Source organism: Telopea speciosissima, chromosome 1, assembly GCF_018873765.1.
Source record: "Telopea speciosissima isolate NSW1024214 ecotype Mountain lineage chromosome 1, Tspe_v1, whole genome shotgun sequence".
Taxonomy (NCBI): Eukaryota; Viridiplantae; Streptophyta; class Magnoliopsida; order Proteales; family Proteaceae; genus Telopea; species Telopea speciosissima.
The window spans coordinates 62,750,226-62,822,314 of NC_057916.1; the positions used below are offsets into that span (position 1 = coordinate 62,750,226).

The following is a 72,089-nucleotide window of genomic DNA, read 5'->3' on the forward strand; positions in this document are numbered from 1 at the left end:
GTGAGAGGGATTGAATTGAAAAATATGAGCGTTATTTCATTTGATGGCTAGATTCCTCTATGTGTTTTATGGACCCTTTGATCTTTTGGCTAGTAGTTGAGACCAATTTGTTTGTGGCAAGGCAAGGCATGAAAGTAGAAGTGAATGAAAAAAAAAAAAGAAAAAAATAAGGAATAGAAAAGAAAGTGGAATTCCTTGGGACTAGACAGGCACTGTGCCTCATGAAGCAGGGGTGACTTGATCGAAATTCCTTGGAAGGAAACTCAAAAAAAAAAACTCTTGCATCAATGTCTCAAAGTCTCTATGGATATATGCAAAAAGCGAAGCTACCAAGTATTTGGGTGTCGGTGTATGCTCCACCATGTCATTCGAGAACAGAGTGGAGTAGAAATAGAGTTTGTGGTTGAGAAAGAAAAACTTTTGCCTTAATGCCTCGAAAAAAAAAAAGTATGGTCAACAATACTCAATGCCTAAGTCTTTAGTTCCATCGATGCTATGGGGGTTTACTTGAAAGTGAGTAGTGTTCGAAAATATGAGAAGATCCCTTGAACTTGTTGCATGCTTGTTACTTGAATTGATGTGGGGTGATAAAATTCAAGTGTGGGGGAACCTTTGGCTCCTTAATCTTTAGTTGAGTATTTCTTTGAGATTGTGTGCCCTATCTTACTTATGCCATGAGAAAAATTTACATCATTCTTTTTGATTTATTGAATTTTGGGTGTGTATTCACTGCAAACACCCACGAGACACAACTCGTCCACTAGGGGTAACCTAGGGGTTGAAAGGCTTGTTGCACATGCTAAGTGCAACCGTGATTCCTACGAAGTGAGTTAGGATTTTTCGCATTCTAGGTTAGTTTTCTTTTGCTTTACTTGAGGACAAGTAACGTTCAAGTGGGGGAATCGATGAGCATATTTATGTGTGAAATCTTAGGGCATAAAGCATACATTTTATCACATTGGACAGAGTTACTCGGTGCTTTCTTGTGCTTTTCAGGTTGTAGGTGATTTCTTGTGAAAAATGAGGAGATGATGCTAAGGAAATGTTTTTAAGCTGTTTAAAGGTACTAATGGCTTGGATGTGTAGCCCATCGAGCCAGCTTCGTAACGGTTCAAACGGCACATGATTCCGAGTTGAAACGAAGAAGTTACGGATGTTTCCGTAACGAAGCTACGAAAATGGTCTATAGGGGTTTATTTGTAATTATTGACAGTCGGCTGGGGATAAAGTGAAACGAAAGTTCAGCAGATTGCAGGGGCCTTAACGCAATTATTAGAAGTTATATTTCTTGTACCCGAAAGATTCCATTTGGAGGGCTCGGACAGTCCAACTTCAACTTGAGATATCTTGGGCTCCCAAACTCCAAATTGGACGAAATTTGGGTCTATTTGGGTGATTCTTCGCAAGGAACACAATGGTGAGGCCTATATAAGCACCCCATGCTCCACGTTTCTGAAGGACAGAATGGGTATTTTATTTATTCTTGAAGGAATCCTAGTCATCACCCTTACTCTCTCTCTCCTCCAACTTCTCAAGGGCACTCGAAATTCTACTTGGGATAGATTTATTTTGAAAGATATTCTCTCACCTATGGAAAGTTGAAAAATCAAAGATGTTTTGATTTTATTGCTTGGAGAAGATATCTACAAAAGAACAGGAAGCACTTGTTAGAATTGGAAGTTTACTTTTCTAGAAATAGAAGGTCATGTAAACAATCTTCTCTTCTTCTTCTTTCTATTTTTTTCTTTTTCTTAGGATTCAAGGCATTGTAAAAGAGGAAGGAGAAGAGAATATTCTCTTTCTTAGGGAATATTTCTCCTACACTTCCCTCTTCTCTCTTCTCTTCTCTTCCCCCTATAAATACCCCTTGCCCTTTGGGTTGTAAGAAGTTAGTAGTTTTAGTTCAGTTTTTAGTTAGTTTCTAGTTCAATTTAATTCAGTTTTTTAGTGTAATTTTTATTTCATTCACTTAGTGAAATTTTTCTTCTTTTCCTATTTTTGGCTTAAGTTCTTAGTTTTGATTTCAAGTTCTTAGTTTTGATTTTATAAGTCTAGTTTAATGGTTGTAATAGTTTTAGTTTAAAGCTTCCTAGTCTAAGTTCCTATGTTGATGACAAGACATGGAGATTTAGAAGAGGAAGCCATGGTGAGTTTATTCAAGTATTCAAGCACATCAAGGTATCTCATTCTCTAAACCCTTAATCTCATTCTCCCTTTCCTCTATCTCTCTCTATCTTCTTCTTCTTCTCCCTCTATTTCTTTTTATTTTTTTATATGGTTGTGGTATGTGGATGCACTTTTATTCCCTTATTTCTTTTTATGTGATTATGAAGTGTGGCTGCGTTTTTATTATTCCTTTCAATTCGCTTTAGTTTGATAGGTTAGATGCTCATGCGTTAGGACGCCAATTTAATCCCTTAATTTTGTTAGATGCTTATGAGTTAGGATGCATTAATTTTCATTAGTTTAATTAGTTTAATTTAACATTTTAATTTGGTCCACTTTGCATTACTTTTAAGTTAATTAAATAGAGTGGCGTATATCTCCTCGTGTTCGACCCGTAGCTACGATTGACCCGTACGCTTGCGGTATTATTTTAACTCAAACAATCACCTTCCTTATCTGTGTCCAATTTAGCACCGCATACCAGGTGCTCGGCCCGGTTCTCGGTGGACAAAGTGCTCGGTCACTGGGCTCGGCAAGGCGGGGGAATGAGGTGATGCCTTTTTTCGGGTGATCGGTTCAGCACGGCCTTCCACAGCTCGACTCGGTCCTCGGATTCGGTCTTTGTGTACCCACGTGGGAACCTTTAGTTGGTTGGGGATTCTATGACTCATCACTATGTATTCTTTTTTCTTTCTTTGGACACTTTATTAGATTGACATTTATCTGTATTACTCTTTTTCATATGTATGCGATATTGTAGACGCTGAATTTTGTCACCATCCCCGGCGATGGCAACAACTGGACACGGATGACTGACAACGTCCCCCAAAGGAATTTTCCCCCGCATATGAGCCATATCACCCTCTCGTATCCCAAAAAATAATTTACAAGACCCTTTTACCAAATGCTGAAGGAGGTACTACTCACCTTCCTCGACCACGGCCCCGCAGACAAGGCATAGCCCCGCCAGGCAACACCGTAGTCTGCATAGCCCCGCATGCCCTGCATGGTCCCACAAGGCATCATCGTGCACTCCATGTAGCCCTGCCAGGTAGCATTGCATGCTCCACGTGGCCCTGTGCAGCCCAGCCATATGGCCCCACGGGTGGACAAATCCATTTTTTCCATTTTCACGGCCCCACGCATTAACTGCAGTGCCATGGAGCCCAATTTTCACCTATAAAAGGGGGTCCCTCCCCTCATTTGCACATTCAAATTTTGTGGGAGAGGGGAACCCCTAGAGCTCCAATTTTCTGATTTTTCCTAGTTTTCTTGTTTCAGGACCCCTCCCCAACCCGACTTCGAGCCTTCGAGCCTTGTCCTCTTGTCCGAAGCCCGGGTTATTCGAACCCAGATTCTTCAAATCTTTTCACCCGATTCTCAAGAATCCCCTATGGCGTAGCCATTTTGTCTGAGAATCAGGGGATCTACCCCCCAAAACCTCGCGACGCCATTATTCTGTCCAAGATCCTAAGATTCAACATTCGTAAGTCGTTACTCTGTCCGACAGAGGGCAAAGTTAGTCATTTGTCTCCACCTAAGCCGGGGGACACCTTTCGCATTGCATTTTTCATAGTTGCATTTGTTTAAAGGGTACATGTATACATCTTTACCGTTAATCTTTTATTTCGGCACAATGTAGTCTTTCAAGTATCCTATGTAGTGTACATAGTAGTTAGTATAATGTAGTTTAATTTTTTTAAGCAGTTTGTGTATCATTATTTAGCCATATATGTTGGTATAGGATATTCATAAAAGGAAGAATATTCAAAAACAAGCATCTAATAGAAAGACCGGTTTACCCGGACGAGGTGGGTGCCTAACAACTTCCCACTCTTGTAACCTGACCACTTATCCTGAATCTCTGACCAGACCAAACAGAACCTCATAGCCCTTCATAGGGCTACACCAATGGGTCCTATGCCCTAATCTTAGGTGGCGACTCCATTTCATTTGATTGTATGACCCCCGTCCCCTGATAATTCAACCCCCGAAGAGGATGCATTCCTTCTCTCTCTCCATCGAGGAGCAAACAACCCTCAGCGTTGTGTGCACGTGCATGGAACGGATCCTCATAGATATATTTCTTTGAGTGATTTTGTGTGTACTAATCTATATTTTTTGCAAATATGTCATCAGACATTGAATCAACCTACTTGCACGGGTGATTCGCCTTGACGTTTGGATATAGCGAGCAAGATAAGCCTATGAACATTTGTACTTAGTGGAGCCTTAGTTCGAACTAAGATGAGACCTCAAGTGGTTGAACATGGAAGCATCTCCACTTCTATGTAGCCTTTATATACGGCCGAATGTGAGATTTCAGACAGGAATCATGAGGGTGACTGTGCTAGAAACTCAGGTTAGGCGCTTGCCCCAACAACTAGACTCAGATTCGTATGATGTATATTTTATAAGTGACATGCCCATTCTAATGGGAGTTACGCTAGAGCATACATATCATACTGTAAGTGATAGCGTCATCTGAGAGTTGGAGTGATTGAATGGATATCTGTTTTGTCACTGTGTGAGCCACATGGATCATATCTAGTTGGTCCTACGATTCCCTTATTACTTGAGACTAAGGGTGTCAAACGGTGCAGTTTTGATTATACAGTGCGGTTCCGGTTCGGTGCACATTTGCAAGGTAAAAATCAAAACCGCACCGAATAAGAATCACCCGAAATCAAAATCATTTTATAAGCAATGCGGTTTTAGTGGTTTCTATTCGATTTTCTTTATCCAGTTTATATGCGGTTTGTAATACCGGTTTCACCTTTGTATCCTTTAATTTTATTTTCCATATCCTTGTTATGTGGGAAAAATTATATTGTTTTATACATATCTAACTCTACGCAAAGTTCACTTAGACATGTTAGTTGCAATGATAATTTTAAGTGATTACTCAAGGCCGCAAAGTACTGCAAGGGAAACCAACCTGAGGATATCACTAATCCATACCCCACTCAATTCATTAACAAAGTCCACTGAGACATACTCGTATTAAAACCTTCTGTCCCTTCACAAATTTAGCACTCAAACTAAAATTCAAAAATATCTCAGTAAGGAGTCCTAATATTTTAGAGTGCTTAACCCCATTGTTAAACAAATAAGAATATTCCTAACTCGATTTTCTACTCAGTTTCTATTCGGTTAACCAGCGGTTTTTCGATTTTGAATCAAACCGAACCGGTAATAGAACCTATGAAATCAGAATCACATCATTTTTATACGGTGTGGTTCGGTTCGATCGTAAACAATCAGTTCCGATTCCAACAATCGGTTTCGGTTTTATTTTGACACCCTTACCTGAGACCATGCCATGAAGAGGAAGCTCAATGTCGCTACTTTAGCATACTCCTTAGGATCATGGTTGATGCGATTTGGCAGGACTTGCCTGGGAAAGTGGTTGAGAATAGTCGGATTGAAATATGAGGCTCAGGGAAAACCATTCGATAATACACCTTTGTTTTGTGATTCATAGCCCGATAGCCTGTCGTATTTGTGATCTACGTGGTCATGAGTAAATTACATACAAGGGGTTAGGACTACTCATCATGAGGGATTGAGAGTGCTAAATCTAGTGTAGTTGGATCGTTTGAGGTGTTTCGGGATTGTTAGTGAGTGATGTGCTATGTTGGTCAGATTGAAGCTTGATATAGCACTGGTTGCATGCCACATTTCCTGTATGAAGAGTTATATATATGAGAAATGATTGGATGAACGATTGAGTTAGTACATCCCGTGGGCGAGTGGGATTTGTAACTGAATGGGGTCTAACCCGATTCAGGCACCCACCCATGGGGAGCAATTGTGCGGGCCCAACGTGCAAGTATGAGGAGGTCGGCCACTTCCCCCCCCCCCCCCTCTTGTACTACTAGGATTCCAAATGGGAGGGGGCTGTGTATATATATACATGTATTCGCAGCCCCCTAACCCTAAGTTGAGGTTTTGTCTCTCTCCTACTCACAATCTTGCTTTCTAAGTTACCTCTTTGCAGTTGTTTTGTTCGTTGTGGGAATTCATCTTCTCCCAAAGATTTGTGGTATGGAGTCCATGGACTTATCAGTAAAGAAACCTAATGGATATTTAGAAATCGTAGAAGACACTTGAAGTTCATGGTGCTCGTACCCGTTACCTATTCGTGATCCCATTACGCTGCGTTTTGTAACCATTTCAGGTAACATCCTTGTGATGTAATTTTATTAACATGAAAGTTTATTTTTTTTCTCTTGGGGGGGGGGAGAGGATCAATACAAAGCTATGTCGAATTGTGGTCCTTTGCTGCGTTTAGACTTGAAAGTTATCTGAATTTATGGTTTCATTCCGGATGTGTATATGCGAAAAAAGTGGTAAAATAGACCACAAGTGAAATATAGTGGTTAGCTTTTGTTCACATAAGGGGACTAGGAAGGAATAATGGTCTAGTGATTTACATATGTAATCCACGGTTCGATGCTTAATTTTGCCACTTGGTAGGTCAGATTGAGCCAGGGTTTTAGTAATCTTGATCGCTATTGGTCTCGATCGATATCGATCCGGATCGGATGGTCTTACTCTTAAATTTCAATTAAAATTGATTTTAATTATTTACATTTTTACCCATGGTTCGTATCGATCAGAAATCGGTATCGTATAGGTCAAGAATCGATGTCGATGAAGAGACTGATACTGATACAAATCGATGGATCCGATACCGATTCCTTAAACCACGGATTTAGTTGAAAATATATGTACAATTACATCCCAAGTTTTTCAACTCACACTTTTAAGTTTCAGCTCACAAAATTTACAACATGACAAAATATTAAGGGAGAATGTTCTCTGTGCCGTAGCACAGGCTGTGCCCAAGCACATGGGTCTGCCACTTAAGGGGGCAGGGTGGTCATTGCGCCCACCTCCATGTGCGGGGCACTGCCTGCGCTACGGCCCAGAGAACAGTGCCCCAAACATTAATCATAAAAAGATCCAAAATTTTGATAAATAAGCATGGGATATACATCAAAGGACATGTCATTGGGTGGAGTATATAGCTGATTTTGGATTTATGAAACTTGACGCGCAGCCTATCCATACCATATTATTTCTATCCAACAATATTATATTTGCCACATCACTGATGCACGTGGTAGAACCAAATGTCCTAACCAGGGACCTCTCGTATTTGGTTCTGCTAATGAAGGGAACTTTTGCTTTTCTTTAGAGCATAATTTTTTAGGCACTCATCTGGTTTATTGGGTCTAGAGGTTGAAGAATTAGGCCGGTGAGTGTGAGTCTTCTATGACGTGGACACACTTGTATGTATAAAATGGCAATAGTGACAATCTAAACGTCACCAACCATGGTTAGTTTTAGATGACTACCATGTTTGTATCTGGAGAGTAGTACACTATAAGCATAAGCAGCCGCAAGTAGCCGTTTCTGCGAAATAACGGTCAAGGAATTCTTTAATGGGGTGTCGTCATTTTTTTACAATTTTGGGAAGATTTTGGACCAGACATTCTTGTTTTTGAAATGACAATAATAACCTTACAAGACACAGATACGCGATTACGCCGTTACTTACATTTAAAGACTTGTTTGGCATGAAAGAATTTCATACTCGAACCCATTTTTTAAGTTAACGGCGGTGCCTTAGGAAATCCACCCAAAGTACCAATACATGGAATATAGCACTAACAACAGACTATCACTCTTATCCATTTCGGCGCTGTGTTGCTTCCTGTTCTGGTCACCCTTTGATGTCCCTAACAACAACACTTTGCTCCCATCCTATAAAATGGACCTCAATTTCCTCCAACCAAACAAACACTTCAAGTCATTAGTTCCAAGTCTACCCAAATCTCATAGAGAAGCTTCAATTCTATTTCTAACAGTATACCCATAACTTCTCTACCATGGCAAGATTCATTTCCTCAGCTCTCTTCTTAACCCTTTACCTCCTCTTACTATCATCAACAAATGCTATTGATATCAATGTCATCACTGATTTTGGGGCAATAGGGGATGGCATAACAGATGTGAACCATGCTTTTTTATCAGCTTGGGAAGCTGCCTGCAAATCATCAGAGGCATCGACGATACATGTACCACGTAAGGGTCGGTTCTTTCTTAGTCCAATTGTGTTCCAAGGTCCATGCAATAACTCGAAGATCACATTTCGAATGGACGGAATCGTTGTTGCTCCTGACTACAAGAAGATGCCAAGTTCTGATAATTGGATTATGTTCTATGGTGTCGACGGGGTGTCCATCATTGGAAGTGGATATCTTGATGGCCAAGGCACCACCTTGTGGGCATGCAAAGCCGCTGTGAATACGAATTGTCCCACCGGTGCAGCGGTATGTATATATTTACCCTTGTATGTTTTATTTGTATAATTAAGTATGAAAGAATCTTGTTGTAATCAAGAGGTTATTTGGTTACAATAAGATTATAATTTTACTTTTTTTTTTTTATTTTTTATTTTTTTATATCTTTTTTCTTATTCTTAAAAGTCATTTTAATTTAAAAAAGGTTTGAAAAATAAGTTGATAGTGATTTATTATTATATCATTTTCAAAAACTGTCATTATCCATGTGAAATGACAAGATAACCTTTACACTAAATAACTTTTGCAAATAAGACCTAGAGTTAAAAAAGGTAAAGTTACAGTTTCTTAATTCACCTGCTTGATGACAACAAGAGACGCCCATTAAGTATATATGTAGGTTTTATATATTTGTATCCATATAAAAAAAGCAAAAAAGAAAAATTTTCCTTTAAAATAGGATTTTTTTTGTCATGTTAGTTTTGACATAAAATGCGAAAACCAAAATCTTGAAAAAATAAAAAAAAATTTAAATAGTTTTTTTTTGTTTTTTTTTTGTTTGTAAAAGATCATTTATAGAGAAACTTTTTTAGGGATGGATTGGATTTTTTTCTTTTGTAGTCACTTGCGTTCTATAGCTCGAAAGACATATTAGTGCAAAATGTGAAATCGACCAATGCGAAGCTCTTCCACATTGTCGTGTATTCATCCCAAAACGTAGCAATTCAAGGAGTGAACATCAATGCCCCAGGTGATAGTCCAAACACAGATGGTATACATGTCCAAGATTCAGTTAATATTCAAGTATTCAATGCGAGCATCAAAACCGGAGATGATTGCATTTCGATCGGACCGGGCACACAAAATATGACAATACAACGTATTGCATGTGGTCCTGGACATGGTATAAGGTGAGGATTAATTAATTAATTAATGATGGATCAATAATTAATTTTTACTTATCTTTCATGTTGTCCATCCATTTGCTAATGTGTACGTACTGTTTGTGTTAATAATACTATTGTTCCTGCAGCATTGGGAGTTTGGGGTCGGGAGAAGAAGAAGAAATAGTGCAAAATGTGGTGGTGAAGAGTGTAGTTTTCAATGGAACTCAAAATGGGCTAAGGATCAAAGCTTGGGGAAAGCCTAGTAATGGATTTGTGAAAGGAATAGTTTTTAAGCAAGTTGTGATGAAAAATGTCCAAAACCCAATTGTTATTGATCAAAACTATTGCCCTCATAACACAGGTTGCCCTAATCAGGTAATAAATTTAATTATAAACTTAATTATTTATAGAATTTCTTTTTCTTTTTTTTTTTTTCTTTCCTTTTTTCAAAAAATAATATATTGGAATTGTGTACTTAATTACATGTATTATTAATTGTACAGAATTCTGGAATACAAATAAGTGGAGTGACATACACAAACATAGTAGGGACATCAGCAACTGAAGTAGTCATGTTCTTCAATTGTAGTGCAACCTCACCATGTAAAGGGATCGGTTTGCAAGATATAAAGCTCACTTACATTAATCATCAACCTGCACAATCCTTCTGCAAGAATGTACATGGAAACGCTGCTGGTGTAGTCTCTCCACCAAGTTGTCTTTAGGGATTAATATATATATATATATATTTCTTACAATATAAATTGTATATATACATGATAAAAATATATATATATTCTTTGTAATTTGTTTTGTAAAATTAATTTTTACTTCATTCTTAATAGACTGTTATCGAAATTAAAGTCCATTCTGTACTTGAAAGAAATTCTTGCTGTTCTTTAATGTACAAGTTTTGAAATCAGATTATTTTTTTAGACTTCGGTGTTGAATCAGATTCTAAGTTAAACCAGAGAAACTTGTATTCTTTGTTCTGTCGTCAGCAACATCTATTTTTTGGGTTGCATTATCAAGAGCGAAAAAACTTCCATCCTCAACAGAAGAGGCAAATACGCGTTGACGCCATTTCTTATATTCTAAGTCTTGTGCTCTTTTTTGACATCATGACTGTTATACTATATAATAGTCATCCAATAATGGTACAACATGTGGCATCGGCAGAGGTATTCTGTCGAGTCAATTGGGTAAACCATACCCGCACAAGAACTAGCTATGAGGAACAAACAACCTATTCAAAGAAGTGAAAGGAAGCTGGTACATCTATTGGGTCAACTAGCCTACGTAGGGCAAATCTATACGCCTTGGTACATCATCTTCCATTGGGTTTCATCGGCATCTGAAGTTGGGGTTATGACCGTCGGACCTAGAAGGTCGTTCGTCATGTCTGAGTTTAGCCGCCGGCCTCTGGTTCAGTCGTCACAAGAGACCACGGTGGTGGTTGTTAAAACCCTAAAATGGTTTTCTCCATTCTCGGTTTAACCCTCTCCAATTCCTTGTTTTAATTAAAAAAATAAAAGTAAGACCTCATATATCGTTTTGGGGTTTTTAGATCAAGGATAAAAAAGTAACTCTACACTGTTAAGGGTAGTTTAGGGATTTAAATTTATTTAACTGGCTGACATCATCACTTAACAACATAAAACTAACGATAAGGACCAAACCGGGTTTGATGGACACAGAGGTGATTTGAGTATTTTCAAAAACTAAGGGGTGATCTGAGTTTCGTTTGAAAACTAAGGGGTGACGTGTAATTTACCAAAAAATTTATATCGCAAGTGATAATATTAAGCCAAAATGTATAAAAGATTCAATACAAAGTAAACCAGACCGAACCGGGTTTGATGGACACAAATCCAACACCTTGGTGGTTTGCTCACAAGTTGGATTTGTTTTTTTATCAGATGGGTTCTGGTGAAACTAAATTTGAAGAAATCGAAAGTATCTTTGATTCTAAATAGATGGAACCAACAGTAAAGAAAGGGAAGAACATGTTATGAAACCAATAGTAAAGAAAGGAGGGTGCTATCGGTAACGTGTTCGATAGTATAACCCATTTCCGATCAATAGCTAAGAGACCTTTATGATCTTCAGCCATGAGTTTTCACGTTATCCTTAATAAATTCATTTGACCCAAAAAAAAAAAAAAAACACGTTTTGAAAGTTTTTTATATTATGTATATAAATAATGGGGGTGAAAATGGACATTTCAAGTTTTAAGTTAATGGTGTTAAACATCACTGGGAAGATTGATATATTGTAAATTTTGGGTGTCTCTTCAATTAGCTCTATATGCAGGGGATGTCCATGAAATTTACCCTTTTATATATATTGTTTAATTTTATTTCACTTTGCATCTAACCATATGAACCCAAAGTTGATGGCGGAGACATTCAGTTTCTTATGAGACATTCATCTTTGCAATGAGAACTCCCACAATATGACTTCTCAAAGAACAAACAATGAGAGAAAGAATTTTTTATAAAGTAAAAAACAATATTACGACCTTAGTGTCACAAAATTTTGTAACTGACCTATGTGACATATATAAATCGTGCCCTTCTCGATTCGTACACAGATTTTCTACAGCGCCCTGTCCGTAGTGGCCTGCGCAGCCCAGACAGAGCGCCACACACAATGTCCACCTTACCCCTGCTTGGGCAAGGCGCTCGGGTAGAGGTAAGACGGACATTGCGCATAGTGCCCTGTCTGAGCCGCACAAGCCGCTATGGACAAGGCGCCGTAGAAGATCACGATCCTATCGATTCCCACACATACAACAAGAATAATTCCTACACACAGCTCTGCGGAGAGACTACACCATCAGCTGTTCCATGCACATTCTTGCAAAAGGATTTTGCAGTTTGATCCTTGTACGTGAGCTTTATACTTTCCAAACTGATCTGGTTACATGGAGTGGTTTTGCTACAATCGAATTTCATGGCAACTTGAGTTGCTGATGTTCCGACGATGTTTGTATATGTTACTCCACTAATTTGAATGCCTGAGCTCTGCCCAATACATGCAAGAGACATACATATTAATTGGTTAAATAATCGTTAATTAATTGGTTAATTACTAAATTTGCTCTAATTTATTTACCTGATTAGGGCAACTCGTTTTATGAGGGCAGTAATTTTGATCGATAATGATCGGATTTTGGACATTTTTCATCACAATTTGCTTGAAAAGCACTGTTGTCACAAACCCATTACTAGGCCTTCCCCAGGTTTTGATCCTTAGCCCATTTTGAGTTCCATTGAACACCACATTCTTCACCACCACATTTTGTACACCTTCTTCTTTTGACTCTTTCCCCAAACTCCCAATGCTGCAATGACACATGCACTCTCATCATAAGTTAGTATGGTAGAAAAACGAGAACCTAATTAAAGAAGATATGCAAAAAACGAATGGAATTCCCAAAACAAACAATCACACAATCAAATTTATACAGAAAGAATCCTCGTTACAAATTTATAGTGAAACCCTATATAAATAATTTACCGAAATACCCTCAAAGTAGTAGGAGCTGAAAATTCGAAATTAGCTAGACTACTAATATGCAAGTGACGGAATGCAGGACATCGTATCCCCAACAAAGGACTCCATACTCATATATATATATAGCTCATTCTAATTAACCAAATTAAGAGAAGAGTAGTATAGTAGGTAGTTGCTCACCTTATACCATGTCCAGGACCACATGTAACATTCTGAATCAACAAATATCGAGTTCCTGGTCCAATTGAGATGCAATCATCTCCGGTCCTGATACCGACATTGAAGACCCGTACATTAACGGAATTCTGGACATGAATACCATCTGTGTTTGGACTATTTCCCGGGGCATCGATTCTAACTCCTTGTATCACAGCATCTTGAGACGAATGTACCAGTATGTGAAACAACTTGGCATTCATCGATCTCAGATTTTGAATTAATATGTCTTTGGAGCTGTAGAACGCAAGTGACTGCAATAATAAATTAAACACCCATATAATATATAAGCTCGTAATTAATTAATTAATTAATTAAGCTCGATATATATATAAAACTTAATTTACTTACCACTGCACCTGTGGGACAATTTGTCCCTGAAGCTTTGCAAGCCCACAAGCTGGTGCCTTGGGCATCAAGATATCCTCCGATGATGGATACCCCTTGAACACCATTGAACATCAGCCAATAATTAGTAGAAGTTGACATCTTCTTGTAATCAGGAGCAATAAGGGTTCCCTCCATTTGAAATGTGATTTTGGAGTTGTTGCATGGTCCTTGGAAGGAAATTGGGCTAATTAAGAACCTTTTTTGTGATGGTACATATATTGTTGTTGTTGGCTCTGATGACTTGCAGGCAATGTTCCATGCTGCTACAAATGCTTGGCTATCATCTTTCTTCCCATCCCCTATGGCGCCATGATCGATGATATTGATAGTACTGGAAGCATTAATTAGTATTGATGATAAGAGGAGGAAGGGGATGAAGAAGGCTTGAAGAAGAAGAGGAGAGGTGGTGATCATAGTGATCAGTGCTCTTACCATTTTATAAGCTAGGTTAATTTGAGGCTGATTGGGATTAAAGAATTCTTAGGGTGATCGAATTTAGCTGATGAGAATGTATCAATATTGGAGGTCTTAAGATCCATTTATAGGAATACAGACTTATTGGGTACGTATTGTTTGGGTTAAACAAACAAAAAAAGGGTATGAAATTAAGTGAATGAAGGAAGGGTTTTGTTAGTGGATGTTTAATTAATTCCATGTTTTGGAAGGTGACCGTTGACCTTGAAAGTCAGTTAGTCAGTTAATGGGTAGTTGAATTTGAAGTTTTGGAGCTCCTCTATGGGGTTTAATCGGATACTTGGAATTAAGGACTTTTAAGGGTGAGCTTGACTAGAAATTAGAATGGATTTGTGGGATTTGTTTGGCTGAAGCAGGTAGGAGAGCATGGAAAGGATAGCTTTTGTTAGTTGTGTGTTCATTGAGTTACAAAGTCAGCTCTCAGGAGTAAGGTTAGGACTTATATAGGAGTAATCTTGCTACATGTTATTCGAAGGATGTCAGATTGGGAGTTTTTTTTTTTCTTTTGCTTTCTGGTGTGATTCCAACTTCCAAAGGAATCTTTTGAGTTTTGTGACTTGTGAGGTGTGAAGTCGTTAATGTCATTACCATTTCAAGACTTTACGATTTTAGTGGGGTTTCCATTCTGGACTTTGATATATCAGTTGTTGAATTTAAGGAAAACCTGCGGGTGTTTTTTTCTTTGTGGTTATCGACCAAATTTGTACTTCTTTTTATGTTGGGTTTATTATATTTACAGAATTGTTATTTGTTATTGAAAAATAATTCAATAAAAGTGATTCTGCCTTCTTCTGTGGGTTTGGTGTTGACGTATCAAGTACTGATCAGGAATATATATTGTATTTACTCTTTCTTGCTGTACCTCAATGCTACTTTTGATGAGCTTTCTGAATTTTTATAGCTGTATTTATTCTGCAATTGAGACTTGGGATGAAATTTGTTGAATTTTGCTATCTCTAGTCTTCTCGAGAATCAACTAACTTGGTGAGGACTGAAGTTACTCTTCATCTAGACTAAAAGGGAAACAAAAAAGGAGAGGGTTAATTGGCATGCTGTTAGCTTTTGCACCGATCATGGGGTTAGAAACAGGAAGGTAATTAGAAAGTCTTTTCCAAAGGGGGAAAATTGTCCCCTCCAGTTCCCTGCCCGGCCCAATTCCCCCAGTGCCTATAATAAGGGGGTGGACCCCACCCAGGCAGAGGTAGGGTGGTCATTGCTGTTGGATGATGTGGCCATATTGACCTCATCCAACGGAATCATAAATGGGAATCCTAAAGGCATTCCATCACGTTCCCATAACTGAAGGGATGAGGAGAGTATTTTGGGGCTCCTCACCCCCCCTATTACAAGCACTGGGGGAACTGGGCCGGGCAGGGAATTGGAGGGGACAAAGATCCTCCAAAAGGGGAGGAGAGAAAATGATACATGTTAGGCACCTGGCTGCGTGCCCAGTCAAAAAAAAATTAGTTTGGTGGACAGTGTTGTTGTTGAGATCCTCCTGGGGTGTAGTTCGAACCTGCGCATAAGAGAACCAGAAGACAGAGCGGATGAGTGGCTCAAAGTTGACTCCAGGGGGGAGGACTCTTCAATGCCTATGTCAGATCTCAGAGGAACAACTATTATCGGAGCCGGAGACGGAAAGCCAGTAGAAGAGCTTAGAGATGAATCCAATGGACCAGTAGAATGAGAGTTTAGTTACTTGGCGTTGAGTGTGGTTTCCTTATTTAGATGACATCCCTAGAAATGCCCTTCTTGTCCTCTGGATCACGTATCCTTAGGTAGGCGGGAGTTCTAAGCAGGAACGGTTTACAGAATTTGTCAGTAGCTGAGCTAGTGTCATGGGTGGTTCTCCCTTTTGCAGGACACGTTTAAAGTTCCTTGTGCATAGTTTCAGTGTGAAGCACTTGAGGTTGGAGGTTCAACCAGGGTTGCTGGCCTGGGCCTCATAGGTCATGCTTGGTTCTGGCCTATCACACGTGTCACTTGATTATTGGAAGCTGGATTCAACCCGTATCATGTCTCCCACTCTTTCGAATCCTGTAAAGAGTTGATGGAGTAAAGTAGAAGTTAGAAAAAATGAGGTGCAAATGAGGGGTAGGCCTTGTGGCGTGGTGTCAGCTGTTGATATATCATAGTCCCCCCACTTCTTCGAGCCTTGCAGAAGGTCAATGGAGTGATCTTTCAAAGTCATTGTTGTTAGAAAAAACAACGCCCAGAAATTGGGATTTGCAGAAGAAAACGAAAATAGAAGAGAAGAATCAAACGCATAAACACACAACATAGAAATTTTACGTGGTTCACCCCCAAGAAGGTAGGCTACATCCACGGCCGGCGATAGAACTTGGTTTCACTACTTCTCTGAAGAACGATTACAAAACCCTCAAATCTCTCCCTATTATTCTCAACGAGATAAGGATCCTTTATAAAGAAGCCATAACTCAGAAAAGTACATAAATGCCCCCAGAAGCCCAAAAAACTCACCCGGTCTGGTTCGGAGCAGAACTGGACATAGGCCTTTCTAGCACATTTCAATGCCGAAATGACCCTCCGGAGATCACCCACTGCACTTTCTGGACTGAAATTAGGCTTCACCAATAACAATTGTCTCGACCCAATTGTAGTAGTAGGAGAGCAGATTTGGATCTTGTCATAGCTTTCACCTTATTGTGGTTTGCTACATATGGATTTGACAGGATCTTCTGAGAATTGTCTCATTTACGGTGTTTCTATGACCATTGGATTTTGAGTTACTGGGTGCGATGTTGAGCGAATGGTTCTCCATAGTCCCAAGTTGATCTACTTTTAGCGATTTCTTCATTGGAGGGCTCACTGAAATGGGCATTCGGTCTTGTCATGAGTTAATGAAGGTGCTTTTTGGAATTTCGGAGTGGGGCACATGACGCGCACATTTTGGACTTGGCGGTGGGTCTTAGGCTTTAATCTAAGCAAGAAACGCATATGTGTGCACCGTCTTCTTCTCCAAAGTGGTTTCTGCAATCTCCCATTATCTTCGCAGGTGGCTTTCTGTTTTCCAAGTGAGTCTTTGTGTTTTCTCTTGGAGTCTTTGAGAGTTTTTCTTCTGTATTTTCAGTTTTCTTGATTTGCTATTGAGCTTGGTTATCGTCTCTATCCTTCATTAAAAATGGTGACACAAATTATCTTGATTGAGAGGACATCTGAGGGGAGCAACGCGACCTCCGTCAGTTCTAATCTTGCTTCTGGTGGCAACAAGGGTTCTGGTGTGTCTTCTAATCAGGAGAGTCTAGCCAGTCCAGAGCTAAGATGGTAGAATCTTGACAAGGGTAAATCAAAAGCGTTGGGCGGGGGGGGGGGATGAGGGACTTCCATTGTAAGAGTACGAAGGAGGGTTTGAGAGCCATTAGGATCAAGTATTATATTCAACTGTGCATTAAACTGTCGCTCCTTGGGCTGCTAAAGACCGCTCTTTCTAAGAGGCCAGGTGTTGATCTGTTCTATGAGGCTACACGCACACGGATCTTCTACGGTGCTCTGCCCTGTCCTGCTTGTGCTGTGCAGACACAGGACCGCATGCAATGACCACCTTACCCCTACTCGGGCAAGGCGCTCGGGCAGGGGTAAGGCAGTCAATGCACCCCACCTTATGTTTGCACAGCACGGCAGGACGGGCAGCCCGCACTGTAGACAATCTGGATCTGAGGCTACACTTGCCTCTGGCTTACATTTTCCAATTAACAACTTCATTGTTAAACTTCTTCGAAATTATGGAGTTGCATTGGTCCAGTTGTCTCCCAATACTTGAAAGTGTATTATTGATTTTGTGGAGGCCATGAAACGGAGCGAGGCAAATCCAACCGTCTCTATCTTCTTTCACTTCTTTGGCATTATGGAGTTGCGCTGGTCTAGTTGTCTCCCAATGCTTGGAAGTGTATTATTGATTTCTTGGTGGCCATTAAACAGAGCGGGGCAAATCCAATTGTCTCTATCTTCTGTCATTCCTTTATGTTGAAATCGTCAGGGGAGGCGCTTGGTTGGAACTACTTCGGCATGTCAGAAGAAGGATGTAAAAAAGTCAAGTTGTTGAATAGGGCATCCGATGGCTGGGGGAGCAAGTTCTTTTGGGTGGACGATTGTTTTTAGTTTCCCCTGGAGTCGGTGAAGGTAATTTCTTTGTTTGAATTGAATAGGATCAGAAGCTTGACTGAGGAAGAAGAGGATTTGCTCAAAGGAGTTGTAAGTGGGGAACTGATTCTTTATTCATGTTTGGCTAACAAAGAGATTCTACGTGAAGTGGGTCTCAACAATGGCACACTCCTCTTTCTGTTTCTTCTGGTTTCCTTCCTCCATTATGGTAGGTTTCTCACCCGATTGTTGATTGGTTTGTAGTGGAAATCGTCCAATGTAGTAGCAAGCCACCGGTAGGAGCAAAAGGAAAAGTCCAAGTGGAGTAAACATTTCAGAAGAGGGGGCTTGCCGTGGAATGGGTGCGGTCGCTTTGAGGCAAATGTCCACTACATTTTTGGGAAAGAAGAGGAAAATGCTAGCCCGCAAGAGAGCAGATCAAAGAGGAGGAAGAGGCTGGCAATTATATAGGCGAACAAAGTTCCTATCACTTCTTCAACTCCTTTGTAAGTCTCATCTATAGCTCCAGGAGGACTGGATACATCTGTAAAGTCTACCGAGCTATATTTGTAGGAGATATTTCTTCAGAGAGGTCTGGCAGTGAGGCAGGTACTGAAATGGGTTCGCATGTTATCTCAAGCTTGCAGAGGGAACCTCTATCTACTGGACCTCTGTCTGTGTTGGGAGAGAAGACCTAGACTTGCTTGCCTTTGGTGTTAAGGCACTACCTAAGTTTCAGGTGCAGCCTAGTAAGGATGAGGTTTTTAGAGTTGTGGATGTAACGAATCCTATGGAGCGAATTGAGTATCCACTTGTAGAGGGGCTTATTGAGGAAGAGCCCAATCAATGAGATAAAAATGAAGACGATGGCAAGGGCGAGGACTTTAGTCTCCCACTACTCAAGTCAAGTGTCAGCGAGATTGGTCCATCAATGGTAGTTGGTTATTCTATTTTTATTGCGGTCTCAACTTGTACTACACCTGGACTCGGGGGAGAGGAAGGGGTTGTCCCATGGGACACTCCTCAACTCTTTGTGCCTCAATAGAGTGTTTCTGTAGAGGATTCTACCTTGGGGAATGATGGTGTAATGAGAGAGACCCTCAAGTTTGGTGTACTGCCGAGAGACGTGCAACGCATACTTGAGATGGGGTTGGACAACCTTCTGGACCCTGCTTTGTAATTTTGGTGTGGTGAGTGCCTTGGTGATCATGTCAATGTTTCCCCTTTATGGATAGAAATCTCTGAAATTTTTGTTTTCTTGGTGTATTTGAAGGGTTTCACTTTGTTGTAAAATGGAGTACGTGGTTATTTATGTCATATTTATGTCTTATGGGTATTTATGTTTTGTACTCATATTCTAGAAAGTTCTCCTCATTATAAATAAAGCTGGTCTATGTCCCATTAGACACAATTCATTCTCATATTTCATCATAGCATCAAAGCGGGTTACTCAAAAAACCTAATCTTGGTCATCTTCTTCTTCTCTCTCTCTCTCGTTTTTTGCGCCTCCACCAAAACCAAGAACTCTCTCTCTTCCTTCTCTCGATTTTGCATCTTCACCACCACCACCCCTTTCCATTGCTCTCGGTGGGCTATTTCTAATCCACCGAGAGCCTTTTTTGTTTCTCCTTGCTATGCGTCTCATTCAATAGGTTACTAAAGGGATTTTTTCCCCCATGATTTGAGAGGTTCTGCGTTTTTTTCTTCACAGGTTTTTCCTGTGCTTTTTTTTATCTATAAGGCCAACCTTGTATGATGAATATTCAAGGCCAATCCTTGCTTATTTGTTGGTGAATCACAGGGCTAATCCCTACTTCTTGCTGCTCCAGTCTCTCCATTGATCGATTTTCAGGTTTTTTGCCTGATATCTTTTTTTCAGGATTACCCTGTCATCGATTTTTGCTGGTTCTACTTCTGGATTTTTTTTTCTCCCATCTGTATTGGGAGTTTTGAAGCTGATTATTGGTGGCAGTATTTTCCACATCCTTGGAGTTCTTTGCTTAATCGACCATGCCAAGCTCTGACGTTACTAATAGTGACACTCATAGTGGCAATGGAAATTCTTCTTATAATTTTTCTGCTTTTCCATCATGTGTCGTCAAGCTTGATGGTACTAATTATCTGATATGGTCATGCTCTTACCTACTGTCCTTCAAATCCAAAGGTTTCTATGGCTATCTTACTGGTATGACAACTCGGCCTCTTATTGGGGCTACAAAGATTGACAAAGGGGAGTGTGAAAACTCCTTGGTTATGGCATTTCTTACCCACTCTATGCAGTCCTCCATCTCTCAGTGCGACCTTCTTCTTGAGTCCACTGTAAAGATATTGTAGGCTGCCCAAGACACCTATTCCCAGGTGGGGCATGATGCCCAGGTTTTTGAAATACAAAAAAAAATTCACAGGCTGCAACAAAAGGACATGCCTCTTTCTGAGTACTATAATGAGCTCTACTCTCTGTGGCGAGAGCTTATTTTTATGAGGAGTTTACTCCAACTACTACTGTCGATGTTACAATTTTTAAGAAACAGGAAGATAAGATCTATGTCTATGATTTCCTTGCTAGACTGAACATTGAATATGATCAGCTTCGGGCACATGTGTTAAGACATGAACCATTCCCTACCTTAGAATAATCATATGCACTGATTTAGCTTGAGGATTGGCATCATCTCTCTATGCTGCCTATACCTGTTCTGGCACCTCCTGAGCGATCTGCTCTTATCTCTAGCTCGTAGCCCCGTACTGATACTCCTCGGTCTAACAGCTCTCCTACCAAGGCACGTGTAAAGTGTGAATACTGTGGTAAGGAGCGTCATACTAAGGATTATTGTTGGAAGTCGAATGGCCGTCCACCCAATGTTCTTGGCTCTTCTGGCTGTGGCTGTGGCCAGGGCCGTGGTCACTCCAATCTGGCTCCTTCTAGCCAGGCCCACCTTATTGAGGCCTCTGACACTACCTCTCCTGGAGCAGCCCTATCTTCAGATGAGCCCATGGCCTTTCAACGTCTTCTTTCAAAGATGGACCAGCCCCCTTCCGCTGCACCAGCTTTTGCCTCATCTACCTCTGCCATTGCCGAGCCTCCTCCTAGTTTTTGGTCTTGGTACATCTATCCTATCCTCCCCATGGATCATCAACTCTGGGGCTTTGGATCACATGACAGGTTCCTCTACTTCTTTTTCTCATTATTCCCCTTACTCTGGTAAAGGTAAGGTTCGATTAGCGAATGGTGCTTATTCCTCTATATCTGGTATTGGTTCTGTTTCTTGTTTCCCACATTCATCCCTTTCCTCTGTGTTGCATGCCCCTTCTTTTCCTAATAATATGCTATCTGTAAGTAGCCTTACTTCCACTTTGAATTGCAAAGTAACTTTTTTCCCTTCCCATTGTATGTTTTAGATTCTGGTCACAAGGGCAACGATTGGTTCTGGCAAAATGCATCGTGTCTGTACTTGCTTGATGTTGAGTCATCATCGGTCTCTGGTCAGGCGCTTCAGACTTCCTCTCCATCTCCATCGGCTTCTGAACTTCTCTATTGGCATCGCATATTGGGACACCCTCCCTTAGGCACCCTAGCTAGGCTTTTTCCTTCTTTTAAGCAATGTACTGAATTATTTTGCGAAGCATGTGTTTTAGTCAAGTAAAACCGAATTACTTATTCTGTTTCAGATAATAAAAGTTTGGTTCCCTTTTCTTTAATTCATTTTGATATTAGGGGCCCGTCTCGGGATGTATCTGTCACTCTGGTTTATTACTTTTATTGACTATTGTTCTTGCACTACCTGGGTTTATTTTATGCGTGCCAAGGGGAAGGCCTTCTCTTGTTTTCAACACTTTCACCAGATGGCTCAGACTTAGTTTGGAGCCACCATTAAGGTTCTTCGGAGTGACAATGGTCGGGAATACTTTGATACTTCCTTTCAAGCCTACCTTTCTTCACATAGGATACTCCATCAAACTAGTTATGTCGACACTCCAGCTCAGAATGGTGCGGCTGAACAAAAAAATTGACATTTATTGGAGGTGGCCCGGTCTTTACTTTTCAAGATGAATGTCCCTAAACATTTTTGGAGTGATGATGTTGTCACTGCAGCCTTTTTAATCAATTGCATGCCCTTTCAGGTCCTTAGCTTCCATTGCCCCTTGGATCTTCTACAGGGTTCTGCGGCTTTTTTTGTCTCTTCAAAAAATTTTGGGTGTGTTTGCTATGCTCGAGACCACCATCCCCATGGGAAGCTTGATCCTCGCAGCCTTTGGTGTATTTTCTTGGGCTACTCTGCCACCCAAAAGGGATACCGGTGTTATCATCCTCCCACTCAGCATTGGTTTGTTACTTTGGATGTCGTCTTTCATGAAGCTGGGCCCTACTACACGATGCCTCATATTCAGGGGGGAGCATACATCTACTATTGAAGATGGGTAGCCTCTTATGTTGGACACCCCTACTGTTCCTACCGAGTCTCCTATGCAGGGAAAGACTTCTTCCATTGTTGTTCGGCCTTAACCAAGGCTACGTGTCTATACTCGCAAAGGGTAGAATCCAACCATTGATGTTACATCTCTAACTTTACCAGACCAATCACCACCTCTTGAACCTGATCCGGCTGAAACTGATCCTACTGTCCTTGTTCCTGGTAATTCTCTCCCCTCTTATAAATATGATCCTTCTCCTGATTTACCTATTGCCACTCATAAAGGCACTAGATCATGTACCTTGCATCCTATTGCTAAAAGTGTCTCTTATGATTCCCTTTGCCTTTCCTTTTATAATTTTGTGTCTTCTTTGTCTTTTGTATCTATTCCTCAGAACTGGCAGGAAGCTATTGCTCATTCGCAGTGGCAGGCAGCCATGGTTGAAGAGATGCAACCTCTAAAGAAAAATGGCACATGGGAGTTGGTTCGTCTTCCTCCACAGAAGAAGGCGATTGGATGCAAATGGGTTTTTGTGGTCAAGCAAAGGGCTGATGGTACAGTAGACCAATATAAAATCAGACTTGTTGCAAAGGGCTTTACTCAGATGTATGGGATCAATTATTAGGGGACTTTTGCTCCAGTTGCAAAGATGAACACTATTCATGTTATTCTTGTCTTGTGCTACTAACTTGGGTTGGGATCTTCAACAGTTGGATGTTAAGAACGCTTTTCTGAATGGCAAGTTGGAAGAAGAAGTGTATATGGATGTTCCACCTAGTTTCTCAAGTCCTCAAACTCAAGAAAAAGTGTGCAGGCTGAAGCGTGCATTGTATGGGCTGAAGCAATCACCTCGTGCTTGGTTTGGTAGATTTTAGCAAGCTATGGTTGCAGCACGATATTCTCAGAGCAATGCTGACTATACGCTATTTGTCAAAAAGTCAAGTAGAAAGATTGTTGTTTTGATAGTATATGTGGATGATATAGTCGTTACTGGTAACGACATTGGTGAGATTTCCTGGCTCAAGAACTTCTTGGGCAAGGAATTTCAAGTCAAGGATCTTGGCCAACTGTGCTACTTTCTCGGTATTGAAGTTGTAAGGTCCTCTAATGGTGTTTACTTGTCTCAAAGAAAGTATGTGCTTGATCTCCTCTCTGAGACAGGTATGTTGGGGTGCAAGACAGCTGACTCTCCCATTGAAGTTAAATCTCATTTGGTAAGCCAAAAAAGTGATCCCGTGGACAAAAGCAGTTATCAGCGATTAGTCGGACGATTGATTTATCTATCTCATACCCATCCTGACATCGCCTATTCAGTTAGCTGGGTTAACCAGTACATGCATGACCCATATTCCTCACATATGGATGTTGTGCTATGTATTCTCCAGTATTTAAAATCTGCCCCAGGCCGTGGCATTCTCTTTGCTCCTCATGATCATCTTCGCATTAAGGCTTATACGGATGCAGACTGGGCAGGATCACCCGATGACCGTAGATCTACTTCTGATTATGGTACTTTTGTTGGTGGTAACCTTGTCACTTAGCGGAGCAAGAAGCAGTCGGTTGTTGTAAGGTCTAGTGCTGAAGTAAAATGCAGGGCAATGGCACATGGTGTGTGCGAGCTTCTTTGGCTTCAGCATCTCCTCATTGATTTGGCTGTCCCTGTTGCTCTTCCCATGTGGCTTCATTGTGACAGCAAATCAGCTATCAACATTGCTCACAACCCAGTTCAGCATGATCGAACAAAACATGTGGAGATCGATCGCCACTTCATCAAGGAAAAGCTGGATTTGGGTCTCATCAGGGTGCCTTTTATTCCTAGCAACGAACAACTGATTGATGTCTTTACAAAATGTCTTAGTGTTAAGGTTTTTCATCCTATTATTGGCAAGTTGGGCATGTGTGACATCTATACACCAATTTGAGGGGGAGTGTTGTAAAATGGGGTACATGGGTATTTGTCATATTTATGTCTTAGGGGTATTTATGTCTTGTACTCATATTCTAGAAAGTTCTCCTCCTTATTATAAATAAAGCTGGCCTGTGTCCCATTAGACATAAGTCATTCTCATATTTCATCACACTTATACTGGCGAGACGATCAGATTGTAGGTGGATGAAATGTTACTGTTTGCGAGCTACTTTAGAGAAAACAAGAACCATTTTGGACAAGCGATGTCTAAGATGACTCTTTAGAGTGAGGTCTCACTTCTAAATGATCAAGTCCTTTGAAAGCATGGAGACTTGGAGAAGATGTGTTGTGAGAAGGAGAGAGCTGAGAAGGCGAGGCATGACGCGAAAGTTGGACTTGAGGTGGTCAAGTCTTGGACCAAGGGTCCTGAGATGAATTTCACATGAAAAATTGCAAGTCTCAAAGAGACATGAAGAATTTTGGAGAGAGTTACTCATGAGAAGGATGAGGTCGAGTGGTCTGTGACACAAATCAATGAAACATGTGAGACTAAAGTTAGGTCTATAGAGAAAAAGATGGCCATCGCTGAGACGTGCTTGGGGGCTCGCTGTGGAGTGTTGGAGTCCAAAAGGAAAAGCTTGCATGGTTGTGTCTTTGATTTGGAAGCGGAGGTGTCCAGGCTCATTGCCATAGTGTTGGTTATGGGAGCAGATCGTGACATGGCATCTCATTAGCTCGTGGAGGAAAGAACGAAGGCTATATTGGAATTTCAATATTTTATGGAATTCGAGTGAGTCATTGATGTTGGTGTTCAGTCTTACATGCCATCCCAAGAGTTTCATAAGTAAATGTGTGCTATGTGGGAGGCGCACTACGATAGGGGGTCGAAGGACTATCAAGACTTCTTTCATAGACTTTATCTGAGATCGAACAACTATGATTTCTCTGATCTTCTCATAGATAACATTGGTGATGAGGATGAAGACAATGAGGAGGCAAAGCAAGTTACTGGGGTATAGGGAGAGATGTCTAAGGGTGACAATGAGGCAATTGGAAGTTTACCAGCCCCCGTAATTGAAAGTTAAGGAACTCTTGAGTCGATTATTGACGTGTAGAGAGGATCCAGGCTCAATGTCGTAGTGTTGGTTATGGAGCAGATCGTGACATGGCATTTCATTAGCTTGTGGAGGAAAGAATGAAGGCTATATTGGAATTTCAATATTTTAAGGAACTCTCTCCTTCACGAAATGTTCACGCATTCCCAAATTACTAGCTTTGACTCTCTTGAATCTTAGTCATTGATGATCCAAAGCATGCAGTCACATTTCGCAGTGACAAGGTCCTCTCAGGTATAAAGTCTCAATGACATATGTTTATCCCATCCTACATCTGGTAGTAATACATAAGGGAATCGATAAATAAGATTCTTACCAGTTGGGTGATAACTTACCTTCTTTTCTCGGTTGGGATGCACTGGCTTTCCTTAGGACTAAATCCCTCGGGCGTAACAATCTTTCCTTTACCTTCTGATTGTAGTATCAGGCATTCCTTTGTTGATATGCCACTTTTCTTAATAGTGCATTCTCCCTAACTTCCTCCAGGAAGTTCAGATTCGCACAGAGGCCATCCCCGTATGTATTTTCATCGAAGTCCAACACTCTATGGGATTAAGCCACTACTTCAACTGGAGCCAAAGCTTCTATGTCGTACATCAAGAAGAATGGAGTTTCTCTTGTGGGTGTACGCATGGTCGTGCAGTATGCCCACAATACACTTAGCAGCTCTTCTACCCATTTTCCTTTGGCTTCCTTTAGCCGCTTCTTGATTCTGCCCAACAACATTCTATTGGTAACCTCCACTTTCCTGTTCGCTTGTGCATATGCCATCAAAATTGCGCTATGATTGATGTGGTACTTTGAGCAGAATTCTTGGAAGGCCGGGTTGTCAAAGTATTTCCCATTATCTATGACCAGGATCCGAGGTAGGCCGAACCGATAGATTACCTTGTCTCGGAAGAATTTCTCCATTTGCTTCTCGGTAATGGTGGTCAGCGGCTCGGCTTCCACCTACTTGGTGCAGTAGTCAATGGAGACTACTACAAACTTTCTATACCCTGAGGCTGGTACGAAGTCTCCAAGAATATCAATTCCCCACATAGCAAAGGGTATGGGCTAAGCACAGATGTAAGTTGTGTTTCCGACTGGTGGGACATGGGGCGAATAGCTGACATTGTTCGCACATCTTTACATATTTGATGGCATCTTCCTGCATTCTTGGCCAATAGAATCCTTAGCGAAGCACTTTGTAGGTCAAGGCCGAATAACCAACACTCTCGATCGAGTGTTGGACTTCTTTTTTGAATTCTTTCCCCCCACCATTCTTGATCGAGCGGTGGAGGTTCCTTGAACAACCAATGCCCTCGATCAAGCATTGGACTTCTTTTTTGAAATCTTTCCCCCCACCACTCTCGATCGAGTGGTTGAGGTTCCTCAAACAGCTAACGCCCTCGATAGAGCGTTGGTCTTCATTTTTTAAATCTTCCCCCTCCACCACTCTCGATCAAATGGTGGAGGTTCTAGAACTGCTTCTACTTCTGCTTCATGACGGGATGACTGTGATGATCCTGCAAGACTTTTGAATCTTCGGGCCACAGGTGTCGTCCTTGGTAAAGATACTTGTAAGTTTGGGACTAGAGGTGGTATCTGCTGTGAAGGAGCCACTGAAGGCGGTGCTGGGAGTCTGGTAGGGTTAACCTGCTTGATGAAGTCCTTGAGAAAGGCATTCGTTTGCAGAACCTAGAGTTGTAGATCTTGGACCTGCACGTTAGTCGCCGATGCATTGGGATCAAGGATTTTCGGTATCACTATGGCAGGGATAGATGGCAGGGGTGGGAGCTCTTCCCCCACTGGCTCAACATGTCTTCTAGCAAGGTTGGCGGGAGTTGGCATTGCTTGTTCTATGGGCAGATCCTCCTGGTTCGTTTGTCGCTCCACCTGTAAAGCTAACCTCCCAGAGTGATTAGTTCCACTAGGATTTCCCCAGGGAGGACGTTTGTTGCCTCTTCCACGAGAGGAGCTAGGATGCGAGTTCAGGGTTGCTCCAACCATTGGTAGAGGATGATCAAGTAGATTAGATTGCAAGAATCGTTCACATAGATGGCACCAATCGATTGCATAAAGAAACCTCCGATCGGCCCTCCAAGGGTGGAACCTGCGTAGAGGGACAAAACAGGCAAAGGAGATGAGTGCTGGTGGGGTACCAGCGAAGGACTCTCTAATGCCTAAGTTAGGTCTCCTTAGCAAACAGATGAAAAAGTAAGAGTTTCAAGAGTGTGATCCCTTTGCATGGGTATTACTTCCGTATTTATAGGATTGGTTTGGTGGATTGATGTGGCAACGAGAAGATCCTGATTAGATCGAAGATGAGACACTCCTTGCTGTCAAGAAATGGAGTGTTCCTGTTCATCGGGTTATGGAGAGTCCCTATCTGATAAGGCCTCCCACTTGTCTGGGAACCTAGCTTGTTTGGTGGGGTATGGCTTCTTCCTTTGTTGGATAACCATACTAGTTGGTGGTGATGTGCCAAGGCGTGGTGACTCATTTGTCCACCATGGATTATCCCATTTAGTTAGTTGATCAGGCAAGTTATACCAGACTCTCGCGTCTGGAATGTTGAGCGGGTATAACTCTTCGGTTTTTCCCGATTGGGTTTCTTCTAGGCGTCACATGTCACGCCATTATTGGGTGGCCATTTTATGGTATAACAGGAGGGCTATCAATTTTGTTTGAGCTCATATGCACATAGCTTTAATTCACGGTATCAGATTGGGTATCGGCCAATTCCAAAACTGGACAAACGGATAAGAGGTGGTCTTCCTTCACCCACGGTGAAAGAGGTATTACTTCACCATGGATCATGATGTCAAACAAGAGTACAAGACTTGGTACATAAGAAATGGTGTCAAAGCGTATGTGCCACTTCTGTTGCTGATTGTACAAGTGTGCTTCCTTGAAGCTACTGATGTTGCTGACGATTGAACGAAGAATATAGGTTTCTCTGGTTTAACTTAGAATCTGAATCAACATCATAGTCTAAAAAAAATAATCTGATTGCAAAATGTGTACATTAGAGAACAATCATAAACATAAATAATCTGATTTTAATAAAAACATTAGAGAGGAACAGTAATGAAATAGAGAAAGAATATGTTGGGTATATTATATAACCCTAATATATGTTCTAATATAAGTCTACTTGAATAAGGAATTAGGTTGTGGTGGATCCCACTGGATTTAGCTCATCTAACCTAAAACCCTAATCTTTCCTATAAATACTAGCTGGAGGCAGCAACCTGTTTATTCCAAACTTGATACGCAGGGTGTATTGCTTTAAGCAACCTTGTGCTTAAACCCAAAACCCTAACAGAATATATATATGTACACCCTTTTATTTTAATTTGGCAACAAGAATTTCTACCAAGTATAGAATGGACTTTAATTTTGATAATAATCTCTATTAAGAATGTAGAAAGAATTAATTTTACAAACAAATTAATTACAAAGAATATTTTTTTTTTTGATCATGTATACAATTTTTATTATAAGAAATATTAATCCCCAGCTAAAGACAACTTGGTGGAGAAACTAAACCAGCGGCAATTCCATGTACATTCTTGCAAAAAGATTGTGCAGGTTGATGATTGTAAGTGAGCTTTATATCTTGCAAACCGATCCCTTTACATGGCGAGATTGCACTACAATTGAAGAACATGGCTACTTCAGCTGCTGATGTCCTTACTATATTTGTGTATGTCACTCCACTTATTTGTATTCCAGAATTCTGTAAAATTAATACATGTAAGTACTGATCAGCCCAACAATTTTTTTTGGAAAAGAAAAGAAAAATAGAAAATTTGATTCTATAATTAAGTTTATAATTAAATTTAGGGAAGCAATTTTCTGTCCGGGAGTGTGGCCTACGCCAACACTCCCATGTGTCTATCTCTCTCCTCCTTAAAACAAGAGGGCAGAGGTGTCTTTTCAAATGGGGAGGAGAGAGATAGACTCATGGAAGTGTTGGCATAGGCCACACTCCCGCACAGAGAACTTTCTCCCTTAAATTTATTACCTGATTAGGGCAACCTATGTTGTGAGGGCAATAGTTTTGATCAATAACAATTGGGTTTTGGACATTTTTCATCACAACTTGCTTAAAAACTACTCCTTTCACAAATCCATTACTAGGCCTTCCCCAAGCTTTGATCCTTAGTCCATTTTGAGTTCCATTGAAAACTACACTTTTCACCACCACATTTTGCACTGTTTCTTCTTCTTGTCCCCACCCCAAACTCCCAATGCTGCAGCAACAATATTATTAATTATTATCACAAACAGTACGTACACATTAGCAAATGGATGGACAACATGAAAGATAAGTAAAAATTAATTATTGATCCATCATTAATTAATTAATTAATCCTCACCTTATACCATGTCCAGGACCACTTGCAATACGTTGTATTGTCATACTTTTTGTGCCCGGTCCGATCGAAATGCAATCGTCACCGGTTCTGATACTCGCATTGAATACACGAACATTAACTGAATCTTGGACATGTATACCATCTGTATTTGGACTATCTCCTGGGGCATTGATCCTCACTCCTTGAATTGCTACATTTTGGGATGAATACACAACGATGTGGAAGAGCTTCGCATTGGTCGATCTCACATTCTGCATTAGTATTTCTTTCGAGCTATAGAATGCAAGTGACTACAAACACAAAAACCCAATACAATCTTATAAAATTTTCCCTGCAAATGATATTAAAAAAAAAAAAAAAAAAAAAAAAAAAAAAAAAGACTCAATCTAAATTCTTTCTTATTTTTCAAGATTTTTTTATGGCATTTTTATGTCAAAACCAATATGACAAAAAGAATTAAAGGAAATTTTTTCTTTTCTGCCTTAGAGCCTACATGTATAGTTGATAGGTGCCTCTTGTAGTGTCTTGTTGTCACCAAGTAGAACTAAGAAGTTGTATCCTTATTTTTTTTTGTCCCTTGTCTTATTCACAAAAATTATTTAATGTAAGGATAATCTGATTATTTTACATGGACAATGACAATTTTTGGAAATGGCATAATGATAAGTTACTTTCAACTTATTTTAAATTTTTTTTTTAATCACGATTAAAATAACTTTTGAGAATAAAACAACCTCTAATCACGAAGGTTGCACTCCTTAGTGTGATTACACGTACAAGGATCCAAATTGCTATACTCAATAGCCAATGCAACGAAGAGGAACAATGTATGACCACAATATAGCAATAGAACCGAACAATAGGAGTAGCATCACAGTGCAAAAACGATATATGATCATAGTAACCACAGAATAGGAACAATATACAACCGTAGTATATGACAATATACAGTAAGAAGATAGTATAAAACAAAAATAAAGAGCAACATTCAAATTTTTTGCATCAACTCTGACAGACACGAATTGAAGTATTTATAGAGTTTAAAAAGCCTCTTACGTACCTATACATATAGATTCTTGTATGTATAATGGTACTTGTACATATGGGTAATATCTATACGTATGGGTGTGCCTGAATGCATAGGTACACGTAAAGGTATGTCTTTCCAAGGGGTTGGGGTAATTTAAAATATTTCAAATTTGAAATTGAAATTTTAATTTAAACTCACAAGATCTAAAAAATTAAGTATACCATAACCCGAGCCTGACCCCAACCTCGGCCACAGCCTGGCTCAATGCATGCACGTGGGTATGAAAAGGAACATTTCACCCACTGTTTAGGTTAGTGGGTATTTAAGGGTAAAACGAATATTTCAGTATGTCCACTCTCAATGTCACGTCAACAGTTAACGTTGGATGGTCAACAGTCAATTAGTTTAATAGAATTTTGAAACTATAGGGAGTGTACTCGTTCACTTTTTGAAACCTTGAATCGATTTCTATTAAACGCAAAATATAGAAAACGTACACATAATTTTCCCAATAATATATTTTCTTGATTAGTACTTAACATGTCAACACCAAACCCACTCAAGAAGGCAGCATCTTGTATCGGGTGATTCTACCGTGAAAATTCCAATAAAGTCCCAAGAAGTCAAGTAGGGAAAGGGAACTTCCAACTTCAATTGAAGTACGTTTCAATAACAAATAACAATTCTTGATTTCCATCAACTAAATAGAAGAACATTTTTTGGATCAACAATAGATGAACATGAATGATAACTAAATATCAACTACAAATTAGGTGGAAAGCCACCACCAAAAAAAAAAAAAAAAAAAAAAAAAAAAGAAAAAAAAAAGGAAAAAAGAAGAAGAAGAAAACAGCCGCAGCTATCCTGGAATTCAATTGCTGATTAAAGCCCAGAATGGAGAAACCCCACTAATGTCGTGTGAAAATTTTTTAGCAACAAAATTAATTCAAAACCCATGACCACTTTTTCTTCACAAACTCAAGATCGTGACTCACATTCATGAAGTGTAACTTAAAAGTACATATGGGTTCTCTTAATATAGTGATTACAAGAACGACTTCACAAGTCATAAAACTCAAAAATTCATTTGGAAGTTGGAATCACACCAGAAACCAAATGAGAAAACTCCCATTCTTCCCTCCGAAATTAACGGCGGTGTGGTGCCTTGGGTAACTTTCCAAAACATGAAGAGAACTCACATATCGTCCTATCCTAGAAGGAGAGCTGCCTTTGCAAGTCAAAGATGGTGTCCTTGGTAGGAGCAGTCCTTGGTGGGATGTTTATCCCTTACAATTTTCTGTTCGTTCATTTTCTGTAATTCCTTTCATAGGAGGCATGGAAATGACCACCCTACCCCTTGCCCAAACACATTGTTCAAGTGGGTTCAAACAAATTTTTATTCTCTCAAGTACACTGTCCGTACTTGATGTCAAGTACATCTAATAGAGGGAGGTAGACCCCACCTCGGGCAGTGTGTTCGGGCAAGGGGTAGGATAGTCATTTCTGCCTCCTCTGTTAGATGTACTTGACGTCAAGTATGGGCAGTGTAATTGAGAGGATAAAGATCCAAGATCAAACCCCCTATTAGAGGAACTTGGGGTAATGGACCGGACAGAGAATTGCAGGAGATAATTTTCCGTCTTTGGTAACCCTTACCATGCTCGCCTACCCGTTTCAGCCAAACAAATCCCAACTTATCCATCCTATATATAAAATTAATTAAGGATTAATAAACCTTAATTAAGAACCTCCAAAGTCCAATCCTTTCTTATTTTATAGTCAAAACTCACCCTTAATTCCAAGTACATATGCAATTAAACCTCATAGATCCATTGAGGAGCTCCAAAATTTTAAATTCAACTACCCATTAACTGACTAACTGACTTTCAAGGTCAACGGTCACCTTCCAAAACATGGAATTAATTAAACATCCACTAACAAAACCCTTCCTTCAATCACTTAATTTTATAGGCTTTTTTTTTTGTTTTAAGTTTTAACCCAAACAATACGTACCCAATAAGTCTGTATTCCTATAAATGGATCTTAAGACCTCCAATATTGATACATTCTCATCAGCTAAATTCGATCACCCTTAGAATTCTTTAATCCCAATCAGCCTCAAATTAACCTAGCTTACAAAATGGTAAGAGCACTGATCACTATGATCACCACCTCTCTTCTTCTTCTTCACGCCTTCTTCATCCCCTTCCTCCTCTTATCATCATCACTAATTAATGCTTCCAGTACTATCAATATCATCGATCATGGCGCCATAGGGGATGGGAAGAAAGATGATAGCCAAGCATTTGTAGCAGCATGGAACATTGCCTGCAAGTCATCAGAGCCAACAACAACAATATATGTACCATCACAAAAAAGGTTCTTAATTAGCCCAATTTCCTTCCAAGGACCATGCAACAACTCCAAAATTACATTTCAAATGGAGGGAACCCTTGTTGCTCCTGATTACAAGAAGATGTCAACTTCTACTAATTATTGGCTGATGTTCAATGGTGTTCAAGGGGTATCCATCATCGGAGGATATCTTGATGGTCAAGGCACAAGCTTATGGGCATGCAAAGCTTCAGGGACAAATTGTCCCACAGGTGCAGTGGTAAGTAAATTAAGTTTTATATATATATCGAGCTTAATTAATTAATTAATTAATTACGAGCTTATATATTATATGGGTGTTTAATTTATTATTGCAGTCACTTGCGTTCTACAGCTCCAAAGACATATTAATTCAAAATCTGAGATCGATGAATGCCAAGTTGTTTCACATACTGGTACATTCGTCTCAAGATACTGTGATACAAGGAGTTAGAATCGATGCCCCGGGAAATAGTCCAAACACAGATGGTATTCATGTCCAGAATTCCGTTAATGTACGGGTCTTCAATGTCGGTATCAGGACCGGAGACGATTGCATCTCAATTGGACCAGGAACTCGATATTTGTTGATTCAGAATGTTACATGTGGTCCTGGACATGGTATTAGGTGAGCAACTACCTACTATATTTGGTTGGGGGTACGATGTTTTGTATTCCATCACTTGCATTAGCAGACTAATTTCGAATTTTCAGCCCCAACGATTTTGAGGGTATTTCGATAAATTATTTGTATAGGGTTTCACTATAAATTTATAGCGAGGATTCTTTCTTTATAAATTTGATTGTGTGATTGTTTGTTTTGAGATTTCCATTCGTTTTTTTCATCTTCTTTAATTAGGTTCTCGTTTTTCTACCGTACTAACTTATGATGAGAGTGTTTGTGTCATTGCAGCATTGGGAGTTTGGGGAAAGCGTCAAAGGAAAAAGGTGTGCAAAATGTGGTGGTTAAGAATGTCGTATTCAGTGGAACTCAAAATGGGCTCAGGATCAAAACCTGGGCAAGGCCTAGTGATGGGTTTGTGACAGGAGTGGTTTTCAAGCAAATTGTGATGAAAAATGTCCAAAATCCAATCATTATCGATCAAAATTACTGCCCTCATAAAACGAGTTGCCCTAATCAGGTAAATAAATTAGAGCAAATTTGGTCATTAACCCATTAATTAACGATTATCTAACCAAATAATATGAATGTCTCTTGCATGTATTGGGCAGAACTCAGGCATTCAAATTAGTGGAGTAACATATACAAACATCGTCGGTACATCAGCAACTCAAGTTGCCATGAAATTCGATTGTAGCAAAACCACTCCATGTAAACAGATCAGTTTGGAAAGTATAAAGCTAACGTACAAGGATCAAACTGCAAAATCCTTCTGCAAGAATGTGCATGGAACAGCTGATGGTGTAGCCTCTCCGCATAGCTGTGTGTAGGAAATATTCTTGTTGTATATGTTAGGATCGAGAAGGTCACAATTCATGTTACATACGTCGGTGATATGAATTACTATATTAGTAAACATGAGTAGATCTATGTGATAGATGACCTCACACCTATGCCGTTACTCGAATCTCAGTTCAAACCAATGGCATTGATGTAATTTATGACACTTTAAATTCATTATTTAACCCCTTCCCATGCTCATTTTAGGTTGATAGTGATGTATCTGTTGGATCCATTAAAGCCCATAATTCAAATTATGCCTTGTTACAACATTTTGTGACCCTAAGGATTTCTAATATTCTTTTTGACTTTTTAGAAAATTCTTTCTCATTTTGTAACAAATGTCATCATAAAAATTCAGTCTGTATGAATTCTTATTTCAAATGAAAGAAAAAAAACTATTGTTTGTTCATCTTTGTTTGTAACCCAAAGATGAATGTGTCATATTGCATGACTAAGCATCTTTTTGGATCAGCAACCTTAGACTCCAACCCAATGTCTCAGCCAGCATCAACATTTGTTAGGTATTTAATCAATACGTCAAAAACTTCAGAGCTGATGGAACGGGTTAAATCAAGCCTTTTAACCTATATTATACTAGGCTGATCCAATCTACCGCCCATACACTAGAGTGGGTCCCATTAAGCACATAACAACATGTTTCAATGATAAGGTGTCATTTGGCAATAAATACACTCAATTCGCTCAAAACTTACTTTGGGTTCATTTGGTTCGATGCAAAGTGAAGTAAAATTAAAACAAAAAAAAAAAAAAAATAGCAGAAAATTTTGCAAAAATTATTATGTCAATAACTCAACAACATACCAAATATGGTAATTAGATTTTACTTCCCTTGTTTGACTCTTGAGTAGGTCTTAGTGTATGGTTAGAGCATCCGACGATTCATTCCATAGCCTCCACACTCTTGAGTCCTACCCGTTATATATAAGCTAGCCCATAACTTTTTATAGAGTAAGATTCAATGGTCAATGTCCGAATTTCACAAAAGATTTTGTCTTTGTTGCCTTCTTTCTTAAGATATATAGTTATGCTATATATTAAGCGAATTTGGATGACAAAAAGGACTTAATTTTGTTTTACAAAGCCATCTTCTTAATTTGATATATAGCCAAAAGAAAGTTAGCCTTCAAAGTCAAAGTCAAGTCTCTCAAGCAAACAGATGTATCTAAGAGTGCCTTGCTTATTTTTAAAGTTTTAGTTTCGGTAGGGCTGAATCAGTTTTAGTCATATTGGCTTGGTCGGTTTCGATTTCTATTGGTTTCTAAAAACAAAAAATAAATAAATAAACAAATCGAACCATTAAGAAATTGGTTTAACTCAGTTTGATTCAGTTTTTCTCTTATCGATCCGATCGATTCAGGCTGAAATTTGACAACCCTAAGATGAGAGGTGGTGGTGAAACATGCATATCCATCTACACGGGTGCAACTCAATGATGTCCCAAAGCTTACATACAGTACTCCTGAAATGAATGGGAGTTGCTGCAAGAAGTCTTATTGCCAAGATTTTGGCTATGATGTCCTTATGAAGGAGATAATTCACCACTTAATTGTTACCTATCTATTGGTTAAAGATCATCATCTCTAGAGATTTCAATGTGGTGGCATGTGGGTTTTGGCCCTAGCAAGGCAAAGCCCAAGTGCCAGTGATATCATATTCACTATCCTAAAGCCACCAACTCATTGAGTTGGGATGGACATGTTAAAGTGCAAAGTAGGGCTCGAGCTGTGGTCCTTGCCACACTACAAGAAATTGGTGCAACGGCGACACTTTGGGTTGAGCTATTGCGGCATATTTTACAAATGTCGTCATATATGAAGATATACCGATATTTTGTTAAAAATGCCGTCATATATAAAGGTATAACGGCCTATAGGTACAAACGTCGTCATATATGAATACATAACGGCGTTTGTGCACAATCGCCATTCAACAAATTAGTTTCCGCGGTGTTTTTTTTAACAAGCGTCACTGTAGCTTATCATTTAATAATGATTTAATATTTTTATTAACGGTGTTTTCAAAGAAATGCCATTGTATGTCGTAATACAACGGCGTTTATTTAGAAAATAATTGGTTTCCAAAAAAAAAAAACCCCAAAATCGTTTTCACTTCCCCATGCTTTTCGTCTCTCTCTCAAAAACCTTTTTGTTTCCCCCGCTCTTTCCATCTCTCTCTCAAAGTTCTCTCAAAAATATTTTCAAACTCCAGAGCTACGGCGAGTTAGTTCTCTCAAATCTTTTTCCTCTCTCAATTGTCAAAGCTCTCTGAAATCTCTTTCAAACGACAGAACAATGGTGAATCGGCGACTGTTGCTAGTTGGTCTAGTGAATTCGGCAGTAACTTGGTCTTTCACCAAGTACGTAATAGATTGAAAGCATTCTATTAGTAAAAGATTTCAGAGATTCTCATCAGTCATACCAATTCTCGCAAGTCCCACAAGGTTCAATCCCATTCAACCCTTCTCCTCTGCTTTTTTCTTACATGCTTTGATTTGTCGGAAACGATTAGTTCTTGTGTTTGATCTGTTGTTAGTATTTCAAGTTTTTTGTTCAATATTCTTTTGTTTAGGGTTTCTGTAGTTAAGTTCTCTTGTTACATATTTTTTTTTAATCTTAAACTCTCCTTTCTCTCTCGTTCTCTCTGTTTCTGCTTCAATTCATTGTGTATTTATCTATGGATTTGCGTATGTAGTTTATATATGTATGAACATGTGTTTATATTGGTGATGTGATGGTGAAAACTGAAAATAGTAGAATTTGAGCTAATTTGGATTTGTATTGATCAAACAAAGGTGGGGAAAAAGAACATAGAATAGGTTTTACTTTCATCTTTGTTCTATTTGTTTCTAAGTGTGTTTAGGATGTCAGATTTCTGATATCTTGTTCGGTTCTGAATTCTGATCAGTGGATTTATTAGAAATTACCTAGCTCTAATTACTAGTTGCTGTGGATGTCTTTTTTTTTTTTCTTCTTCCTTTTTTGGGGTTAGAAACTCTTGTTTTTGTTTCTTTGTTCCATTTCATTCTGAGAATCATTGATCATATGAAATTTTCTAGGGTCATACTGACAATATAGTTCGTTTTTCTACTTTTGTTTTCTGATTTTTTTTCTGTGTCATTAGATTTTCTTTTTATTCAATCGTTCTTCTGTTTTGTTCAGTTTCTGGAGTTTCTTTCACAATGTGGATCAGAAATTGAGTTATTTTCTATGAGAACTATGGTGGATTTTCTCCCGAAATGGTTAAGATGGCCAATCTAGTAGTCTCCTTTTGGATTGTGCATGCAAATTTTTTTGTTCTGCTTTTAGGGTACCTTGTGAATCAGAGTTTTGATAGAGTTTTTTAGGAGAGGAAGAATGTCACACCCCAAACCACCCCCTGGGAGGATCAGGCAGGTGACCCGGATGTCGAACCACATCCGTCAATCCCTAAGGATCCAGAAGCAGTACTTACATGTCACAAACCACACAATGAGGGTAAAAGATAATAAATGAATATCAGAGTGCAACGGAAGATCGAACTACCCATAGATGGATAATATTAATTACAATAAAATCCCAAGTGCCTATGTTATACCACATACATATCCATTTATGCTCAAAGTACAATATCCAGATAAATACATATCCAACAGAAGGAAGTTCATATAATCACAAGATCTTCACAAGACCGCAAAGTATGGAAGGTCAACATTTCCTTCAACAGCTTCATCGTCCATTGGCAAACCAGTACTTGCAAAATCACCTAAAAGAGAATATATAAGAGTGTGAGCTCCATCGAGCCCGTGAATGAAATAAAAACCATGCGTGCACATGCAAGCACAACCATGAGCCTATATGAATGATATTCATTGTTATTATTAAGCCACCTAATAAGACAAAACTAAGGCAGGTATAGTGCTACTACAATCCCCAATACATGTATCCCTGGTGCAGGCCTCTAACCCCTTCCCGCGATACACCCATTGAGTTGTCAGAGAAAACTAGTCGGCTCCAGTATCCCTTCCCAAGGTCAGCCCGACTGGCCCTCTAGGTTACTACTGTGCTACCACCAGGCCTATTAACTAATGGGCCAACAGGCATCACCTGTCCTAGTGACCCGATGAGCCAACTGACCGAGCAATGCCGTTCAGGACATTGGCCTCATACTTTTGTGGTATCTAACACCTAAACTCCTATTGGCAAGGGTTCGTAGCATGGGTGATGATTACCTAGCCATATGCATTCTACATGACATAGTATGAGTTGGGTGGTGCCCCGCATCCCATTCTACGGGCCACCACTTGCCTCATTTCTAAGCCAGCTATGGCATCTAGACTAGCAGTTTTAATGATATCGTACGAGTCGAGTGGTGTCAACTGCATCCCATTCTACAGGCTACCACCAGCCTCGTTTCTATTTAGGCTAAGAATTTATATGCAAGCATTCCATCAACAGTTCGCAACATAATTCCAATAAGAACATGAGAATATAAACATAAAGACAGAAAAGTAAATTGTTATTGTTATCATAACTCATTAGTTATGTTACACCAACACGTATGATGTAATTCCACTCACCTTGGCTATGCTCCACTTACTCGAAGGACTGTCGGTCCTCAAAACCACCTTGATATGTGTCGTCGGGCAAATAGTTGACACCTATGATAAATAAATTAGAATTTTATATTAATACACATTAAATTACCCTAGGAGACTAGGGGTAACCTTGGTCTAGCCTCCAGACCAAAGTAGGACACAAAATTCCCATGACAGCAGCAGTGGTCGATTGGCACTGGTCTATCCAATGGACCAGTGGCAATGGACCAGTAGGCTGTTGTGGCCCAAAATCAAAAGGGATTTGCGGGTTTAGACCAAAAAGGGTGCCTAGGTACTATTTTAAGTAATTACAGAGGTTAGGGTCATGTTACACAACATGAACAGTACTGGTTGATTGGACTGGTCTTCCAGAGGAGATCTCGACGAACTTGGACCCAAACGTACTCGCAACCGTCAGTTAAATCAACAAACTGCAACAGCAGGTGCTCCGGCAGAATGCCCTTTTTAGGGATATGCTCAGAGAAGTGCAGGCAGGAAGGGCACTCAACCTCGTGCCAGCCACTGTGCTTGCTGCTACCCTTCCATCTCCACTCCCAAGTCTGCCGGCTCGAGTTCGGGAGACAAAACGCGTTCACCCTAGAAGCGAGGATACCCAGAGAAGTTAGAGTCGAGCCGGGTTGTCCCAACCTACTCGAAGAAGTGTCCCCCCTCCAGGGATAGTCCAGACCGGAGACCTACTGACCAGGGTTCGCAAAAACTTGGCACGCGCCACGAAATCGTCAGTCATGATGCACTAGGAAGTAGATAGCCGAACCGATCAGAGCCACACCCGACAATCCTACCAGCACACATAGCGGGAAGAAGACCCCAAACTGGGAGACTAAGGAAATGGGTGTAGGGAAAATGGGTACAATCAATAGGATGGCCAAGTTGCAAATACAGGCGCAACCCGACTTGTAAGAGAAGATCTTGACCGTAAGCTCAAAGAAATCAATGACAAACTGAAGGCCCTGGAAAAAAGGACCGGCCCCGAGGAATGTTTTCGGCCGGGCTAGCACCCTTTCTCGATCGACATAATGAAAATGAAACTCCCTCGAGGGTTTAAACCGCCCAGCTTCGAGGTATACATCGGGAAGACCAATCCCAATGACTACATAAGCTACTTCAATGCGATGATGACAGTTTACGGAGGGTCTGACGTCGTGTCATGCCGATCCTTCCCCACGTCCCTAAAGGGACCAGCCGCCCTGTGGTTTTCTAAGTTGAAGCCAAACTCTATAAAAAGCTTCACAGAGTTGGCTCGGGCCTTCGTGAGCCATTTTCAAAGCAGCGTGAAACAAAAGAAGATAGCGGCAAATCTGTTAGTGGTGAAACAACGACTCGATGAATCCATACGGGACTACATCACTCGCTTCAATGGAGAATCCCTAGAGATAAAGACCTGGATGATGGCATGACTTTCAATGCCCAGCACAATGGGGTCACAAACCATGACCTGGTTCGATCCCAGGCCTTGAAACTGGTCTACAATATGATCGAGCTACTGGATCGATGCTCCCAGTATGCAGACATGTTCAATATCATGAAGGCCCAAAAGACGACTGACGCTATGGGATCAGAGAAGAGAAAGACGAGCAAGGAAGAAGAGAAGAAAGATGATAAGAGGTAGAGGTTAGATCGGTACCAGGACCGAGTCCGAAGCCGATTATACCCCGTTGACTACCTCCAGGACAAATATACTTATGGAAGTCCATGACCGGGGTCTCCTGCAATGGCCGAGATCGATGTTCTCAAAGCCGGAGGACCGAAACCAAAAGAAATACTGTAAGTTCCACAAAGATGTCAGGCATGATACCGAAGACTGGTGACAGTTGAAAAAAAAGATAAAAGATGTAATCTAGAGAGGCCACCTCCGGTGTTACGTGAAAGGGGAAGAACGAATAGAAGGCTCGCGTGGTCGAAGGGGCGTGAGCACAAAATCGAGGAGAGATGACCGAGCTTGGGAGAGAAACGAACAAGACCAACATGATGATTGGTGAAAGGCCTGACCAGACTACCGTAGGCTAGGAGCTGAGGCCAACATATCAACAGCCCCAGCCATCCTCACGATCATCGGGGGGCCCGGACAGGAATCCGCTAAGAAGGCCAATGCGAAGGCATGGTTCGTGGGACTAGCCGAGCAAACAGAGAAAAGAGCAAAACCTATGCCAACCATCTCCTTTTTGGAGAAGGACTTAAAGGGGCTAAGCTGGCCACACGATGATGCGATCGTGATCTAGGCAATTATAGCAAATAGGCCTGTGCACCGCATCCTCATAGACATCGGAGCCTCGGTAGACCTACTGTCCTATGACACGTGCCTGCAATTTGGGTTCGAACCGGGAACTTTAAAACCAGAAAGCTCGACGCTATACGGGTTCTCTGGATTCCCTGCCCCAATTGAAGGATCGATCAAATTGTTGATGAAGATCAGCACGTCACCATGCCAGAAAACCATGAAAGTCAACTTAATGGTGGTTCGGGTCACGACGGCTTACAATGTTATTTTGGGAAGACCCAGCCTGAATGAGATGGGAGAAGTGGTCTCTATAAAGCACCTCAAGATGAAGTTCATCACCAACAACGGCATGGGAGAATGCTGAACCGAGCAAAAAAAGGCTAGAGAATGTCATGCCGCATACATGAAGCAGGCCAAAGACAGCTGTAGAGGAACACCCTTCATGGTCGAGGTCAGCGACAATCAGGATGAACAGAAGAGACCGCGAGGAGAGCCTGTAGAAGATCCGGTCAAAATTCCAATCAGTCACAGTGACCCGACCAAAATGGTCAGGGTTGGAGCTTCGCTAAACGAAAAAGAAAAGAAAGAATTAGGGTCTTTTTTGGAAAAATATCACCTCAATTTGCCTGCCCGTCAATTTTCTCAATTCCATCTAATAGAGGGAGGTGAACCCCACCAGGGCAGTGTGTTCGGGTAGGGGGTAGGGTGGTCATTTTTGCCCTCCCTATTAGATGGAATTGAGGAAATTGACGGGCAGACAAATAGAGGGGATAAAGATCCGTCTTTTTTGAAAGCCCATGCCGATGTGTTTGCTTGGTCGGCAGCCGACATGCCAGGCATCCCACAACATATCGTGGAGCACGCCTTACGCCTAGACCTAACGAGAAAGCCTATCCAACAAAGAAGAAGAAACTTTTCCCCGGACCGGCAAGCAGTGGTAAGAGACGAGATAGAAAAATTGAAGGCGTCGGGCTTCATCTGGGAAGAACAATTCCCAACTTGGCTGGCTAACGTCGTCATGGTACCAAAGACAAATGGAAAATTGAGGATGTATGTTGACTACTCTGACTTGAACAAGACGTCCCCAAAGGACGAGTACCCGCTCCCCCAGATAGACCTTCTGATTGACGCTACTGCGAGATATGAGAAGCTGAGCTTCATGGATGCTTATTCGGGTTACAACCAGATTTTGATGAAAGAAAGAGATGAGAAGTATACCACATTCCGAACCGATCAGGAAAACTTTTGTTACCATGTCATGCCATTCAGTTTGAAAAACGGAGGAACTACTTACCAAAGAATGGTAAACAAGATGTTCAAAAAGTAGATCAGGCGTAACATGGAAGTGTACATGGACTATATGCTCGTAAAGAATTTATAATAGACTAAATTAGTTACAACAATTTAGGACAACTCAGATTAGTTACAATAGAATGTGGGGACAATTACAATCTGTAACTGCAGAATTTAAATTCTACCAAAAACAAAACAAAAAAAACTGCAGAATTTAAATTTGATTATAAAAAATAGTTTTATTGTCCAAACTGAAAAATTATTGGATTTCCTTTTTTATTTCTAACTTTCTAAACCAAAGTCCTACATATAAACTATAAATACACCTTCGCTACTCTTGTATCTTTAACTCCTATCTTCAAGATTTCTTCTTCTTCCTTTGCTCATCCTGCTCCTCCTCTTAAGCTCTCCTCTTAAGAGGAGCAGGAGGAGAAAAGAAGAAGATGGCATCTCGATGACTGAGACTCTAATTCAGGGTTAATCATACACTCTCTTTTTCTGGTTAATAAATTTATTTTTTTCCAAAAAGAGTTATATATAATATTCTCTGTTCTTATGAACTTACATGCTTAATGTATCTTTGATAATGCAATGGGAGCAAGTCATCTATCACATGGATCCATTTAAACTCATAATTCAAATTTTGTCATATGGCAAGGAGATGTACCCCCTTGTTACAAAATTTTGTGACACTAAAGGTTCTAACATTCTGTATGAATACTAATTCCAAGATACTGCAAGATGAAATAATATTGAATAGCTAGACTTCAAGGTATACACATGAACCTATCGGTGTCTCGGCTATCATCAGCAAAAAAATACACTTAGTTCCTTCAAAACATACTTTGGGTTCATTTGATTAGATGCAAAGTGAAGTATGTCCTAATTCCACAAAAGATACTGCCTTGTAGGCTTTTTCCTTCAGATGTATAATAATGCTATGTATTAAGTGAATTTGGATGACAAAAATGACTATATATGTATAATATTTATTTATTTATGGGAAAAGGATCTCTACTTGGGGGTGTTTCCTATGCCCTCTCACAGGGCACTGTGAAATGATGCCTCTGTCCCTTGGATAGATACCCAGACTTGTTCCGGCTTTGGCCCAAACGCTTGTATAGAAACCATGCAATCCAGTAGGGATCTCTTGCCCTATATAAATAAATAAATATATATATATATATAACAAATAGTAAAAGATAGCCTTCAAATTCAAAGTCTAGTCTCTCAAGTTAACAGCCGTATCTAAGGGTGCATGTAGAAAATCCTTCTCACACCACTAAATCGGCAGCGTGGCTTGCTTGCTTTTAAAATTTTTGTTTTGGTCGGGTTGAATCAGTTTTACTTATATTGGTTTGATCGGTTTCGGTTTCTATTGATTTCTAAAAAACCCAAACCAAATCTGAACCATTAAGAAAGTGGTTCGATTTGGCTCAATTTTTTCCATCATTTTGATCAATCCGATCAATTCTGACTCAATTTGACAAGCTTAGGATGAGAGGTGGTGGTGAAACATGCATATCCATCTACACAAGTGCTACTCAATGAACATAGATATGGGTCTTGTATCAATTGTCGTCCCTAGCAAGGCAAGGCCCAAGTGCTTCTGATTATATCACATTAGCTATCCTAAGCCCACCAACTCATGAAATATTGTAACCAAGTCCAACGGTTGGAGTTGGGATGGACATCTTAAAGTGCGAAGTAGGGCTCGAGCTGTGGGCCTTGCCAGCCCACCCTAATGTCAGGCCATGCCCAGCCCATCTCGGCCCGCCCGAACTTAAACCCAGTCCCAGCTCTACTGGCATATAAATCTTTTTTTGAAGACAATTGATATAGACATATATAAATAAGGGAAGCAGTTTTCGGTACGGGAGTGTGGCCTACGCCAGCACTCCCATGTGTCTATCTCTCTCCTCCTTAAAACAAGGGCGCACAGGTGTCTTTTCACATGGAGAGGAGAGAGATAGACTCATGGGAGTGCTGGCATAGGCCACACTCCCGGACAGAGAATTTTTTCCCTATAAATAAAGAGAGAGGGTTATACGGACTGTGGGAGGAATCTCCCATGCTACACCAATCATGGTGTGAGAAATGGTTTCGTCAATAGAGGGGACCCACATGGTCAGGAAATATGAGAGCGTGGCAAAGGATCCCACATTGCAGCGTGGAGATCTTTTTCCCATAAATCAAATATGGAGTGGGGAGAAGAATCTAAAGCCCATACTATGTTATGCTGGGCCAGCCCATTGATGGCCCCATTCACCAGCCAGGTCTTGTAAGTAAAACTCCATTTGGTTTTGAGTAAAATGGGAACATGTGGGGAAAAAAACTCTTAATTCTGGTTTTTGTTTAATTGGATGTGAAAATAAGGGCTGGGATGCGAAGTTTCGCAGTGGGACCCACTATTTTATGTTTGAAGACAATAAAGAAGAAAAAAATAGACAAATCAAAAAATTTCAGACTCAATTTTCAATTTTTTTGGGGTTTGGAAAATTCAAAGACAGAGTCCCCAATATTAAAAATGCATTTTAACAGTTGGGTTTGCCAACCAATATTCATATCCAAAAGTATTTATGAAAATGCTGCTTAATTAGATGTCTATAGAATCACTTTTGTTTTTGGTAAACATCTTTATACAATCAGGAGATGTCTATATATATATATATATATGGGTTGATGTTCTTGATCTGTGCCCCAGCGTAGCCTGCGCCCAAACACATGGGCGTGTCATTCAGGGGGGTAGGGTGATCATTTTACCCACCCCCATGTGTCTGGGTGCAGCCTGCATCCAAACACATGGGCCTGCCATTCAGGGGCGTAGGGTGGTCATTTTGCCCACCCCCATGTGTCTAGGTGCAGCCTATTCCCCCGACACAGAACATTTGGCGTATATATTAACTAAGCCTAGGCTGTTTCAGTGTTTGCTTTTTTGCTTAGATACATCACTAAAAACCTAATGCTACAAATGTGGTAATCTAAAAAGAAGTCTTAATTGTCTCTCTTGAATCACTTCTAATGAATGTGAGCCATTATTGAGTTGAATGTGAGCCATTATTGAGTTGAAACAATAATACTTAATTAATTAAGAGTCACAATAATACGTTTAATAGAATACGAAATGTTTTATCACTCGCACGAGAAGACATAAACGTAGTTTAAAATTAAGTTGAGATCTCTGATCAAGTTATACTATAATCACCATCCTATGAATTTAGTAACTTTTTTTTAGGCCATGTTTGCTGATCAAAAAGCATATATATATATATATATATATATATATATATATAGACATCTCCAATGAAAACCACTATGAAGATGTGAGTTTTCTAAAATTATTTAATTGTGTTGCTCATCTTTTCCTGTGTTTTCCAATGGAAACCTCCAGACCAACAGTCAGTTTTCCCATTAGGAAATGTAGTACTTCCTCTGTCTTTTTCTATTGAAAAACCCTTTTATATAAATATATAGAAAACCAAAGAAGGCTTGGCTTTAGGTGACTGTTAGCCTCTTAATTTACAACAGAATCCAATATATATACGACTTCGAGAGGTTGCACATGTTGTGTTTGTGGTCGAAGCTCATGCGAACCTTCTCAATAATTCTCAATCGTAGCTTCCCAATAATTCTCAATCGCACAAATTTGCATGAATGAATATGAATGAATAAACGAATGGATCTTAAAATAAAGGAAGTAGTTTTCTATCCGAAAATGCAGCTTCTTCCGCACAAATGTCTGATTTTATTTGATGATCAAGGAATCTTTCAAATAACATGATTTAAAAACTATATATATTTGACTTAAAAATAATAGAAAAGCAAAGAGCTTATGAGAGTTGCCACCTTGAGTCGTCACCAGCAACCTATAAACAAACTCATTCCTTTCTTCTTATATACAATATTCGTTTATTATAGTATATAAGACTACATGAACCTATTTAAATAAATAAAACAAAACAAAACAAAAAAATAAGTGACCATTTATATAATAAAAATGGCTTCATAGATGCATCCAAAAGACAACCAAATGGTCACAAACGCGCGCGAAGGCTGTCAAGGGAACCTAGGGTTCCACGTTATGGGACATGCCTCTTGTTTAGAGACACACGTGTACTTTATGTTTAATGTCCACGTGTCAAAAGCCAATTTGTTATTGGATGGGAATTGGAATTGGAATTGGCTTTGGCTTTGGCTTTTTTTTTTTTTAATAATTAAACTTATCTCTCAATAATTAAGATCCCCTTCCTTCTTACTTTAATGAGATGAAGCAAATTGAACCAGGTCCACCAGCCAATCTGTGAAATTAACCTGATTCACCCATTATATGAAGATCTTATTCTGATCCAAGTATTAAGACTTCTTCCATTGCTTGCAGTGGACTTTGTGATTGAAATATTAAAGTTTCATTTGATTGTAGGAGATCTTTATGATCCGTTTTATTTTCTTTTTAACTCAACCGGTTGAACCATTAAGATATACTATTGGACTATCATACGGCCCAAAAATGAGTGAGCCGAACCATTGAAATGGACGAAAATTATCTACTCCATTTTCTACCCAGTTCATTTCCCCAAGTTCCTCTAATAGGGGGAGTGGATCCCACCCGAGTAATGTGTTCGGGAAGGGGGTAGGGTGGTCATTTCCGCCCCCCTCTCCCCCTCCCCCCCTTTCTATTCAAGGAACTTGGGGAAATAGAGTAGATAATTTTCTGCCAAAAGGATAGGCAAGCAATGAGAGCAAACCACCGCGCACGTGGTCTTGGGTTAAAGTCAAATTGCTAATATTTATGAAATGGGATCAAGTTTTACTTCACCAACTCCTTCACCATGGGCATTGTTGATACCTTAGTTAGTAAGTTTGGGAACGGCAATTGAACGGGAACGGATACGTATGGCAATTAAAAGGACTAGATGGTAATAATACTTTTCAAAATTCCGGCTTCATAAAACGCATACGGTAATAATATGGTACGCATTAATACGGGTATAATACGGCATAGACGGCAATAATACTTTTAAAAAAACGGACATATATTCATTATATAACATGCATTCACCACCTAATAAACAAAATAATATCATGATTTTATGAACTAAAATAAACACAATAATATAATATGCTATATAACATCTCTAAGATTATCATTTAACATACCAAAATATCAATAATCTACAAGAAATGAATGTAGATTGTCTGAAAATGAGATGAGCAAGTTGATTACCTTATCATTAAATCATTCTACCAACATTACATTTCTTTCTATCTACAATGAGATAACCATATATTTTTAACCAGATGTGTTCTTGTGAAGGGGGATGAGTTCCCACTAATTAACCAACACAAGACAAGAGGGAGAGTTCCAGATATGGATCTCCACTGTACACATTAGCTACAAGAGACAGAAAAACAAGAATAAAATAGAATAGAGATTGAGCCGTTCTCGCCAATATCACATCAGGTTCATTTGCTTCACTACCACCATCAAAGTTCAAAGACCAGAGAAACAAGAGGAGAGTTCAAGACTTAAGTGCCGCTTTGTTGAACGGAGATGGGGAGGATGATTGGGGATGGAGGGCGGCTACTGTTGCCTGCTACGGTTGGATGTTCAACACAAATCGAAAGGGACGAAAGGGAAAGTGAAATCGTTTCCCTAAATTCTAATCTTTTGGGTATTTTTTTATTTATTAAAAAAACATATAATATGCGTATTATACGAGTATAATACTCGATCGATTAAAAAACACGTTTTTTTATAAAAATACAAGAAAATACGGGGATGAAAGTATTATACGTTCAAAAATTCGGGTACACATATAATACGTGTATTATACGCATATTTACTAACTAAGGTTGATACAGTCGGATGGCCAACAGGAGGGGTAGTTTCATCCTCAAACAACAGGAAGTGCAATTTGATGATGGAATAAAAAGTCCAAACACATGGTTATATCACTGCTGGTGAGAAGATACTTCCTTCCCCACTAATGAAAGAAAACTTTGGCAAAGAAAAACAAAAAAATCTTTTAATGGGGAGTGGCACTAAATATAAAAGAGCGAAAAATTGATAAGCATAATTTAAAAACCAAAAAGAAGAAAAAAATTGATAACCATAATAAAAAAGGGAAAAAAAGGCAAATGATGGTGTAAGTACCGTGGTCCTCGGGACGAGGGTTCTTCAGCCTCTATGGCGACAAGGATTGGGTTCGATGAATAACGGTGTATCGTTCCGATATATCATCATGGGGATTGGGATCATGCTTTATACAGAAATGGAGTCGCCACCTAAGGTTAGGGCCTAGGACCCAATGGGTGTAGCCCCATCCGGGGTTAGCGGAAAGGGCTACGTGATTCCATATGGTCTGGTCAGAGATTCCGGGTAAGTAGTCAGGTTACGAGGGTGGGAAGGTGTTAGGTACCCACCTCGCCCGGATAAATCGGTCTTTCTACTAGATGCTGGTTTTTGAATATTCTCCCTTGATAATATATCTTATACTAACATGTAAGGCTAAGTTTTGATACACTAATCTTGACAAAGGAAGAGAAAATCATTTATTATGTACACTAAACGAGTTGCTTTAATTGTCTACATTATGCCAAAAATAATAAAAAGAAAAGAGACAGATACCTGTCTAGAAATGCAAGAAATAAATGAAAGTGCACCGAGGGCGAAATATATGATGTCCCACGGCTCAGGTGGAGACGGACGATCGGCCTGTCTCTCTCTTATCGGACAGAATGAGGCTATACGAGATGAGTTTTGTCACTCAGACTTCGGGCAGAGTAACGGCTATATAAGAGATTCTCGTTATCTGTATACAGATAAAATAACGGTTGTGAAGGGGGTTTTTCGTTATCCATACACTGACGGGATAACAATACCCAAGAGCAGAATCGCTCTATGCTTGGATGGGTAATCGAAGGATCTACCCAAGTCGAAGAACTCCACTCACTCACATACTCAAGAGGGAAAGACGGAGGAAAAGAGGGTGAAAAGGGGGCAAAACAAGCCCTGGAGGGTCTCCTTACCCGAGAGAAGCTTGTCAAATGAGGGAGGGGGACCCTCCTATTTATAGGGAGGGGTCCCCTCTCTCTCCTGGCCAGATAAGTCCTCCACGGCGTCGTGGGTGACGTCAGCAACTAATGTCACACCCCCTCGTGGCGCCGTGGAAATCCGGTACACATCCCCACGGTACCATGGGAAGGAGCCTACGGTGTGGTGGAAGGATCCCACGGCGCCGTGGGAAGGAGCCTACGGTGTCGTGGGACCGCCGTGGTGGGGGAGGGTGAGCAGTACCTCCTTCAGCATTTGGTAAAAGGGTCTGATAAGTCATTTTAGGGATGTTAGGGTGATTTGGTTCAGATGTAGGGACAAGAGTCCTTCTTGAGGGAGATACCGATGTATGTCCGTGTCCTGTTGTCGTCATCGCCGGGGGGTGACAAAATTCAGTGTCTACAGATGGTTTTGTGCAAAATGTATGACATTTTCTTTTTTGGTACAAAACCCATTGAGGGACCAGCAAGGGTCCAACATAGTATTTTTGTCCGTTCCATTTCTTGCCCGCTTCATTTTCCCAAGTTCCTCTAAAAGGGGGGTGGACTCCACTCGGATAGGGATAGGATGATCATTTCTACCCCCTCTATTAGAGGAACTTGGGGAAATGGACCTGCCCTGAAAATAGAACAGATAAAGATCCTCGAATATACAACAATTACTACTACTTCTATTACAAATTACTATTTAAAATTCTACTATTATTTTTTTAAAACTATTTTGAGTCTATAGGATTAGGCCCTTTATTGAGTTCGTTATGATCATGCAATGTATGCCCTTGGTTTTTTTTCTTGGCTTAAGTTTTTTTTTTGGGTGAATAACTTGGCTTAAGTTGACTGACTCAGTTTTCGAACAATATGCATGACTAGTCCTCAATAAAGAAATAAGGGAAAGGGGATTAAAAATACTTTGGCCCAACTAGGATCCCTTCAAATGTTTAAACCTCAGACCAAAGATTTATTTTAATGAATTAATTGATCTAATTATTGTTTTTCTCGTTCTGACATTCTTTGGTGGCAATTTGAAGGAGAATTTTTTGTTAGGTTTGTGATGGTAGTGGAGGGCTTGGGCCGTTACTCCCAAGCCTGGAGCCCTTATTGATCTCGTATGGGGGTGCGGGGGCAAAGTCCCTATGATACGGTACGACCTGACTTGGAGGAGTATTACCTTGCTTTTATTGTCTTGGTGTGTAAGTAAGAGAGATAAGTGAAATTTGGGCACTTTCATGTTAGGGTTTTCAGGAGAGAGTCGTTGCTATGACTTTGGTATCCTTAAGAAATCTCCATTGTATTTTTCTTCCATCATGTAGTGAAACATCTTCAGCTTCACCCATGAATGTAGTACATTGAATTGATGTGTGACTCACGTTAAATTCCTATGTCATCTTTGCTTGAATTTGTTTTGTTTCTCCATGTTTCTTGATGTTTGCGCTAACAAAAAGGGATTTTGGAGTGTTTGAATGCCACTTTTATATGTGTATTTATAATTTGGCACATTCTGTGTTTTTTTTTTATTGCCCTATCTCTTATTTCTAAAATTTATGTAAGATAAGAGTATAAAAAGATTTTCAAAATAATTTGAACATGACATATCGTTTATGTCATTATCAGAAAGTGTCATTGTCATGTATATTTTTCAAATATATATGTGAAATGACATTATTACCCTCATTTAAAAAATTTTGCGTACTATACTTAGGTCAAAAAAAAAAGTTACAAATTATATGATACTTCGAAGGGTGTCAATAAGAAAAGAAAATCCCTTTGATAAGGACCAAGTTTTCCTCAATTCCTTATAGGGGTGGAAGTTTGGCCCTGATGACCCGAGCCCACCCTGAGCCCGAACAGGGCCTGGACTGACATACCTTGGCCCTGAGAGCAAGTCAGGGTTGGGAATTTTTGGCCCTGATTTAGGGCCAAGCCAGGCCAGGGTTGAGGACTCAGGCTAGTCCGGCCCGGCCCAGCCCGACCTCGTCTTCTTCTTTGTGTTTTCTTCTTCTTCTTTCTCCTTTTCATCTTCTTTCTTCTTCATCCCAGCCTAGCCCAACCCTTACATTACCCTTCCCCCCCCCCCCCCGCCCACCTGGCTCAACCCCTACATCTCCCTTTTGCCTCCCCATGGTCAAGGTCAATTAGGGTAAGCCCGACCCAATCCTGAGGACGGGTCAGGGTTGGATGTTTCTGGCTCTGAGTCAAGGCCAGGCCTGGGCCTAACTAAAGGGACTCAGGGTTGGTTTGGGGTTTTAAAAGCTCGGCCCAACCCGTCCCTATTGCAGCCCTAATTCCTTATATAGGTGCCAAGAACATTGAAGGACATTTTAGATCTCCAACAATTAGAGGAAGAATAATAATGACCAACATGGGTGGGCGTTTCCTTCACCCATGCTTTCTCCTTCAAATATTAATAGCCATCTCTCTCCGTCTTCCCTTATTATCAAACCTATCTTTGTCAATTTATCCTCCCACTCACTTTAGGTTTGAAAAACACTCTCCTTGATTCTTGAACATCTTCTTCCCCTCAGTTGCACCCCAGCAGCTGAGTGCACCCTCTTGCACCAGATGGGGCCTTCAACATCTTTAAAGGTCCATTGATTCTTAATCGAATGGTCCTGAAATTGATTGGAGACAATAAAATCAGTGAGAAATTGGTCCAACTTGGTTTGAATTGATCAACACAAAATTGATCATATTCAAAATTAACTAGATCGATTCTGATTTCCGATTCAACATTTAAAAACCATGTGTGTTGGACAACAGTTCATCGAAAGGGTCATCGATCATGAGTCATGACCAGAGGGATTCAGTAATCAATATCGGGATTGGTATTGGTCTTGATCGATATCAATTTAGGTCGGTTCATATTAGACAAATTTGCCTTCGATTTATTAAAAAAATAGATTTTTTTACTATTTTATCCTTTATCCGTACAAATCCACCAATAGGGATGGCCAGGCCCAAGATTACTGTTATTGATACGAATCAACCAATCCAGATGATCCGAGACCGATTGGTCGAACCACGGTCATGAGTTCATGACTAGCAGTATAACACAAAATCAGCACGTGGTTCATCTGCTAATCCAGTTTCTACTCTCTACTACTTTCTAGAGAAGTAGAGATGCATAAAGGCTACAACATTTGTTTCTTTTTATTTTCATTTTTTTATGTTATACTGAAGGGACAAAGAACCTAGCGCCGCGAGAACGAGCTAGAGGGGTCGCGAGTCGAGAACTAAGACCGCGCCTAACTAAGTGTGAGCCTGCGAACTCTTGCGGTTCGAGTTGGATGCCAAGCTGTGAGTGACATGCAAAGCAGGGCGCCTGGTCGCGCTCCAGTCCTCACCGCTGCAAGGGGGCATCGCGCCCGCCCTCAAACGAGAACTACCTGGCCGCAACCAGGTGTGCGAGGAACGACCTCCATACTTCGAGTAGATAACGCAAAGATTATTAGGGGCTAGCATGGCCCAAGATTCTCGCCCACGTTGCGCCTAATCAGGCGCGTGGGAAGTTATGGATAAACATTATCCCACGCATCACTCCTAAACGTACTCACTCCACTCCGAGAATCCAGCTTTCCTATTCAGGCACGATTCTATCCCTCAACCACCTTAAGTAATGGAGGTAACACTCATCACATCTATCTGAATTCTCTTTGAATCATCTGTTGCTCAGAGATCTAACTTATGCATCGGAGTGAGATCACCGGCAACGCCCGATACTCTTTGCTAATATTGTCTTGCAGGCAAAACTCGCTCCAACAGGTTTCTTGACGCCACATACACTAATGGAAGAATGTTCTTTGGGTCGTAGCGTAGACTGCATCTAGACACATAGACCTGCCAGTAAGGGGGATAGGGTAGTCAGTGCGCCCACGCCCATGTGCCTGGGCGAAGCCTATGCTATTGCACAGAAAACAGCACCCCCATATTAATTTACCCGGTTTTCTTAGTTAAAAAATAGACAAACTTGATTAACAACTTTACTAATACTCGGAATTATAAAATGGATTTTTACCAAAAAAAAAAAATTATATATATGTATATATATATATATATATAATGGATTCTTAAATTCCAAATTGGGGCCCACCGACCACCCAACTAACATTCCCCGATATTCCCAGTTCCCCACCCAATTGAATCTGTGGGGCCGATTATCATCGATCCCTTTCTTCAATGGGATTCCCATCAATTTTCTTCCCCACGTTGAGCAACTGGTTTTGGATTGATTGGATCAGTCGATTCGTATCAGTATTTGTATAGATCGATACTGATTGTTGATTGATTTCATATCAATGGATCTGTATAGACGAGGGTATATCTAACTGATACAGACAATTCTGAATCGATGGTGACAGAGATTGATATCGTTACTAAAACTCTGGGCCAGATTGGGTGAAATCGATTGGCTGAATAAAACCTAACCGTCCCAAAAGAAGCTATGCCTGATTCACCATCTGCCCACGTAACAATTATGTCTTTTTAAATGTGATCTGAATCTTGTGGGACCTGTCAATTTTTTTCTCACACAAAACAATTAATGGGACGACCCCACTTTAACTACCATTCGCCGCTGCTGTTGCCGTCACCGTCGCCGTCGCAGTCGCCATCAGCTTGTTTGTATAATCTTCTTCCTATGGGAAAATGGAAGTGAGAACCCAATCAGGCAATCACGATTTTGTGTAGTAAGGAACCTGATGGTGCAGGAATGAGCTGCCGGTGTATATAAGAAGGGTAAAATTGTAAGCTTGCAATGACCTCCAATCCAATGAAACCTCTAATTCTCCACTTTTGGGAAAGGGTTTGCTGTTAGGCTGTGTGGTTCCTATCCCAACGTGGATCAATGAGAGCGCATGCATGGCCATCCAAAGGGAGGAGTGGGGTAATTATCACCTCCAGTTCCTTGCTCGGCCCAATTCCTCCAGTGCCTATCTATTTAGAGTCCATTTTGCTCAATACGATACGTTTAAAGCCCGTTTATACCCCAATTATGACCTGCTTAGCGATAATGTGTCATTAACCCATTTAAGGCTCAATTGAAGGCCTGTTTATCCTGATTATTGGTAACCCGAAGAACCAGTACCCGATCGACCATTTATAAATGGGACCATGCCTAGTATATGAAGGCCAATTACTTAAATAGGCTGATCATGGTGCGATTTCTTAAAATAGAAAAACTCGATTAGACCCAATTGAAACCGACCTAACCTGACCGATTGACACCCCTACCTTAGCAATACCCTCTCAACACCATCCGCACCCATCGATCCTTTCCCTACATAAAGGAAATTTGAACTACATGGGATCAAGATCAAATTTCCTACAGAAATGAAACTGTAGTCAAAAGTCGAAGCAACAACATGATTAAAGCTAACATAGCATACCTCTCATGGGGTCCTCATGCTTTGAAACGAAAAATTAAAGCTAGCTGAAAAGGACTCCCACTAACTAAAATATCCTACTTTTGGGGGGTTCTGACGAAATATATAAAATATGGAGATTGTCATATCACAATCATGCAATTATTATTTCTCTTATATAATCATGAATGGCATGTAGTGGGACACGAGTGGTGGAACAGAGGATCCGGACTCACATGTTAATGCTCTTTTGGACATTTCAATCTCTTTCTTTAATTAAGTAGTTTCCTTAATTAATTCCCAAATCCACCAGTTGTGCCACCATAATACCTTCCTCTCCATGCTATGATACTCCACTATGCACACAGCTTCCACTTTTTGCCATGCCTTGTGGGAGCATGAAACTGCGATCAATTATTAAAGCTCTAACTCCAAAAGCATAGAAAGAGTAGAGTTCTAGGGCAGCATGCCATAATGACCCACCCTACATTAATTTACCACCTAAGCCAGAGTTCACTCTTTGAGAGCATAGTTAATCATCCTTGTGGTGTCATAAGAGACACTCCACATTCAATGGACTCATTTCCATAGGGATATGATCTTTTTAAGGTTGGGGAAGATGAGCCAATTAGGGTTTAGTGCTTTTTGTTTTTTTGAAAAAGATTGTTACATTCCTCATTTAATAAATAATGGGATCCACATTGACATTGTTCTCTCTTATTCTAATCATGTGGGTGTATATGAATGATATCATTTTTCAACCTCTCATTGATTGTAGTGTGCAAATTCTTCTTATACAGTCCTTATAAGAAATTTTAGAAAGAGAATGAGAAAAAAAATTTCGAGCCAGTGCGAAAAACTACACTAGCATCCTCTTTGTCAATAGTGCTTTTAAAAAAATTTCATTAATAAGTTATCCTTATATAATTTTTGTGGGAAATTTACGAATACCCCTCTGAGGTACGGGCTTATTACCGATGCATCCATCTGTATGCACTATTTATACGTACCTCCCCTACTTTTCATATTAATTGATAAGTTAGTCCAAGCCGTTAGTTGTTCCCATTAGTCACAAACGGTAGGTATGTTTTAGAAATTTTAGGATCAATATACCCTTGATAGGATAAAATTACATTAATGTCCTCCTCTTCTTCTTCCCCTGTGCACCTGCGATCATCCACAACCTATGACCACAACACCTGTGCTCTCCACCTCAACCTATCCATGCTCACACTCTACTCCCGCTTGAAACCTGTTGTTCGCCCCAGCCTCACACCTATAATCATCTGAAACCGGCGACCCAAGCACCTGCTCGACCAAACCCATATTATGTCAACTAAAAACTTCTTCCTCTGTCAATGAATAAAAGAAAAAGGATTCTTATTTATCAAAAAGGGAAAAACCCAAAAGAAAGGGAAAATTTTTCTTCTTTCCTCAGTTGCTAACAGAGATCTGAATGATTCTAACTCAAATCCGATGGAAATAAAACCACAAAACCAACCACGATAGCACCAACCAATACGAACGCAGCAGGATCATCTTCTAAGTATAATAATAATCTAATGCTTCAAGAGACCGAAGAGCGACAAGCAGAGAACGGCGTTGGATCATCTTCTCTTTCCCTTCCCGTTATTGTTCCTCTTGCTTGCTCAGTTAACGATACTCATCCTACCGAGAGCTGAGATTAAAGAGAGAGAGAGAGAGATATATATATCACTCCCGCAGCAACCCCAAGCCCATCCCTGTGATTTCCGCAGGCAATCCCAAACCTACTGCCTCAACTAGAAACCCAACCCTACGCCCTTCGACTTCCACAATAACTCTCCCTTCGATTCCAACAACTATACCTCCCTTTGACTCAACTCTCCTAGCAAAACCCTGACCCACTGCCCCAGTGAACCAACCTCATCCCTTTGTTTCCATAGCAAGACCCCTCCCTGCGTTTAGCACAGACAACCACTCCCTTTTCTGCAACTCCGTTCAATACACCCCTTACCCTAGGTCCCTCTGTCGGCAACCAAAACGAAAAAAAAGAGAGAGAGAGCGAGAGACAGAGAGTACAGAGAAAAAGAAAAAAAGAAAAAAATAAGAAGAATAGCAGAGAGAGCGAGAGGGAAAAAAAGGATGAAAGAAAGCATAATTGGGTTCTTCGAAGTCGCCGTCCTTTGTTGAAGTCGATTTCTGCCAGTGGTCGACTCCAACTCGAAGTTCCCGCTGTTTCTGGTTTTCCAGATGCAGGCAGACTACTTCCACAATAAGTTCCTGCCCATGTTAGGGCTTCTTCGTTCTTCTCCATTCGGTTTGGGAAGAAGTAGAAAAGAATGGAAGAGAGGTTTTGTGTATAATGAAAGGTAATATGGTCAGTACAGTAAAAAGTCTAACGTTTTTCTAAACAATTTAACGTCATGGATTAACTTGTCAATTAATATGAAAAGCAAGAGAGGTACATGTAAATAGTACGTACAGTTGGATACATCGGTAATAAATCCATACCTCAGGGGGGTATTCATAAATTTTTGGTAACCTATTATCCTTATGGAATGAGATATATAGACAATGCTACATAACAAAAGTGTTTCTAAAAAATCTCCCTGGCTTCCCCCTTAGCATACCAACATGATTACCACCAACCCATCTGAATGTTGAGAATACATAGTTATTTACCCATTCAATGCTAACTATATGATCATCTATGGATTTGTTGTCAAGTAAAACAACAAAGAATCTATAGTCGACTAGGAGGGAGATGAGTGGGAGATTAGCAGGTGGTTTTCAAGTCGAGAAGGATTCCTTTGCTGATGCGGAGGAAGATGATGATCCTCCACATCCTACTGATGCTGGTGGAATCATTAGGGAGAAGACGGTTTCTGGGGGGACTGCTCTTGGTCCTCAGGCGATGGCAGGAGGGAAGTCCTTTGCGGAGGTAGTGGGGAAGAGTATCATTCCAGATGTGGAAGCGCTTCCTGTTCCTATTCATGAGGGAGGCTTTACAAATGTGAAGATTCCACAGGGGACATATGAATCCCAGGTTCAAAAGTTTAAGTTCGCCTTGATTGGAAGATTAAATCTGCAACAGGTATCGTTTGCTACATTGAGGAAGGCTATCCAGGAGTCGTGGAATATGAAGGTGGCGGTGGATAAGATTCCAATTGGCAGGGTCTGTTATCTTTCGATTTGATTTGGAATCAAACATGAGCATGATTTGGAGGAGTCTGGTAGATTCGTTTTCAATGATGGTGCCCAGACTTTAACGTCAATGGAAACCATCAGTCTCGCAAGTTAGTTTGGGTTCGTTTTCCTGATTTGCTGTTTGAGTACTGGCATCCGGACATTCTTCTCTCTTTAGCCAAAGCCTTGGGGACGCCAATGGCACTAGATAAGAGAACTCGAGAAGGTACTGCAGGTATGTTTGCCCAAGTTTTAGTTGATATGGAATTGTCTGCTGACAGGCTCGATGAGATATGCTGGGGCAACAACACTTGGGTTCGTCGGAGTTGTTCTGGTTCAAGCAACCAGTGGTGTATGAAGATAATCTTCTTCATTGTGGCTTCTATCGGAGGGTGGGGCATTGTTCCAGCCATTGTAAGGACCGTTTGGAGGTTGAGGGAAAAAAGGCTTTGAAGTCTAAGGGAGCGGTGGTTGGTGAGGTTGCTGGTTCGGAAGCTAACAGCAAGAGATCTTCATCGAGACCTCATTCAGCCGATGGTGGGAGGTCTAGGACATCGTAGGTTGGCCCTTCTAGGGTCCCTGAGTCCCACTTTTTCGGTGAGTTAGTGGTGTCTAACTGTGACGAGGGTGTTATTGATGATGGTGAGCTAGGTTTGGAAAGAAACGTGGTGGGAGGTGAGGATCCCATTCAGAATCAATCAGATCTTGCTATTATGGCAAGAGATCTTCCTCCTTCATTAAGGGGAAACATTGTTATGGAAGGTGTTGGAGTGGGGGGGTCAACAGAATAATATTCACGATTCTTCCCAGATCTCTCCGTCCATTTTAAATTTGAATCTTGGGGGTGGCTTGACCATAAGGTCGGGTCGTGGGTCGGGTCATGGAGGATCCAATGTTGTGGGCCATGGTCGGTTTTTAACTCAAAGAGGTGGGTCTTTGGCTGGAGCATGAGCTAGTTTAAATCGTGGAGGTAGGCTTGCAAGAGGCCTTTCCCACTTTGCGCCACTTGGTGATGATGCTTTGCCACGGGCTGAGGGTGAATTGGAAGTTGTTCTTCCAGTTGTGGACCAGCATGTGGTGAAGGCTATTGCTGACACCTTGTTATAACCACAGAACCCTAATATATAACTGTAATGTTGTGCCACGTAGGCGAGGCAGCAGCGTATGCCGATGAATTATTCACGATGGTCGTCAACTCATAGGATCGTCGACCAATGCACCGGACTCCCGATTGAAGAAAGATTCCTTAATCGAGGAAGGTTCGTGGATGGTGATTTCTTAGATTACCCTCCTAGCACCAGTCCCAAAAGCGAAGAGAATCGCAAGGAGAACCCGGTGGCCACTTGCATCAACAAGTGGTGCCTTTGTGCCGTGTGCATTGATAAGAGACTATTGTTCGGGGTCCAGGAATTGAGCCTTGATGAAAGGTGAGTAAATACCAAAGGCATAGTCCTTGCCCTAACACTCATGTAGTCAGACTCTCCTCGAAGCCCTTGAAGTGCGGACTAAAGCCCCGTGGCATTTCTTGGCTGTTTAGCCCTTATAGTAGGAACGGATCCACAAACGGACCTACTATTGTGAGTCCATTCGAGCTGTCATGGCTATTTTAGGTAATTTCATATGTGGGACCCACATCCCCGCACTCCGGACGTCGTATCCATACCCCCGGGTGTGGTAGGTCCCACCCTTGACTTTCACTTACGTTGTTGGGCCACTTAAGTGGGCTCGCAAGGCTTAACTTAGGCAAAATGTAGTTATGACTTAAAGGGCCAACCAAACAGGCCTTAAGGCCACTTAACTAGTAATAAAGACTTAACCTTAATGGCTCATTCATTCACTAAACCAACAAAAACGTGGAAGGCTTGGGATTGGGAAGAAGAAGGAAGGTGGAGAAGGAAGGGTGGAGTCCAAAGCTTGATCAATTGGTGGAAGATGCCCTTAACTCCCACATTGATTAAAGTAGGCTCTCATCCCATCTCTCTTTCTTTCCCTCTATTCTATTTTGGGTTTGGGGATTTTCTAGGGAATGGGTTTAACCTAGGGTTCCCCTTGGAACCCACGGTAGGAGCTTAGATAAGCAATGACCTTCACTAATGGGTTCTACACCCCAATTACAATCCTATGAAACCCCACTTACAACCTTGTTGCTGTCCAATGACTTCCCCAACTCTAAACCCTAGAATTAGACAATGGGAGCTAAATACCATGTGAGCCCTAGAATCAATGGATGGTTGGGATCATTGTGACCCTAGGAAGGCTTAGGACACCCTCCCCTAGCCTTGGCTGATGGATCCCAATGAAAAAGGTTGGGATACAAAGACCTAAGAAGTTCTTGTGTTACCTCGAACAGATCAATGAACGGATCCAGCATTGGAACTCCGTCTGTAGATCCATTCCATATGAATTGAGGGTTATAATTGAACGGAAGGACGGACGGAACCATAGGATTGATTCCGTTCGTGGTTTCGTTCCCCTCGGTAAATTCTCAGTAATGAACAAAAGGACGAACGGACCCAATGGTAGGTACCGTCCGTAGTTCCATTTCACCTATTTCGGCCTAGATGCCTGGGCGGATCCAGGGATGGACTCACCCTACTGCCTCCGTCCCTGAGTCCGTTCGTGCTATGCTTTAATAATCAACATTTACTTTGGAGGATCTTCCTTGGGACCCCTCTTACATCTTCTAACCATGTTCATGCATCCCTAGGCAATCTAATTAGTGCAGGGGAATGTGTACCGGAGCAATCCTTAGCAATCACACCGAACGATACGTGGATGATAAGTGAGTGGGTTTGGGATTTGTTTGGGTTTGCCTACATATATATATATATATATATATATATTGTTAATTGCATCATTATGATCATGTTTGCATTATTGCATCTATTTCTATTTGACACTGATGATACGGATTAGGATGTGGGCTGTGTTAGGTTACAGTGCCGAGAATTATCGGTACCGGAACCCTAGATTATCTGAACTAGTAACTTGTATATCATTCTACCTATATGCATCATGTTGTGCTGGTACCCGGGTGTTAGATGGAATGAGACGTTGATACAACCAGATTACCTCTTGACACGATAGGATCCATGTAGTATATCTGTGGTTAGGTATAGTTCCCTGTGCTACAACCCTTACCAACAGGGGTTTAGGTGTTGGGTAACCAGAGCACCTGATACCTGTGGAGAGTTAGAGAGGCCAGGTCAAGGGTAGTAATGGTTATCGGTGTCTGCCTCTGGGTGGTGATGACTACGGCTGGTGCGGGCCCCAATGTGATAATTGAGGTTGTATCGTGGCGAGAAAGGAAGGACCACCGTGTATTCCCGAATTATCATAGTAGCACATACCAATAGACCTAGAATTGTGTGCTAGGTGGCAAATGAATTAATAATAGCATGCACCATGAATTATTGTGATGTTGTATGTATGTGCATCCCCATTCCCTCACTGGCTCAGTGGAGCTAACCCCCGTGTACACATTCTTTTTAAATTATTATACAGGTAATAGTTGTTTTGCTGGTCTCGAGCTTAATCCCTCGGGATATGATGATATCGGGACTGAGGATCTAGAGGCTATGATCGAGGAGCACAGCGATCGATGCCCATGTGATGATTGTGTGTAAAATCGCTCGAGGAGGCATGAAATGAAACTTAAAAGACCATAACTCTCTTACTGCTCCTTTGGTTTTCCTCGTTGTCTTCATCCTTCATCTCGTCCCCATGGAATTGTTCCCCTCAAATATCCATTTTTCCATTCACTTGTGAAATCCAATAATTGTTCATTCATCACCATGTTGTTCAGCTATTTAGGTGAGGTGCAAGAACCATTTCTCCATTCATCTTCATCATCTTCTTCTTCTCCTCATCTGATCCTTCTACTTCTTCTGTTATGCTTGGTTTTAGTCATTTTTTTTTTAAGATGGTAACATGTGTCCATCATGCAGCTGCATGTTGTCCATGTATCCATCATGGTTGCCACATGGCCTTGAGGGAATCGGATGGATCGATTGAAGTGTCAAATCTTCTACTTTGCCCAATCCACCTATCTTGATCTAGATCGGTCACGGCTAATTCCAATCTGAATCACCAATTTGACTGATCGGATTTCGATTCTTTAATCCCTTGTTACAATCGTAAAACTTGGTCTTGGTCAGATTAGAGGTTTTCATGGGGAGGGGATCTACATGCCGCCATTGTGTAATGAGATCTACACACTGAACCAATAGGAACATGGAGAGAGGGGTTTCGCACGATTCATATACAAATGATCCACATGTCAAGGAGGAGATAGTGTGAGAGGATCGTACACATGGTAGTGTGTATGCAACTTTTCCCTTAATTCATTAATATCTACAGGAGTGTGGCCCCTACGCCAATGAGAGGGCCACGTGAAACGCACACGAAAACATCAACATGGTGGGATTTCTACCTTTCATGGGTGGTGGCGAGATCATTTCGCCCCATCATATGTCTGGGTGTAGGAGCCATGCTTCCGAACAGAGTCCTGTTCCCTTTAATACATATAGATAATTAGAGAGGCTAGTTCATAGGATGTAATGGATCGAAAGTCTATTTTATTATCACTTGGGTATAGTTTTTTCCTTCTATTGGTGCATTTAGAACTTGACACTTTCTTTTAATTGTCCATTGTCTTGTTTTCAAAAGGTTTTTAAGATATGGGTATAGAGTTTTTAAAATTAAATTGAAAGTGACATCATTATGCCATTATCAAAAGATGAAAATTGATATATCATTTTGTCCCACATAGGGTGTGTAAGTGTGGTGAGCATTGTTTATATTCACCATTCCTTGATCTCAAAAGTCGGTTAACCTTTTGGGATTGGCGTGGGGTTTGTGTGATTACCCAAAAAAGAGGTGTCATTGTCATGAAATTTTTCGAGTACACATGTGAAATAATACTATTGTCTTCATTGAAAAAAAATGTATGTCATAGAAAAAGGGTAAAAAAAAGTAAATTTATAATTATTTGACATCTTGAAGGGTGTCAATAAGAAAATCCCTATATGTAATGAGAGAAGCTAGTTCATAGGATGTAATGGAAAGCCTATTTAGTATCTTGGTGTGTTAACCATTCAATCTCTTAGTTATAATCTTGGTGCCTTCGAACCCAAATGCATATGCCATGGGTTGGTTATGAGCAATCTTTTTTTTTCATATGAATTGGGGTTGGGAGAGAGAATTTTGAACATTCATTTAATGAGATACATCAAATCCAGATAATTCAAACACATTATATTTTGATATGATATATCAATAAAAATACATTATATTTTGATTTGATATATCAATAAAAATTTATTTAGTGAGTTGGGAGAAGACTTAGTTGAGTTGAGCTTTATTTATCAAAGGAAAAAAAAAAAGTTAATGATTTTTACAGGTAAGGAGATAACAATTATAACTAGGAACAAAATTATTATACATAATGGCTTTCACAAAATATTAGAAAATCATAAATGCCCATAAAATATTGCCACAACATAAACAAAAAAAGCTTACTACATTTAAAAATTTGGATATACATATATTATGCTTCTATTTTAATCACTTTTCTTTATCCTCAGTAGTAAGTGATAACTTTGATTAGATGTAGCAATAATATTTTCTTATGGACCGAGTTTTACTCCACCCACGGTCCATTCACCTCGGGTGAGGGATGGACAAAAGAGGGCATCGCGAGGGTGTTTGGGAAAAATACTAAAACACTATAAGGGTTTATAAACCCTAAAATGGTGGGTGAACCATCCTCTACGGGTGGAGGAAAACTTTGCCCTTTTCTTATAGCCCATACATTAAAATTTGTGATGTATTATTATACATTGAGAATCCCACGATGTCATCTAGTCTCATTAGTAGGGGAAGGATCCTTTTGTTCAATCCAAACACTTCATTCAGTAGCTTCTCTGGCTTTCTTTTTCGAAATGAATCAATCATTTGTTCAAAAAACAAAAAAACCTCTAAGGATTAGAACTAGGCTCATTTAATGCCTAGAGTCTTGTTGAAACTTATGAAGAGTTACTCGTGTCTAGAGCTTCCATTGACTCGATGTTTTTCTTTTTTTCCTTTTTTTTTTTGGGGGGGGGGGGGGAGAAGGCAGTGGCAGATACTATTTATGCTTGCTCAAAACATCTGTTAGTGATAGAAAGAAATCATTCAATGTTTGTGAAAATGAAACCAAAGTTGAACTATTTTTATAACAGTTGATTGGATTGAAAATCACATTTACAAAATTTCTTTGAAAATAATTGAAAATGAAAATGACAAAGGATACATGATATAAAACTTTATATTATGTAGTGGTAAGGTTGCTTTCTGGCAATAAGTCAAGACCCTTCGAAATAGACAACAATCGAAAATGAGTTCTATCTCCTTATTTATGATAGAGCATGCATCGCATGAGATGCAAATGAATAGAATGCATGGATTAGTTGAAATGATCCAAGAAATTTTATTGCAATAAGTAAAGCTATTTGTAATCTTATAGTCTGTCTAATTGGATGTAAAATGTTCTAAAATTAAAACAAAGATATAGTTTAAATTTTAAAAACAACAATGGTGGTTAAACTAACAAAACAACTTAATAGGCATTGTAACTAAATTTCTCTACTATGTTTCTTAGTTTTTCTTTTTTTTTTCTTTTTTTTTTTTTTTTGTTTGAGAAAAATATAACAAAGTTAATAGGAGAAAAGTCTATTGGTCAACATTTTTAATATTTTTGCATAGAAGTAGTCCATCATTCAATACTCCCAATACTTCCCTATTTATGAATGTCTGAAAAAAATCCCTCAAACTCACGACTCAAGGTCTAAAATGCTCCAAGAAGTGAGTTGCTCATCATAATCATGCCAACCAGTAATCCCTCGCCCAAGTTAATATTTAACTTTCACCTTTTAAACACTACAAGAAATGTAACTATCTTTTATTATACTAGGTTTTTACCTTAAAATAGTTTATTTTATAATACTTTACATTCTAAGTAGAATGACATATTACATAATGGGTGTGCCTTGTTATCACCAAGGTAGTAAAGTGAGAAGTTACTAGAAATTGTAAAAAAATGGAAAGAAAGTATAGTGGTTGCAGTTTGATTATGAAGCATGCATCCCATTATACCTCATCACTTAGATATAAGTATAAAAGATTTCTATGTATCATAGCTAGCATAGAAATGAGGCTTGCTTTCTGTTAAGCATATGATAAGGTCACATGAAATAATAGAATGAATGGAAACTTATGTATATTTTCCATTGCTTTGAGAGGTGAATATATACAAGATTATTACAGGATTATAAGGGATCAATCATCCCAAATTAGAAACTAATTACAACTTAAGATATTGCTGGTTATAATGGAAAGAATCAATCAAGATCAATTATCCTAGTCAGCATATATACAAGGTATAAAAACTCATATGGTAAGACTTTCATAGTTTGAATAATATTGGATGAGAGTCACTACATATAATGGTGAATAGAAGTTTTACTAATCATAGTTGTCTAATTATTAAAAATAATTATACGTATGAGGCTTAGGATTTTTCTTATTATTGCAAAAATTATATATTAATTTACTTTGAATTATGTTTTTTTTTCATAAAAGATCTCTTTCTAATCTCTATTTAGTTCATAAAAATGTATTTCATAAGTGATAGAAGGAAAGTAGGGGAACAAAGGGCGTTTACCGTCAAAATAGAAAATTAGTAAAAGGATATAATTGATTAGCCTAGTATATTTTAACATTTTTTTTTTAAATTTTTTCAATAAAATCAACTTAATAATAAATATATCATGAGAGAATGAAGACTGTATATAGTGTAAATAATATTATAGACATAATACGTAAAGAAAATGTATAACATGAGGAGAAATGTGTATATAGTATCATAGTATATCAAAGAGAAAATAGTATTCTAACAGCTATAATATATTAGAAACATCTTAATCAATTATTAAAGAAAAAAATCCTCTACAATGCCCTACTATGGCGGTGCACTGCAGTGCGGGCCCGAGAACTCGACACATGGAAGATGTGACATCCAACGATGCCAAGCTCGAGAAGAAAAAAGAAAACTGCCTTGCATCAAACTCACACTATTGGATGAAGTTTCTTCGACGTGTCGAGCTCTTAGGGCCGCACTGCAGAGGATTTTAATCCAATTATTAACTACTTAATACCAAAATTGCTAGTTATTCATTTTGGAATCAAATAGAATATTAAAAAAGTTACTAGTAAACACTATTCTTTTATTAGATGTTGTCTATAAGGGGGATCGGTGTAAATCTTTGTCACTATCAAATTTTGAAAATATGGATGGCATAGTCAGAAATAAGAATTTTTAAGCTCATGAACTTGATAATCAATTCAAAAAACTTTCAAATAGTGAATCAATAGGCCGGCCAGGTGGAAGATCAGTCCAAGAGATGCTAACCAATGGTTTGGTGGGCCAACTAGCTGGCTGATTAAGATCCGATTTACAAGTTGCATTCTAGGGCAGTTTTTATATATGATGATATTTGTTTCTACGTGGGACCCAATAATTCAAAGGCCTAGATCGGACCCTTGATGCATTACTAAGCATCTGAGATATCACATTAGACCCCACCATTTAGAATATGTAATTAATTTAAAGAGTAAAATTATCTTACAAGAAAAGGCATAGAAATTTGGATGTATTATGTTTCAAATGTAATCACTTTTATTATCCTCGGTGGTAAGTGATAACTATAATTATAGGACCAAACTAGTTGTCCTCCAGCCACGGTGAATGAGAATCCATTCACCACGGGGGTTCAGATGCCCGTGAGATGGTATTTTTAGGAACATATTAAATCCTATAAAGGTTTGTGAACCCTAGAATGGTGTAGTGAACCTTTCCGCGTACTAAAAATTTTTTTTTATTCATTATCATATATAGCAGTAACATTTTCTTATGACCTATACACCAAAAGCTCTAGGGCATTATACATTAAGAGGTCCCATGGGGTTAGACATGGTGGGGCTTGGAGGGGTCAATGCAGCTAGGAGGTTGAGCCATATACACTTCCTCAAACAACAATCCATGTAAGAAAGCTCTATTGATGTTCAGCTGTTGTATAGACCACCTGTAGGAAACAACAATAGCAAGGATTGCACGAATAGTTGTTGGTTTGACAACCACACTAAAAGTCTTAGAGTAATCAAGGCCATCCTATTGGTAAAAAGCTTTGGTGACAAGGCGTGCCTTGTAGCGTTCTATTGAACCATCAGCCTTCCGTTTTATCCTGTAAATCCAATTACAACCAACCAAATTCATATGGGATTCCCTTGGAACAAGAGACCATGTGCCATTTTTAATAAAGGCATTGAGTTCATCAATCACCGTTGCCCGCCACACTGGTAGTTTATTTGCCTAACTAAAGTAGGTCGGTTCCTCTTGGAGAGGGGTGATGATGGTCAAGGCATGGGGTTTTGAAGGGATGGCACGGGGTTGGGTTCTTAGGGTCATGGGATGTAACCGCTGAGGGGGAGGTGGTGGATATGGGGATGGGGTGGTCAAAGGTAGGAGAGGGTTGTAAATGGCAGTATAGGTAGGAGAAGGGAGGGGCATAGGAGAAGGCGAATGGCCCTGGGTTGCACCATAGGGGCTAAGAGTAGGGGTGAGGGTGGTGGCGCCATCTGAGGTGTTGCGGGAGAACGTGTAGGGGGAATAGTTACTGGGGTTGCTGCCCAAGGGAAAGACTGAGGAGGGGGAGGGGAGGGACAGGACCCAAGATAGATGGGACCAGAAATGGGAAGTTAGATTCATGGAAGTGTGCATAGCGGGCGACGTACATTCGATCTGTGGCAACATTCAGGCATCGATAAACAGCATGAGAGGGACTGTACCCGAGAAAGACACATGGAGTGGACCGGTAATCCATTTTAGGGCTATTGTACAGGTGAAGATACGGGTAGCAAAGACACCCAAAATGCGCAGAAAAGAACAATCGGACAATTTGTGATGTAGAAGTTGGAAGGGAGACACATTATTAGACACATGAGACGGCATGCAATTGATTAAATAGACACCCATATCGAAAGTGAAGTGCCAATATCGTTTGGGAATGGATGCATGGGCGAGGAGAGTAAGGCCGGTTTAAACAATATGGTGGTGATGCCGTTTCACAAATCCTTGTTGCTCATGGGTGTGTGGAGCAGAGAAACGATGTTGAATGCCAATACGGTGAAAATAGGAGGGTAAAGACCGATATTCGCCTCCTGAATCAGTTTGGATGGCTTTAATTTTCCTAGAAAATGTCCGTTCAACAAGAACTCATCCATAAAAATTACAAAATATTTGTGACCATCCGATGACAAAGTATTAATTAGAAGGTCCCACACATCACTATGTATTAAATCCAAAGGAAATAAACTCCGGCTATGAGTTTCTTTCAAAGTAACCGATATGACTTGCCTAACAGACACAAAGAACAAACAGAACAAAGCCATGTAGACTGACACAGTATAGTATTGACTATAATCATAAAACGAAGAATGGTTTCATGAGGGTGTCGTAGCCATTGATGCCACTATTTGATGTAAGAATATTCAGCCACATTGACGGAAGGAATCGAAGGAGCTTGACCGCTTGGGTGGATAACTGGTAAAGCCTGCCATTACTCAGACCGGACAACAGAATGGTCTTGGTTGTGCGATCCTTGACAAGAAAATACGAAGGATGAAATCAAAATACACATTATTATCACTAGCAAATTTTTGAACAGAGAGAAGAGATTTAGAGATAGCGGAAAAATGTAGAATATTATTCAAATGAAAAGAATGACAGGAGTAGAGAGAGGGGAGATTAGAATAACCAATATTATGAATAGGAAGTCACTTACAATTTCCTACATGCAGCTGATCAGCACCACCATAGGAGTCTTAAGAGGCAAAGAATTGGATATCAGGAGTCATATGATGAGTGGCTCCCATATCCGAGTACCAAGTAAGGGCGGAAGATGGCTGGTAAGGTGCTGGGTAAGAGGGAGTGGGTAAGAGGGGAGGTTGGACGTGATGGCAAATTTTTGAACAGAGAGAAGAGATTTAGAGATAGCGGAAAAATGTAGAATATTATTCAAATGAAAAGAATGACAGGAGTAGAGAGAGGGGAGATTAGAATAACCAATATTATGAATAGGAAGTCACTTACAATTTCCTACATGCAGCTGATCGGCACCACCATAGGAGTCATAAGAGGCAAAGAATTGGATATCAGGAGTCATATGATGAGTGGCTCCCATATCCGAGTACCAAGTAAGGGCGGAAGATGGCTGGTAAGGTGGTGGGTAAGAGGGAGTGGGTAAGAGGGGAGGTTGGGCGTGATGGGCAATAGGGACGGTGTTACACCCGTGCCCAAAATCCTAGGCTAATTTGAACTTTGGTTCTAAGACCTGAACCCGAACCCTAACCCGAATCCAACTGTAGGTCAGGAACCCGAGATCATAGCCCCAATGCATTGTGGAATATTAACTAGGTGATCGAATGAGAAGAAGGGACTCCAGTTGTGAGATTTCACTTGCCAGTAATCAGATGGAACCCTCGGGTCAATACGTCACATGCCGACAAAGTGACGAATACCTTCCCCGTGCAATTGCGATATTCACCACCAGATATACGGATCATGATAAGTCCCACTGGCTGGCAAACCCAAGTCATAAATTTAATATTTTAAACTTGAGAGTTATGTTGAAACTGTGTTCGTAAGTGAAAGTACCGACACTCGGGGTATCCCGACACAAAAACAGCAAGGACAACACACATTGGTCGATGGCCTGGTCGACTACTTCATCAACCAGAGTTGCTGTCATAGCAGATCTCTGTCCCGAGAGTGTGGGGTCTAGTGCCTTGAGTCGGGGATGTCGTCGCCGCGTCCCAATTATCTTTTAGGAATGTTACCCTACAAGTATTGATATGCAGGACCCGTGTACGTGAATTCGGCTTAAAAATCTGTTTTTGATCAATTATGCCTTAACCAAACACACCTTAAGGCCCACCACTATATAAACCCATCTAAGACTTAATTGCTAAACCTATTCCACTATTTCAATCGTTGAAAGAAAAAAGAGGAGAAGAAAAAGAGGAAGGAGAAGAAGAAGAGGAAAAGAGAAAGGGAACGAAGATGGGGATTGAGTTAAGATGGGGATTGAGTTATTGATTTGGGTAAGAAGCCTTACCCTCATCTATCTTTCATTTCTTGTTTTTACCATGAACCATGCTGCCCTTCCCAATTACAACCTATATAGTTTGAGTTCAAGTCTAAATTTCATCAATTTCAATCCAATATCAAGGTAACCTCTAAGCCGTAACCAAATTCCTCCTTCTAATCTATTCTTAGACTTATAGTTATTTGAGATTCTGAAATCAGCTGTGAAATTGATATTTATTTTGTTCTCATATAATTCAATCTTGAATTGGAGTAGTTAGGAATCCAAACCCCTTCATGCATGATCAATCCTCCACAAATTTCACACCATGAACTCTTCCTTGACCTTGGATTATATACAGATTCTACCTTAAATTAGGAATTGATCATCCAAACCTTTGAATGCATGGTTAGGCAGGATGAAAATTCGATTTCATGAATGCATGGTTGAACCCACTTCAATTCTTCAAATTACCCATTTCCCCTAAGCTAATTTATGTTGTATTTACTCAATTCCATGAGTGTGTATCACCCCTGTTTTTTTTTGGTAGAAAGCAAGGCTATTCATTCATGCGCGCCCAATGCCAAACAAAAGAAAATGAAACACATAAAACAGATAGAGAACATGATAAGCACAAGATATGGATATACGGTATCCAAAACCAAGGAGTGGAAATTGACCTGGTCGCACATGCCATTGACTAAGTCATCCCGACTAGGGGTTGGGTCACTACCACTTCCCTAGACTAGTGTGTATCACCCCTGCTGATAATTGATCATCCAAACCTGTGCATGTTTGAATATACATGATAAGATTTAATTTCTATGCATGCATGGTTGTACCCATCATCAAATCATCACTTCTTCATTTCAATTGTCACAATTAAGGTTTCAATCCTTGGATTAGATCAAGTAAACATCAATCCATGATCCAATTGAAGAAATCCAATTGAAGAAATCCAACCAAAACCCACCCAAAACCCCTATTTTCGTTCTTAAAATTCTTACTGCAAAATCTCTGGCTGATGTCCCAATCGGCTACTTCATCGGCCAGAGAATGCGGTCTCAGTAAAAAATTATAACATTTTTACTGTATCATTCAGGATGATGACCTGGTCGACTACTTCATTGACCTGAGTTGTTGTCAAAGCCATGTTGACTCTTAGATTCAATCCAACCTAACCCTAAGGCAACCCTAGGACCCCACCTACACTTGAACACCTTCTAACTCATGTGTATGGTTTCATAATCATAGGACAAAGCTAATTGATTGTCAAAACTTATCAACAACCGGCTCGAGAAATAATCCAGCTTCGCAAACACAAGTATAATAAGGTGAGTGGGAATATGTCATACATGTAGGTGTAATACAACTGTTGTGCTTTAATATGGTGATTGATTAGGTTATTTCTCATTCTTATTATTATTATGATTATGAGATTTAAATGGGAACTGTGGGGATATGATA

At 40.1% G+C, this 72,089-nt stretch overlaps 5 protein-coding genes across 5 annotated transcripts; 3 read left to right on the top strand and 2 right to left on the bottom strand.

Annotated features, from left to right (window-relative positions):
- The first annotated feature begins 8,063 nt into the window (after positions 1 to 8,063).
- On the top strand, positions 8,064 to 10,089 carry LOC122644708 (polygalacturonase-like). The gene is made up of 4 exons (XM_043838102.1): positions 8,064 to 8,507; positions 9,099 to 9,388; positions 9,511 to 9,739; positions 9,868 to 10,089. The coding sequence occupies exons 1-4, from the start codon at positions 8,064 to 8,066 to the stop codon at positions 10,087 to 10,089; spliced, it is 1,185 nt and encodes a 394-aa protein (XP_043694037.1).
- Positions 10,090 to 12,171: 2,082 nt separating this feature from the next.
- Positions 12,172 to 13,924, bottom strand: LOC122652675 (polygalacturonase-like). The gene is made up of 4 exons (XM_043846485.1): positions 13,451 to 13,924; positions 13,064 to 13,353; positions 12,482 to 12,710; positions 12,172 to 12,390 (listed from the first exon to the last, which is right to left on the bottom strand). Exons 1-4 carry the CDS (start codon positions 13,922 to 13,924, stop codon positions 12,172 to 12,174), a joined length of 1,212 nt encoding a protein of 403 aa, XP_043702420.1.
- Positions 13,925 to 23,358: 9,434 nt separating this feature from the next.
- Positions 23,359 to 24,018, top strand: LOC122652683 (uncharacterized mitochondrial protein AtMg00810-like). Its single transcript, XM_043846497.1, has one exon. The coding sequence runs from the start codon at positions 23,359 to 23,361 to the stop codon at positions 24,016 to 24,018; it is 660 nt and encodes a 219-aa protein (XP_043702432.1).
- Positions 24,019 to 29,006: 4,988 nt separating this feature from the next.
- Positions 29,007 to 32,557, bottom strand: LOC122652707 (polygalacturonase-like). The gene is made up of 4 exons (XM_043846527.1): positions 32,507 to 32,557; positions 29,869 to 30,158; positions 29,514 to 29,742; positions 29,007 to 29,225 (listed from the first exon to the last, which is right to left on the bottom strand). The coding sequence occupies exons 1-4, from the start codon at positions 32,555 to 32,557 to the stop codon at positions 29,007 to 29,009; spliced, it is 789 nt and encodes a 262-aa protein (XP_043702462.1).
- A 481-nt stretch (positions 32,558 to 33,038) lies between these two features.
- LOC122652714 (polygalacturonase-like) lies at positions 33,039 to 34,723 on the top strand. Its single transcript, XM_043846540.1, has 4 exons — positions 33,039 to 33,512; positions 33,610 to 33,899; positions 34,185 to 34,413; positions 34,505 to 34,723. The coding sequence occupies exons 1-4, from the start codon at positions 33,039 to 33,041 to the stop codon at positions 34,721 to 34,723; spliced, it is 1,212 nt and encodes a 403-aa protein (XP_043702475.1).
- The last annotated feature ends 37,366 nt before the right edge of the window (positions 34,724 to 72,089 follow it).

Coding starts and splice junctions, on each gene's coding strand:
- LOC122652675 (XM_043846485.1), bottom strand. CDS start 13,924: ATGGTAAGAGCACTGATCACTATGATCACCACCTCTCCTCTTCTTCTT. Junction 12,711..13,063: donor GGTCCTGGACATGGTATAAG/GTGAGCAACTAC, acceptor GTGTCATTGCAG/CATTGGGAGTTTGGGGAAAG. Junction 12,391..12,481: donor AAACGAGTTGCCCTAATCAG/GTAAATAAATTA, acceptor TGTATTGGGCAG/AGCTCAGGCATTCAAATTAG.
- LOC122652683 (XM_043846497.1), top strand. CDS start 23,359: ATGGTTGCAGCACGATATTCTCAGAGCAATGCTGACTATACGCTATTT.
- LOC122652707 (XM_043846527.1), bottom strand. CDS start 32,557: ATGGTAAGGGTTACCAAAGACGGAAAATTATCTCCTGCAATTCTCTGT. Junction 30,159..32,506: donor CTCCTGCAATTCTCTGTCCG/GTCCATTACCCC, acceptor TTGTGTTTGTAG/TCACTTGCATTCTATAGCTC. Junction 29,226..29,513: donor ACATAGGTTGCCCTAATCAG/GTAATAAATTTA, acceptor TTAATTTTACAG/AATTCTGGAATACAAATAAG.
- LOC122644708 (XM_043838102.1), top strand. CDS start 8,064: ATGGCAAGATTCATTTCCTCAGCTCTCTTCTTAACCCTTTACCTCCTC. Junction 8,508..9,098: donor ATTGTCCCACCGGTGCAGCG/GTATGTATATAT, acceptor TTTCTTTTGTAG/TCACTTGCGTTCTATAGCTC. Junction 9,740..9,867: donor ACACAGGTTGCCCTAATCAG/GTAATAAATTTA, acceptor TTAATTGTACAG/AATTCTGGAATACAAATAAG.
- LOC122652714 (XM_043846540.1), top strand. CDS start 33,039: ATGGTAAGAGCACTGATCACTATGATCACCACCTCTCTTCTTCTTCTT. Junction 33,900..34,184: donor GGTCCTGGACATGGTATTAG/GTGAGCAACTAC, acceptor GTGTCATTGCAG/CATTGGGAGTTTGGGGAAAG. Junction 34,414..34,504: donor AAACGAGTTGCCCTAATCAG/GTAAATAAATTA, acceptor TGTATTGGGCAG/AACTCAGGCATTCAAATTAG.